General features: G+C 36.8%; 1 protein-coding gene across 2 annotated transcripts; it reads left to right on the top strand.

Moving 5' to 3' along the window:
• The first annotated feature begins 20,979 nt into the window (after window positions 1–20,979).
• Window positions 20,980–51,758, top strand: LOC141599956 (protein ECERIFERUM 26-like). 2 transcript variants are annotated; one of them, XM_074420102.1, is made up of 2 exons: window positions 20,980–21,531; window positions 50,639–51,758. In XM_074420102.1, the coding sequence occupies exons 1-2, from the start codon at window positions 21,070–21,072 to the stop codon at window positions 51,524–51,526; spliced, it is 1,350 nt and encodes a 449-aa protein (XP_074276203.1). In that variant the 5' UTR covers window positions 20,980–21,069; the 3' UTR covers window positions 51,527–51,758. The 2 variants fall into 2 exon arrangements, 1 of the variants encoding a protein (XP_074276203.1); XR_012524053.1 differs by lacking the exon at window positions 50,639–51,758 and adding an exon at window positions 24,632–24,961 and having other exon boundaries at window positions 21,421–21,531.
• Window positions 51,759–72,089: the final 20,331 nt, after the last annotated feature.

Genomic DNA, 72,089 nt, shown 5'->3' with positions numbered 1-72,089 from the left:
CTCCGGCGTTGATGAGACCGAAGGGCATGACCGTGTAGCAATATGTACCCCACTGTGTAGTGAATGCTGTCTTGTGCATGTCTTCCTCAGCCATTTTAATCTGCTTGTATCCGGCATACCCGTCCATGAATGATAGGAGAGCATGTTCGGCAATATTATCCACCAGGATGAGGTGTATCCGGCATACCCGTCAAGTCGGGTGATCCTCTCGGAGAGACTGGCTATGGCTTCCTCAACCTATTGGAACATAGTGATCATAGTGGCAGCACTGAACACAAACATCCCGTCCGAGGGATCTTTCTCTAAGGCATTCACCTCATCATCAACTGGCAGGATGAGGTGTGAACAGTCCAGAGTTGGCTCATCGTCGGAGATGGTGTGGATCCCCAGAGGGTTTTTTTTGTTGTTTGGCTTAGTCGGTGGGGGTAAAGGCAAATCCCCTTTCTCAATCATGTCTTTGATGATGTGTTTGAGTTTGAAGCAGGTTTCAGTATCATGCCCCTTCCCTTGATGGTACTCACAGTAGGCATTGGGTTCCAGAAGCGGGATTTCTTAGCATCGGTCGGATCCGAGGTGGGTCTAATTGGTTGTAACTTTCCCTGTCCATGAGCCTCTTCAGAGCACTTGCGTAAGTTGACCCTATATTAGTGAACACTCTCTGGGGGTGATATGACCATAATTAGAGCATATTTAGTCCCCGAATTAGCCTTGTTCCCATGCTTTTTAGTGCATATTTGAGTCATTTATTGTCTTTAGTTCTTTGTTTTGCATATTCTTTGAGGTTTTGTGTCCTTGGTAGGAAAGCAGTGCAAACCTTGCATTTTCATGGCAAAATGAGGCTAAATTGATTGAATTCAATGACCAAGCATCAAGGAGAGACAAGATTAGAAGGCCTTTGTACATACTATAGTAGATGGCCAATGATGAGAAAAGATCCTTGCATCCCCGAGGAAATCCTCAAGGATTTTATAAAGAAAAAGGAAGAAAAGAAGAAGGAATGAAGCTGTTTCACAATCCGTGCGGATTGCCCTGAAGACGCCCGTCCACCACCCACAATCCGAGCGTCTTCCTCCACAAGACGCCCGGGCAAAACCTCCACAAGACGCCCGTCTTCCCCCTCTGGACGCCCGTCTAGAAGCTCCCAAATCCGCCCGTCCCGTGCAAAAAACGCCCGGATTCCCGGACAGTACTTTCGTCTTCTACAAGCTTCAAGGAAGGATGCACATCTTTTTCTAAGACCGGCGAAAAAGAGACCGGAGTCTCCCTAGAGACCGGCGATTCCTCAAGGACTTAATCGTCCTTTAAGCCCTTAGTAAACCCTAATTTATGTTCCTAATTCCCACTATAAATACCCCATTAGTCTAATTAGAAGAGCATGTTCTTCTTAGCAATCTTTAGTGTAGTTAATATCAATCAAATCTCTCTTTAATCTTGTAATCAACATTTAATCAAGTTTTAATACAAGTTTTATTTCCTTAATCTCTCTCTTGTTCATCCTTTATTTTGGGTAATTGAAGATTATTTGGGTTATTATTGGGAGATTGACAACCTTCCAATCAAGCATCAAGTACATCTTTTATTCTTTGCTTTATTATTGGAATCATTAGTAGGTATAATTCTCTTAATCCTTTTTTAATTATTGTTAATCACTTTCATTTATTCATCATGTTTTACTTTGTTGGTATGATTGACAACCTTCCTAGCATGTTCAACATGATAATGAGTGAGTAGTTTCCTTAGCTAGGGTTAATGGGTAATTAGGGGAAACCAACATGGGGAATGATTCATGCTTAAATTAATATGCTTTCATAGTTTATTTGCTTGCTTGTTGTGATCTCAACTTATGCACATGTTATGTTTGATGAAATGCGAGCCTATGAATCCTTGCATTTTTTACCCATCACTTATCTTTTCAATGAGACTTGTAAGACATAAACCAACTCGAGTCTCATTAGACCATGCATATAGTTGAGTAGGGAAGATTAAGTCGACTTGTAGGTGTTGTACAATCTAATCGATTCGGCTCCGGGACCCAAACTTTCCTAGGATTGTAAGATATAAACCAACTCGATCCATCACAACAATAATTGCTTCCTTATAATTTGAGAATATGTTTGTATGATCAATTCCCATGAATCCCCTATGACCCCATTACACCCTAGTGCTTTTTATCAATTGTTTACATCCCTTTTAATTCATCTTGCTTGTTTACTTTCATTGCTATTTAGTTTAGTGATCTTCTACTTCAAACCCCAATTGTGACACCCTTAGACACCACTAGTTGCAATAGAAATCTCATCTCAATTCCCATCCCTTGGGATCCGACATTTACTTGCCTCTTTACTAATTGTAGAGTTGTTGGTGAAGTTATAAATTGTGTTTTGGTCTAGGTGCTCCTAACGACAAGTACTGAAAACTAAACCCCACGAGGGATCACGACCAAAAATGGCGCCGTTGCCGGGGATGGTGTTAACTTGATTTAGATTTTCTTGTATTGTTATTTGTTGTGTCTTTCTTTGCCTTGGGGAAGTAAAACTCCTCAAGGTTTGTTCTAATTATTTTCAAGTTGTTCGATATTTTGAAAGATGGACCTTATAGATTGTTTTGTAGAGGACCACCTAAGTATACCTTTCTTCAAAGATCCCATGCAAGCATTGGAATCCTTGGAAGCAAATGAGGCTAAAAATATGTACTGGGAATTGGAGGTAGATCTTTTTGAGGCCGCTCTAGCTAACAAAGAACTTACTCATACACAATCCGAATTAGTGCATAACATCCTTGTGGAAGCATGTCAACCGATAGAAGATGAGCGATCCATCCTAGAAGACATCTTACAAGCTCAAGAGCAAGAGGAATTAGTCATGGAATTCGAGTGTGATGATATTGATGAAAATGAAGAACAAGTTGAATATGCCATGAGAATGGAATGTCTAATGGAGATGGAGCAAATTCTCAATGAACCTTTAAAGGAGGAAAGTGAGGTACAAACCCCTACTCTAAAACCCCTTCCCCCAAATTTGAAATATGCTTACCTTGATGAATCAAAGACCAAACCCGTGATTGTTAATGATAAGACTTGATGAGAACCAATTGGGAAAATTGCTTGATGTGTTGAAACAACATGAGAAGGCTATAGGTTATAGTCTAGATGACCTTAAGGGGATAAGTCCTAACTTTTGCATGCATAGAATTCATCTAGAAGAGGACCATAGACCTACCATTCAACCTCAAAGAAGATTTAACCCCCACATGCAAGAAGTTGTCAAAGGAGAGGTTATGAAATTGCTTGATACGGGAATCATATATCCCATATCGGACTCTTTGTGGGTTAGCCCCATTCAAGTGGTACCTAAGAAAGGAGGTACCACGGTGTTGACAAACGAAAAGAATGAGTTAATACCCACAAGGAAGATCACCGGTTGGCGTATGTGTATTGACTATCGAAAATTGAATTCCGCAACAAGAAAGGATCATTTCCTCCTACCATTTATTGACCAAATGCTTGAGAGGTTAGCCTCCAACAAATTCTTTTGTTACCTTGACGGGTATTCGGGATTCTTCCAAATCCCTGTACACCCGGATGACCAACATAAGACCACCTTCACATGCCCTTATGGTACTTTTGCATATAGGAGGATGCCTTTTGGTTTATGTAATGCCCCCGCCACTTTCCAAAGATGCATGATGAGTGTTTTCTCCGACTACCTAGAGGCCATAATGGAAGTTTTTATTGATGATTTTAGCGTTTATGGAAAGGACTTTGACTCATGTTTGCATATCTTTCTCTTGTATTGCAAAAATGTGAAGATGTTAGTCTTGTTTTAAATTAGGAAAAGTGTCACTTCATGGTCAATGAAGGAATTGTTTTGGGTCATTTAATTTCGGAAAAGGGCATCGAGGTCGATAAAGCTAAGGTTGAGGTGATAGAGAAACTCCCACCCCCCGTGAATGTTAGAGGGGTGAGAAGTTTTCTCGGTCACGCGGGTTTCTATCGCCGTTTCATAAAAGATTTTTCAAAAATAGAGAAACCCCTCACTCAACTCTTACTTAAAGATGCCCAATTCCATTTCACTGATGAGTGTGTTGAAGCCTTTAATATAATCAAGGAAGCACTAATCTCGGCACCAATCATTCAACCTCCAAATTGGGAACTACCGTTCGAGATTATGTGTGATGCTAGTAACTACGCCGTTGGAGCGGTTCTTGGCCAACAGGTAGGAAGAGCTCTTCATGCCATCTATTATATAAGCAAGACTCTTGATCCCTCCCAAGTGAATTATGATACCACCGAGAAAGAGCTTCTTGCCATTGTCTATGCTTTGGACAAATTCCGTTCCTACTTATTTGGATCCAAGGTGATTGTCTTTTCGGATCACCGTGCTCTCCGATATCTCTTGATAAAGAAGGAGGCAAAACCAAGGTTGTTGAGATGGATTTTTCTTCTTCAAGAATTTGACTTAGAATTAAGAGACAAGAAAGGAGCCGAAAATGTAGTGGCGGATCACTTGTCAAGGATCCGGTTTCATGATGAACAAGGAGAAACACCGATCAATGACTTATTTCCCGACGATATCTTGATGGCCATTCAAGCACAACTTGAAAGGCACATCACCCCATGGTTTGCCGATTATGCCAACTATATTGTTGGAAGAGTACTCCCTCCAAATTTGAACTACAACCAAAGGAAGAGGTTCTTATTCGAAGTAAAGAGGTACTTTTGGGATGACCCAAACCTTTACAAAGATTGTAGTGATGGGCTCTACCGGAGATGCATCCCTCAATAGGAAGTCCAAGGAATCTTGGAAGGGTGTCACTCATCACCCTATGGTGGGCACCATGGAGCAAGGAGAACCATTGCAAAAATTCTTCAATCGGGTTTCTATTGGCCTACAATGTTTCAAGACACAAGAGAATTCATCATTCATTGTGATGCTTGTCAAAGAACGGGGAATATCTCTTGGAGGAACGAAATGCCACAAAGGGCCATTCTAGAGTTGGAGATCTTCGATGTTTGGGGGATCGACTACCAAGGTCCGTTTGTGACATCTAATGGAAATAAGTATATCCTTGTGGCCGTAGACTACGTCTCAAAGTGGATGGGGGCAATTGCCACTCCAAACGATGATGCAAAAACGGTCACCAAGCTCTTCAAGAAAATAATCTTCCCAAGATTTGGATTTCCTAGAGCAATCATAAGTGATGGAGGAACTCATTTTCATGAAAAGAAGCTCGCATCTCTTTTGAACAAGTATGGTGTCCAACATAGAACCGGCTTGGGATATCATCCCCAAACAAGCGGTCAAGTTGAAGTTTCGAATAGAGAGATCAAGCAAATTCTTGAGAAAGTTGTAAACAAGACCCGAAAAAATTGGAGCACAAAGCTTGATGACGCTCTTTTGGCTTATAGGACGGCCTATAAGACTCCCATAGGAGCCTCCCCTTACAAGCTTGTCTATGGAAAAGCATGCCATTTGCCAATCGAATTGGAGTATAAAGCTTTTTGGGCAATTCGAGCACTTAACCTTGATCTCAAATTAAGTGGTCAAAAGAGGATGATTCAAATTCAAGAGTTGGAGGAATTCCGACTACAATCTTATGAGAATGCCAAAATCTACAAGGAAAGGACAAGATTGCTCCATGACAAGAGGATTAAGCAAAAAGCCTTGCATAAAGGGGATAAAGTCCTTCTATTCAATTCCCGCTATTGACTCTTTCCGGGAAAGTTGAACTCTAGATAGATGGGTCCCTATGTGATAACGGAAGTTGGAAAATATGGGGATTTTGAAATCAAGGCGGAAGATGGAAGCAAGTTCAAGGTCAATGGTCAAAGATTGAAGCTATACTATGAGGGAGCGTTTATTGGAGAGGTCGAGGTCACCTACCTCGGGCCTCCTCATCCTTGAAAGAATTATCAAAAGGGAGAGTTTGGTGGAGTCCTCCCTAAACCACCACTTGTAAATATACTAACCCTCTAACTTGTATTTATAATTTTATTGCATTCCTTTAATTATAAACATAAATTCTTTCCATGAGCGTATGTGAGGGAGGGTCACTAACGAATTTTGAATGAAGGAAGGAACCAATCTTCAAGTGTGGGGAAGAATTTATGAAAGGTAAGGAAATCAAAGGAAAATCCGCAGCAAGGAACCCGAGCGTCTTCCCTAGAATCCGCCCGTCCTACTGGAATCCGGGCGTCTTTGGCAGAATCCGTCCGTCCATTTAGGCTGTGAAATTGAAATTTTGAGACTGTCGAAGAATCTGAGCGTCCTGGCAGAGAAGACGCTCAGCCTGAGGAACCCGCTCGTCTTTGCAGAAAGACGCCCGTCTTTTTGCCAGTGCATTTCAAGAAAGGTTCTTGTCTCAGAATCCGCCCATCTTTGGGAAAAGACGCCCGTCTCCTTACAGAAAATCCGAGCATCTTGGGTTCGAGACGCTCGTCTTGGCTGCGTCAAATTTTTGGAAAATTAACTGTGACAGTATCTGGGCGTCTTCCCTTAAATCCGCTCGTCCCGAAATGCTGGAATCTGAGCGACTTGTGCTCGAATCCGCTCGTCTTCCTGCGGTAAATCAACCCGGATTTTTCCTAATTTTATTACACCCCACCACACAATTTGTGACACATCACCCTTCCTTCCACTTATATTATAAAAACCCACCTCCTTATGACTCCAAAGCATATCCCAATCACCCTTTTACCCCACAAAATCAAAAAGCCCCAATTTTCTAGGGTTCCAAAGGCAACATTCAATCCACAAGGAGCATCTTTATACTTTAACAAATCAAAAATTCCAGCTCAACAATCAAAGAATGCCACCAAAGGGATCTTCCTTTAGGGATAGGAGAAGACCAAGGGTAAGAGGAAGCTCTTCTACCTCCCATATCAACACATTAAGAAGGGAGCATGAAGAAATTATGGATCTTACAAGACTTGATTATTTCTCAAATGTTGAATTCGTCAATGATGTGCAAAGACTCGTTTTCCACCGGCTTCTTCGTAAGAACATTCTCCCTACTAAGTTTTTATGTCATAGTACTTTAAAGAAACTTGGGATTTATCATCAAATAGAAGCTCTTTTTGAAGTGTTTGGTCTCTCTACCCTTTTCCACATGCATGAGCAAACTTACCGATCCCTTGTGCTTGAATTTTTGAGCTTCTTGAAGATTACAACCTTGAATAGAACAATATGCATAGAATTTAGGTTGGAAAGTGTTTCAAGAATGATGACTCTAGTGGAATTTGCTAATGTGCTTGGTCTCGATGTCTCGCCTACCCGGACATCAAAACCGAAGAGATATAGTGTTGCACCCCTATGGAGGGCCATGACCGGCCGAGATTTCATGTACAACAAGGAGTGTCTAGCTTTCCACATCCAAAATCCTATTTTGAGACTTACTTACCGGTTCCTTTCCGGCACTCTACTTGCTCGCCGAGATCCGGCAATAGTGAACGAACTTGACCTTGTGTTCATGGAGTCTTATCTCAATATCCAAGGAAGGGGTGGGTACCGCTTCAATGCGCCTCTTGTGCTACTCGAAAAATGGGCAAAGTTTAGGAACGGTGATGATGATGATGGGATGAAACACATTGTTAATGGAGGGCTCATTACGAAGATTGCAAAGCATTTCAATCCAAAATTCAATGAGAACAATGAGTATGCTCCTCTTTCCGGAAATACAAGGATAAATGAAGACCTTCTTCTTATACATCATCATTGGATAACCCTTGAGGGGGTTGATAAAAGGATCAAGTGGATAACGAAAGCAAGTGATCCAATCTACCTACCAATGACCGACCTACCAAGAATCTCACAAAGAAGAGGACCTTTATCACCAATCCCATCCTACCTCATCCCTCCAAACCCAACCCAAACAAGGCAAGCACCACCACCTCCAAATCCCCAACAACAACAACAACAACAAGAGCAACAACCTCAAGATGAGAAAATCAAAGTGCCTCCCTACCCATTTCCTTATCAACCGTACAACCATCCCAACCCCTTTATCCTTCCCCGTGATGACTTTGTAACGGGAATTCTACAAGATTTGCACTTCCGACAATATGAAGCTACCGTGGACAATTATTATGCACTCTATCCTCAATACGACGATATGATTCAAAGGGGAAAGATTAGTGAGGAGGGAGAATTTCCCTCTTGGCCACAAATGGATTTACTCTTCCCCAATTCAGAGAGGGCAAATGAAGGGGCAAACGGGCGACAAGAGGAAGGGAGCAACAATTCTTGCGGAGGGGACACGGTGGAGCTAGGAAGTGAAGAGGACGAGTTCATGGACCCGAATACAAGTGATGCATCCAAGGAAATATGGGATAGTGATCTAGAGGGAGATGACGGAGATCTCTAGAGGATCGCTTCATTGCTAGATGGAGCGGGTGTGAGGCACCCATCTCAAGCTTAAGTGAAGTTTCCTCATCTCTTCTCTTTATTTTCAATTTTCATGAAAGAAGTTTATGTTTTGTTAACTTGTACATTATTTGACTTTGTCTTTGGTTGGAGAGTCCTAGCAACATAGAGGACTAACACCTCGGCCCCATTGAGGTGTTCTTATTTCATTGTTCCCACTTTTGAAAATCCAAAATGACAATTTAGTTTCATGCATTGCATCTTGTGTGCATGAACTACCCCCAACTTTAGGACATTAAAAATAATGTCTATCTCGGTTTGGGGAAGTACATGCATACGCAACGGGAGGTAATCTAAATTACGCTCTCCGTCATAAACAAAAACCCATGCATCATGTAGTGTAGATTAGTATAGCTTGCATTTAGTGTAGAATTCATGCATCATGTTTGCATAATTTTCCATCATTTTGGCCATTGAGGACAATTCCCATATTAGTGTGGGGATGGGGAATTCTAACTTAAATTTTATTCAAAAATCCAAAAAAATCCAAAAAAAAAAATCGAAAAACCATAAAAATTTGAAAAATTTGAAAATCCAAAAACAAGTTCATTTCCTTTGTAGTGTAGTCATGTATATATTGTTGTATATTTTGTGTTTGTTTTATCCTTGTTCACATTGATTGACTACGCCACATCCGAGACATGAGGATATTGAAGACCGCATGGTATGATCTTTCCAATCTCATTTTTCCTCTTTATGTTAATGACTATGTGGCTTTATTTTGATGCGGTATAACAATGTGAATCTAGGACTTGCATTTAGATTATATGGCATATTAGTTGGTAGAAGCATATGCATTAGGATGTTTATATGCTAGTTGCATCATGGCATGTAGTTGCATGTTAGAAAAATTTTGCGAAACCGTCTACTTGGGAAGCTTGACAAGTGTATATAGGCTCTAGTAGATGCTTTTTCTTCTTAAGACTTTGCTTGTTAGAATACTTGTAAAACACCCTAGGATGTGTCATGCTAGTATCCTTTGACCCATGGATTAAGGCCTAGTCAAGAGTACTTTGTGGTGTGATAACTCCTTGGCTACCGTTTATTCCAAGGTGACCCTTGAAACCATGCATCCATCCATCATCCATGTTCTACCACATTTTTTGTCATCAAAGGGAATGGGCACAAAAAGAAATCAATTTGAGTTCAATGAAATGAAAAGTGAAAGAAAGTTTGCAAAATGCATAAAATGAAAAGAGGAGCAAAAATAGACTCCTAATGCTTCAAATATAAGGCACCCTCACTACATATGGGGTGACTTTGAAAATGTTCAAAAGAGAAATGCAAAAAGTTGAAAGTTGTCAAGTGTTGAATTGCCAAAAATCAAAAGAAATGGCAAGAAAATGTTCTCAAATGTTATATGCCACAAGAAATTGGGGGGAAAACAACAAAAGCAAACTCCCAAAGTGAAACTCAAATATCTATTGATCCCTTTATCCATCGTATCCATTTTTGTGCATGGTAGAGAGGGGACGACCCTTCTTCTTGTCTAGGTAAGAAGGGGAATTCCGCGATCCTCCAGTGTTTCTAACACCATAGGGAGTCTATTCTTGACAAAAGCATTTAACGATTGAGGACAAAGGTCTGAAATGCGTGTAAAATGAGGTGTAAAACATCATATAAATGACACGCATCAAACATCCCCAAACCAAACCCTTGCTTGTCCCCAAGCAAGAACTAGACTTGATCATAAGACCTAATGGAACGAGTTCAATCTCAGAGCGAAATGCAACTATAAAGCCTAAGCCAATTTAATGCAACAACTAACAATAAATTAGCAATATGAATCATGCAAACGAGTTATGAAGTCATTAAAGACTGTTGAACCGTCAACTATAGAGACTTATCAATTCGGACTCTCACGGGTCGCTCATATCACTCAATAAAAACAGGTGAGTATATGTGAAGATAGAAAGAATTCATATTGTAGTGACTCTCACCTAACTACGACCTATAAGAACATGCCTGTAATCTAATATGAAAGTAATCTCTACAACCATACATATGCATTCCAACCAAACAGATGACCATGACACATGCCGAGGTAAAAATGGATATGTGAGGTAATAGGTAAGAAGAGGCAAAACATTTATGGAAATGTGGAGATATAGATGATCAAGCTAGTACCTAAACAAAACCATATAACAATATCCAACTTCTTGCTCAAGATCTTCAATCGACACGGTGCTATTAGCAAGCACAAAACTCACAATCTCCGAAATAATCAACTCCCCATAAGATACAAATATAGCATGGGAGCAAAAATTGCCATTTAATAAAGACTTTGAATTATGCGAATTGATTTTTTTTCTTTTTTGAGCTTCAGTCGATCGACCAAGATGGCCTGTCGATCGACCACATCTACAGTACAACACTCTTTTTTTTTCTCTTTTCTCTTTTTCGAATCATTTTTCCTCTCTTTTTTTTCAATTCTGTTTTTCCTTTCTTTCCTTCCTTTTTCATCTTCCCAACGTCATCTCAAAATGAGCATTAGCTACCAAAAACGAAGTAACAATCCCAAGAACTAAACTACTAGCTTGACTAGGGCAGGCTAAATGTAGGATGTAGTTAACGGGACAAAAAGGCTATTTCTGGCAGTGTGGAGCTTATGGGCAAAATGAATAAAGGAGTGACCTCTTCCACATGTGTTAACAAACCACGAACCGAATACATACAGGTATTAAGCAGATTAAGTTCATATTTATGCATATTAATTCAACATGTCTCATAAGGAGTAACTACTCACAATCCTAGATAAACTGGTCATGAATGCCACCACTTATAAGGCTCTAAATCTCAGAATATATAAGTAGTTTGCCAAAAATCTAAGTCAAGTCTTAAGTTCAGCAAGAAATTTAACGAAAACTCGTATTATTCTACTAATAACATGTCAATTAGCAAGTCTCAGGCAAAAACAGATGCAAATGCAATGTCATCATTGAAATACTACCGTTCCGACTCGACCTATATGCTAAAATAAACGTGAATTTTTTTTGAAATTTTTCAATTTTTTTTTGAAATTTTTGTATATATAAGGGAAAATAAACAACAATGCAAGACAAAAATGTAAACGTGAATGCAAGCAAATGAAATGCAACGTAAAACCCTTCCCCAAACCAAATCGCACAATGTCCCTATTGTGCAAAATCATTTAATGAAATAAAAGGAAAACGGGAATTTGCGAAAATCAACTACATAAGACATGAAGTAAGAACTCGGAAACTCACAAGACTTTAAGCGCAGCAAAAGGAAACCTCCCCAAACCAGCGTGAGCTAGGAGGTTTCAGTAGCCAGCAGTGCTACCAGTAAATACCTGAAAAAAAAAAATACTGCGCATAAAACGAGAAAACAATTTATGAAACGCAACATTATGTGTAAAATAAAGAAATGGAAGAAAACAGAAACGAAACGGAAAATAAAGTGGAGAAAAGACTCCCTCAACTTCCGCAAATCGATCAAACATAGCAGGGGAATGATCGAAAACAGGTACAGCAGCGGACATGGTCGATCGACCACATCACCCAGTCGATCGACCAGGATGAACAGTAAAAGAAGCTCCTGGAAATCGCAGCTCAGTCGATCGACCACGCAGGCTAGTCGATCGACTGAAAAACCTGCTGTAACTTTCTGATTTCTGCGAATTAGCTCAATAAATCGAGCTATCAAGGTCTATAAACCTGCAATTACACAAAATAACGCGCCCAAAATTGCGCAAAGCCCAAAGTAACAGTCTAAAGTGTATAAAATCCTAAGCAAACTAATTAAAAAGCGAAGTCTCGCGAACACGAAAAACGATAGATAGTCTTAAAAAGCAATAAAATGAATGGTTTATAAAGCATTTGATCAACTAGTAAATGATCAAGAACGGCCACGGAATAGCCCACTTGCTCGGCTTCTGGCTACAAGAAGTAGCCTCTACAGTGCCCATCTCTGCAGCTGCACTCTTCTCAACTCCAACATCTGCAGAACTCAACGGATCAACAGCTTCAACAACTCCCCAATCAATGACCTCTTCTCACTCGTCAGAATCCAAATCGGACTCCATCACTTTCACTGGCTCCTCATCAGGCTCCTCATCAGTGCCATAGCTAAGACATCCTAGACCGCCTCTTTGAACGATTGGCTCCTTCACAGCTGGAGCAACATGCGGCTCTTCCTTCCCCAAACCAGCTCCTGCAGTATCCAAAACAAAAAAGTCTTCCTCTAATTTGCTCCCAATCTGGGGCGGAGGTGTCACAACAGGAATAGGAACAGAGATAGGCATATCAGGAAGTATAAAGTAAGATTTCTTTTCAGAAACCGTATTAAAAGTGACTGGCCACATAGGGTCTTTCTTTTTAGCCATCTGGGCAAAGACAATGGAATGCTTTCCTACTTTGAAAGTCAAAGTCCCTGAACCAACATCAATAACTGCACCAGCAGTGTGCAGAAATGGTCTACCCAATATGATGGGAATGTGGGCATCCTCGGGCATATCTAGTACAACGAAGTCAACAGGGAAAAAGAACTTTCCTATTTGCAAAGGAATGTCTTCTAAGACTCCTATAGGCTGGACCGCAGATCGATCAGCCATCTGTACTGTCATGTTTGTGACTGCAAACCTAGTCAATTTTAACTTCCTAGCAAGACTCAAGGGCATGACACTAATACTGGCTCCTACGTCACACAAGACCTTCTCTATAGAAAAGGTGCCAATACTACATGGGACTGAAAAGCTACCTGGGTCTTCTAGCTTATGAGGTGCAGTATGGGTCAAATAAGAGCATGACTCCTCAGTTAGTGCGACAGTGTGCACAGTTTCAAGTGACTTCTTCTTAGACAACAATTGCTTCATAAATTTCATGTAAGCAGGCACTTGATTAACTAATTCAAGAAAAGGAACTTGTACGTTTAAGCTACGAATAACATTTTCAAATTTGTTAAACGATACCTGTTCCTTTGTCGCACCAATCTTTCTGGATAAAATTTGAAAGAAGTAACTTAGTCCTCTCCTCTAGGTCTCTCATGCCGGCATCGGTGGACTTAGGCTGAAAATCCACTACCTTCTCTTTGTTGTAGCTTGACCCCTCTTCAGACCGTCTCAAAAATGATCCATTAATCGTCATCGGGTCATATTTCGAACCGCGATCGACCCATCAAAGATTTGGGTCTTGCCTCAATATTTTCGGAGTCGTCGTACCCCGAAACAAGTGGTCCCTCAAGTTGTCTGGCATTGGAAGACGGAAAGACCCACCAACAGCAGCGTTGTCAGTCGATCGACCATGTAGGTCAGTCGATCGACTGACATCTACAGGACTAGAAGCTACTGTATTTCGTGGACTGGTCGATCGACTGGGTATATCAGTCGATCGACTGATGTACCTTGTAATCGTCTTTTTCTTTCCACTGGTCGTTCCAGCTTTCTTCTGACTCGGTTCCGCCTCATCTTTTTCAGCGACATCCTCAACCATAGCGGGTCCATCAAGGGTAGACCCACTCCTCAAAGTAATGGCATTAAGGGTCTCCTTTTGATCCGTCTGCGTCGGTAAATGTCCCGGAGCTCGAGTTGTATTCTTGCTAGCCAATTGGGCAATTTGGCTCTCCAACATCTTCATCCCGGCCTCTCTAGCTTGAGACTCTTTCAGCAACAAATTTTTCAACTCGGCAAATTCGGAGCCTTGGGACTGTTGCTGCTGCTGAGGAACATACGGAGGCTTTTGGAACTGTTGTTGCTTATGAGGGGGCACATAATTCTGCTGCTGTGGAGGTGGAGTTGGATTCAGGACATTTTGGCTACTCCACCTCAAGTTAGGATGGGTATTCGGCTCAAAATAAGTATTTGTCTGCCTATAATGTTAAAAGGCAGCACAAGACTCGTAGGGATTAGGACAGTTGTCTGAAACATGTCATTCTCCTCCACATCTTTTGCAGACGAGAGGACCGTCTGAAACAGCATTCACATGATAGATCCCTCCTTTTGAAGCTCCTCCCAACTCGTACTTATCAAACCTCGCCGTAAGAGCCTCTAATGCAGCTATAGAAGGGGATTCAGCACTTCTCCTTTGATTTCCCCTGGAATTCCCATACTCAGCTTTATAGGTGGCCAAATCATCAATAATTTTCCACCCCTTAGTCTCTCCAACATTCTCCTGGAATCTGCCACTAGCTGTCGCATCCAGGATAGCTCTCTGATCGTCATAGAGCCCATTATAAAATTGATTGCATAGACTCCATTTTTCGAACCCATGGTGCGGAATGGTTCGCACCAGCTTCTTGAAACGGACCCACGCCTCATGAAAGTTCTCATCAGGACCCTGTTTAAAGCTCGTGATCTGAGCTCTAATGGCATTAGTCTTCGAGGCAGAGAAATACTTCTTGTAGAATGCTAGGGCCAAAGAATTCCGATCGGTGATCCCATTAGCGGCTCGATCCAGGTCTCTGTACCACTCCCTTGCAGCATCACGAAGAGAGAATATAAACATAGTTTCCTTCACTTGGTCCTGGGTCACACCGGTTGGTGGGGGTATAGAACAGCAATAATCTATGAATGTCTCCATGTGCTTAGCTGAATCTTCATTTGCAGCTCCTCCGAATTGGTTCCTCTCAACAAAGTTAATATAAGAAGGCTTCGGCTCGAATTTTCTGTCCTCCCCTGGTAATGCGAATCCTTTATAAAGATTCGCAGCTGTCGGCTCCGGGTGACTGGCTATACTTGCTTCTTCAGCCATGACTGGAAAATCTGGAGATGTGACGGTCTCAGCTGAAGAAGTGGAAACAGGAGATGAATGTGGATCCTCCTCAAATAGCTCGTTCTCGTAGTAACTAGACAGAGTACTCAGCTCTTCCTCTGTTGGCAATACTCTAGATGATCGTCTCAACTCACGCAAAGTCTTCACAATCTCGGGATTGAACGGTAGTAATTCACCACCCTGTGACCTGCGCATAAGAAGAAAGTACAAATAGAATATGAGAATAGTTTAAGGAACAGATGTCCCTTAAACTAAGAAAAAGACTAAAAATAAAACAACTAAAAATTTTAAACAATTGCCTCCCCGGCAACGGCGCTAAAATTTGATGCCCGCCGTTGTGTGCACCAAAGATTAAATTTATAATACCTATTAAAACTAACAGAAGCTAGTGGTAACAGGGTCGAACCACAGGGAGGTGATGCAATTATTAGTTGTCTAATTTTAGTCTTTAAAGTAACAAATGTGGGGGTTTGATTTGATTTGGTCTATAGGTAAAGGCAATAAAAGACAATAAACTAAATAAACGGATGAAAATAAATATTAAAAGGGTGCTAAGATGGTCGGTTTACTATAGTTTCGGCGGCAGTATGCTAGGTAGGTCTAAAACAAACACGTGAGACGGGAAAATAAGAAGTCCTCTCGGTCCATTCTTAACAGGTAGCATCTTTTGATCTCGCTACAGGTCCCTAATATCACTTATACTGACTTTCGTCCTGAAAAGTGACTAAAAAGGCTAAATTAACTCATCTCTCGATCTTATTAATTTAGTCGCCTTAATTAGGTAGGCTATCTCCCTTCCCTATCTTTCGATCTTTATTGGGTCGGTCAATTCCTAAACATTCAACTAGTCGCGTGCACTCGATTCGTCAAACATAGCAATTAAATTAATAAAACGAAGTAAAGCTCCCGTGGCCAGTCGATCGACCAGGGAACCCAGTCGATCGACCATGGCGCGATTTAGGTCGTGCTATTCTAATGTCGCCTACACTACAGATTCCCTACATCCTAGCACAAGGTATTTAGCTACTCATGACTACGACGAAAACAACAATGAGATCAAGGAATAAAACTACTGAATTCATGATTGAAATAATTAAACAAACAAATAACATAAAACGATAATATCGGCTTCGGGAAACTAATCTAGCAATTTCTAATCTATGAACAAATAGAGTGATAAAACTGAATTAAGAGCAGAAGAATACCGTAAAAGCAGGGAGGAAGATCAAAAACCGAATGCAAAAGTAAATTGTATTGAAAGGAATTATTCTAAACTAATGAACCCTAAAATTTTATGATAAACTAATTATTACTTGATAAAAACTAGATGATCGTATATGCATGAGCAGGTTACGTTATATAGAAATATCACGTAACTTTATTCTCAAAACCTAAAACACAATGGGCTTCCTATTCCTCGTTCTATTAATTCACGCAGATTTAGCGGCTTGGTCGATCGACCACTGTGACCGGTCGATCGACGGATCAGAATAAAAACAGGAGCTACTGAACTCGTGATCCGGTCGATCGACTAAGGGCGTGATCGATCGATCAAGTAGCGATACTTGACTTCTAAATTCTCGTGGATTTGTCTTTCGGGTCTCGAAATGCGCACCAAGCTCGTTCCTTGAGTAAATACTTCATGACAAATGCAATGCATTGTACTCGGGGACGGATTTAGCTTGATTTCCGCCGGATTCTTCACATTTCTGCATTAATGTACAAAAACACGAAAGTAGACGGAAATAGGGAGAATAGTAGCATAAACTACATAAATAAGCTCTGAAATGCGTGTAAAATGAGGTGTAAAACATCATATAAATGACACGCATCAGTATGCTTGACTCAATCGGGATTCGAAACGCGGGGATGAGAAAACTCACGCCGACGAGACAAGACAATTGGTCGAAAAGGGTTAGGTTGTGGGCCCGGACAAGGAACCCGACCGTGACCGTAATATCAATTAATGCATTCCAACCAAGACCTCGTTCGAGTCTCACCATCTAGGGATCACAAAGACGTAAGTGTCCTAGTTTTCCCCAGCGGAGTCGCCAATCTGTGGACATGGGCCACGTCTCGGTCTGTGGATTTGGGCCACCTACCGGTCCGTAGTCACGGGCCACCTGCACGCCAGGCCAATCTGTGGACATGCGGCGGTCTATTGAAAGCCACGCTCGGCGGCGTAAAAATGCTTTCGACCGGATCGTTTTAGATCGGTCGGTTTCGTCTCGGTAAGGGTCTCGAAACGATTAGAGATGTTCGGAGTCGCCACCAAGAATTTGTGGGATGCTTAGAACCCGTTCGAATTTCACTTTATACCTTGGTCAAATCGAAGCACAAAGCAGTGTTTGACATAGGTACTAAAGATAAGGAAAGCGTCTCTCTTTAGCATCCTATCTCTAGAATGACTCTCGTACTCCCTCAATAAGGTCGTACACTATCCAAAGTTTCTGAGTAAGAGGTGAAGGTACGTATTGGGAAGCCCTTTAATCAGACACCCAATCCCGCCATGAGCGCCTCTCTCGATCGATCTTGGTTGGTTGAATGCAAAAGTTGATAAAACGGTTTAAATGCATGAATGTGCATCCAATAATTTAACCTAACATGTGAGAGCTTTCTAAGTCGGTTGATTTAATCCAAGTATAAGATGTCGAGCTGGATTAATGATTGATTTGCATGCAAGACGGAAATTAAACATCCATTTACCGTATTAGGTTTAGGGTGCATAACGTGATCCATTTGTCTTAGTAAGGCGTTTTTCAAGTGTGATTTTGAATAAACAAATAGTCATCTGATCCGTCTTATATCCGGGCTAACCGGAGTCGGGATCGTCCTAGACTAATGTTGGAAAGGGAACGGGTCCTGTACCAGACGGCTACATGAGGCGCGAGCAGCCTGGCGATGCAAGGGGCCTCCCCCTGGTTTTGAAAATGAGAAAGAAAAGGCCTGCTTGAGGCGCGGGTCAGCCTACGGTTATATGCCGTATTCTGACCATTTAGAAAAACGTTATAAAACGTGTTGAGAAAGGGGTATTTGAACCCGATTTGGTTTGAAGGGGTCGTTTAGATCGCATTTGTTGATTTGAAGAACTAGACTCGAATAATCATCATTATTTTGATAATATTCGGTGTCGGGTTCGACTTGGCAAGCTTGACGTGAATAGTTTTGAAAATAATTATGAACTAATTGTTTTAAGTTCATTTGAATATAATTAGTCGATACTCATCATCGTACCCGGGTTAAAATCCGGCATGGTATGTAGAACCAAGGATGACTTTGTGTTGGGGACTAATATGTTTGTTTTGAAAATGTAAAGAAATGATGAAAGGCTTTAAAATACCTCCCAAAAATAAACTAAAAGGCTTTAAAATACCTTTTAAATGTTATTAACCAAATATTATCACCGAAACACGAATTTAACCGTCATGGTATGAGGAACCAAGGGTGAAAAATGTTTTATGGTTAAAACAAATATAATGAAATAAAAAGGGTTTGAAAGTATTTGAAATGGTAAAAACCGATTACAAATATAGAAATTAATTAAAGGGGAAAGACGAGAACAAACACGGTTGATCTCTGACATGGACACCCCATTTAGGCGCGGGCAAGCCGGCGAACCAAGGGGCTTCTGTCTCAGGCCAAAAATCAATTTTGGCTCGTTTATCCCATGTTTTGGTTCATGTTATGCACGTTTTAGCATGTTATAGTCATGAAGCAAATGAAAACATGATAAAAAGAGGATTTTTACACCCTCATACTTACATGTTTGGTTATGGCGAGTGACCGACGTAAGTGTAACAACTTGTTTGGTCGGAAAAAACTCGGTTTAAAACCGTTTTGGTAAGTAAAAGAGTGTTTTAAGATTAGTACACGGTGTAGTGGTCGAAGTGGTCGGTCAAGTGATTTAATGCACGATGACGTTACCAAACAATGTGTAAGGCTTGTATTTACGATCGGTAGGTCGTAAATACGCGTCGGATTATGACTTAAGAAGTCGAGTTAAGAATTTTAAGGGAGAAAAGAGGGGGTGGACACTCGCGTAAGTCTCAAATGGGGGGCATTTGAGGGGTATTTATAGGGAAATGAGTGGTTGTGTGAGTGTTGAGCGACGTGGCCACTTGGGCAGCTCAAAGAGGCGCGAGCCACGTCGCGGGTCTTCGAGGTGTGTTGTGTCTTTCACACAAATGCAATCATGATTTGTCATATCCTAGGTTTTGTAGTCATATGTTTGGTACTTGACCAAACATAAATCCGGGAAAACTTAAGCTAGAAGGTTTTAAATGTTTTGTTTTTGGTGGTTGACTCGGTTTGACTCGTTGTTGGAGTCGGGATTTGAATTTTTGAGTCGGTTTTTGGTCCGGTGTCGGTTTTGACTCTAGTTAGTGTCATTGCGACCCCGTCGTCGTGCATTAAACACTCCAGGTATTTTTGAAATGTTTTATTTTCAAAATCGTTTTAAGTTTTTCGACGTAAAGTTGTACACAAACCGTCGATCAAACGCCGCGATTCCAAAACATGTTATAGTCCGAGAATCATCGGGTGTGTGTTGGAGTCTCAGCAGATACTGGGTATCTACAACAATGCGACGAAAATAACTTATGTAACTCCTCTTCTTCTCAAATAGATTTTTAGAATGTTAAAAAAAGATTAAAAAAAGTGACGGTCATCATTTTATATTAATCTCGCATCATTAACAAAACCCGTAAAACTCACTTACTCGATCGAGTAAGTGACTTACTCGATCGAGTCCCCAACTTACTCGAACGAGTACCCTACAGGCAGTCTACTGTTTTGCGTCAAAAACTACTTACTCGACAGAGTAAGCCCCACTCGATAGAGTACCCAAAGACACATAAACCGTAGTATTACATGGATGCGCATGAGTGGGGACAAAATGTGCTATAAAGGACCCGTGTTGATCTGTGGGCCATGTACACAGCCTGATGAGCTATCATAAGTAACCGCTCCCGACCCGGTTTGGGCCGGGGTGTTACAAGAAGGAGTATAGATCGACTTACAATAAAGTGGAAGAACAAAAGAGGCAAGAATCTTCTCTAGAGAATTAGGGTTTTGAGAGGATATGAAGATGGGGGTTTTTAGAGAGATATTTAGGATTGTAGAGAGTGGTGAATAGTAGTTAGGAATGGATTTTGGGTGGGGAAATCTGAAGGGATAAGGCATGAAAGTGACATGCCACCAACTCAACTTCCCGTATAAGCTATACTCGACCGGCACTCGGTCAAGTGGGGCTCCACTCGATCGAGTGGACGGTCACTCGGTCGAGTGAATTGTCTACACGGTCTCTACTCGGTCTTTATAAATACGAGGTATTACAGGATCAGCCCATGCTGATGGCCAGCTCAAGTTATAGTTAGGTAATTTATGTAAATTGCAAGCAGGTTCAAAAATTGTACAACAACTGAAGTTGCTTAAAAAGAAATTTCCTAATAACTGAAAATGGCAAATATGACCATTATATCTTGATACAAAGCGTCTCATTATAGACGGGGGATATCCGTCTATAGCTATAGACGGGCCAAATATCCACCCACTTTAAGCAAAACGGGCCAAATATCACCACCTTAACGCCAAATGTCACCAGTACCATTTCCATGTGATAAACTACCTGTTGTAGCTTAGGATATGGCACTGGTGACATTTGGCGTGGTGGTGACATTTGGCCCGTTTTACTTAAAAGTGGGTGGATATTTGGTCCGTTTATAACTATAGACGGATATGCGCCGTCTATAATGAGAATTTGTGATCTTGATAATAAGGTACAGTGTAGGCAACAGAAGATATGCGTGGTCCGTATTTATCTATCTATTCATGCATCTTAGCATAAATAATTGAACCCTCTCCAGAAAACTAAGGGTAGTAATCAAAGCAATATCTTGCAAAAATAATAACCCAAAAAAACAATGGTTTCAGTTTCAGGCACTAAAAATGAAAAAGATGGAAATGAAACCTTAGTATTTGGTCACAAATTATCATCCGTAGGTCCGGGAAATGTATCAGGAAATAATATGGTTTATGAGCCTAACAACATAGACTTAGCCATGAAAGTTCATTACCTTAAGTTAATCTATTTCATTGATAATGAAGCTACTCAAGGAATAACCCTAAGAAAAATCAAAGAGTGTGTGTTTTCATTGTTTAATTACTACTATGAATCTTGCGGACGGTTTCGCAGATCCGAAAATGGGAGGCCTTACATAAAATGTAATGACTGTGGAGCTAGGTTTTTGGAGGCCAAAACTGAGAAAACCATACAAGAATGGCTACAAATGGCCGAGAAGGATGTTTCGGTTCAAAGGCTCCTTTTTCCTGACCACCATGTTCTTGGCCCCGAACTCACTTACTCTCCCCCTGTTTTCCTCCAGGTATGTAACTCATCTTCTTCGATTACTGTTTAATTATTACGTTGTGATTTGTGAGGGATGGAATTCAGTGACGAAGCCAAGATATATTATTACGACTTACGAGGAGAGTTAGTATGAACTGTTACTGCAATGAGGTCGAGTGGAAAAATAATACTCCCTCCGTTTCAACAAATCATTTATATTTGATTAAAATACTTTTCACGACTTTTATAAATGATTGGTGGAGTACATTATTTTTAGGGTTTTTTTATCAAAAACTATCTTATATTTAGGGTATTTGTAAAAAAACTACCTTATATTATTTTTCTTGTTTTAGACTACCTTTGTTTTCTCATTTTTTGGTCAAAAACTACCTACGCTAAAAATATGGCGAGATTTGGTCGATTTAGTGACATTAACATATCTCACATGACTTTCTTAACATCAAACAACAATGAGCAACTGCGTCCAAACCAAAATTTAACTTCAGATAAGCAAAATTAATAAATTTCACATTTCAATAATAACTACAAACATCTACTAAAGTTTAGCGTAAGTACTTTATGACTTCCCAAAATCGGGCCTTAGTAAGATTAAAACATAAAAGAGTCATGTGAGATATGTTAAAGCTGGAAAATAGACCAAATATGTCTAGATTCTTAGCGTAGGTAGTTATTGACCAAAAATAAAGAAAACAAAGTTAGTTGAAAGCAAAAAAAAATAATATAAGGTAGTCTTTTTACAAATACACCTAAATATAAGGTAGTTTTTGACAAAAAAAACCCTTATTTTTAATATTTAGTTATGTCTTAAATTGTACAATTTGTTTTTAGAAGGTATTATTTTTGAGACGGATCGATATATAACTAAATTTAAGAAAAAAAAAAGTTTCCTTAATCAGATGAATGTTTTTCTTTTGGGACAGAAATAAACGAATGAATATTGGGTATATTAGTTGAAACTCGAAATTCAAAAGCCATTGTGGATCTTAAATAAGAAAGTTATATAGATAATCTCATTTAATTTACCACTGGTTTAACATAACATGTTAACAACAATATACTCCTAGACAACTAAGTTAACGGCATGTGGAAACTCCAATTAAATACGCAATAATTAGGTAGAGTACTAGCACGACTGAGCGTTGCGACGACATATTCTGTTTTGGTTTGCGATAACATTGGCGAGCACCCGCTTCCCCGACACACCCCTTGATGTAACCGAATTATTACCTTTAAGTTTTTAATTTACGATTTTCTGGACAAAAAACAAAAAAACTATCAGAGAACAGTACTAATACCGAGTAAGTCATTGAATTTTGCTCAAATTTAGAACTGCAAATTTTTGTAGATTGTATTTTATTGTTACATTGTTTCGACTGTTTATGAACTTTCCGATTTAATAAAATGAAATACAATAGAATTACTATCACACCACATACAAGTCAACCATGCCCAATTCAACTAATTACTAATATAATGAGGACTGATATTGTTAGAAATGTATAAGATTAAAGAGAATATAATTGCTAGTATTATTTCCGAAATGAACGATGTACAAAAGCTATAAATCTAAAGCTATTTATAATGTACAGGAAGCAAAGAATAAGGCAAATAATATCTTCCTAACAGCTCTATTTCTAAACTAGGCAAATAGAGAAATTTGCCATAGTTGGTGAGATACACTAGCCGTTGGCTAGCATAGAGAGGAAGCTGCGTATTACCCCCCCTCAAGTGGGAGCGTGGATACTGGAGACGCCCAACTTGGACAAGAGATCAGTAAACGGTATTCGCCCAAGTGCCTTAGTAAAGATGTCTGCTAGCTGAGTTTTAGTGTGGACGTAGCTTGGTTTGATTGTACCCTTTAGAATTTCATCACGAATGAAATGGCAATCAACCTCGATGTGTTTCGTGCGTTCATGGAAGACCGGATTGCGGGCTATGTGAAGAGCGGATTGGCTATCACATAAGAGGTTGATTGGTTGGTCGTGTTTAATCGTGAGAAAGGAAAGGAGCCCTTTGAGCCATTTAAGTTCAGCCACAGAGTAAGCAATGGCACGATATTCGGCTTCTGCGGAGGACTTTGAAACGGTCGTTTGCTTCTTAGTTTTCCATGATATAGGGGCCTGACCGAGGAAAATAATGTATGCGGAGAGAGACCGGCGGCTTAGTGGACAGCTGGCGTAATCGGCATCATAATAGGCATGGAGTGTCAAATCATTACCAGTTTTAAAGAGAAGACCTTGTCCGGGCTGGTTTTTCAAATATTTGACGACTTGAAGGGCGGCATTCCAATGATCAAGGCGCGGACTTTGCATGAATTGTGCCAAAATATGAACCGAGTATATGAGTTCGGGACGGGTTATGGTGAGGTAAACCAAGCGGCCGACTAATCTTCGGTATGGTTGGGGGTCGGTGATGAGTTCGGAGGTGGAGAGGCTTAATTGGTGGTTTGGTTCCATGGGAATAGATGCTGGTTTGGATCCAAGTAATCCGGATTCATCAAGGATGTCCAAGGCATACTTTCGTTGAGACACAAAAAGACCAGTTTTACTTCGTGCAATCTCTAATCCCAGAAAATATTTTAGTGGCCCAAGATGTAATACTCCGTATTTATGAGTCTTGGGGTACTCTATCGAGTAGGCCTTACTCTGTCGAGTAAGGGAGTTTTGCGAAATAAAATAGTTTCTGACCTGTTGGGTACTCGATCGAGTAACTAGGGTACTCGATCGAGTAAGGGGGCACTCGATCGAGTACCTTAGCTACTCGATCGAGTAGCCGGTTTTCGGGGGCTGTTTTGTCGGGTTTTGTTAATAATGCGATTAAAGTATAAAACACTTCCGTCATTGTTTCCAAATCACTTTTCCAAAACCTAAATTTCTGTTTAAGAGAGAAAGCAAACAAGTTCATCTTCTTAATCGCATTCTTAGCAATTCCCGGAGTTCAGACGGTCAGTTCTTGTCGTTGGTGATACCATTGAGTTCCTTGCGTCGAGGGTAAGATCTATGTACCCTTTTTATTGTCTTTCCTTTGATTTGGTTAAACCCTAATTTTGGGATTGGGGGTTTTTATGATTTGTTAAGGTTAGATTGTGATTATGTGATTATGTGATTATGTGATAGGAGAAGGATTTGTAAAGGAGAGGTTTTGAGACAGCTGCTAGATCGTCTGATGATTGTGTTGCTTTCCAGGTAGGATTTCCTACTCAGTATTAGTCCCATAATGGGATATTGGTGATGTGCTGTATTTGGTTGTTTGATATAATGATTGTACTGTGTTTGTGGTTGTGAGTGCTGTTGATGGTTCTCGAGATGCGTTCTCGGCTGAGTGGGGTCACTTGCGGGAGTGACTTCACGCCCTAGTTTCGCCCTTCGTTGAACCCGCCACGGAAGGGGATGTGCACATTAATGGACAGGGTTATCGCTCGGTATGATGAGCGGGGCTTAGGTGGGAACGGCCGGTCCCCCATCGGGCGGGCTGGTCCAAAGTGGACGGTCGATATTGAGATGATGGGAATTGGTTGGTGGTGTGTGTGTGTGTGACAAATTGTCTCTTTATCTTATTGTTGATGTATATTGAGTTGTGTGATTAGTACTTGACCCGTTTAAATGTTTTAAAAACTGTTGTGATCCATTCGGGGTGGTGAGCGATTGCTTAGCGGTATTTCTTGGATACGCGTGGGATCTAGTCAGGGATGGAGTCATCACATATCAGAGTCTTTAGTCTTCCGCTGTGTTTGTTAGGACAGTTCCTTTCAGTTGGTTTATAGTTTGAGAACAGTTGTATTTTGCTTACAGTTGGTTTTGTAATGTAATCACTTAAACTTATTTAATTAAGTATGTTTCTTCATTGTCTTATGATTATCATGCCTCGGGTAACCGAGATGGTGGCATCCTTATACCTGAGTGGTCCTGGTAAGGCACTTGGAGTATGGAGGTGTTACACAAGATCTTTCATATGAAAACATGTACGTAGGTAATCTTTGACCTTGGTGATATCGTTGGAGTTGTTGCCACAAATAACTAAGTCATCGACATATACGAGCACATGAATTTCAGAATCGGGTGTGGTGATGGAGAAGAGGGAATGGTCATATGGGCAATGTGTGAATCCATAAACACTGAGAGCGGAAGCAAGTTTAGCGTACCAGCATCGAGGAGCCTGTCGAAGACCATATAATGATTTGTGGAGACGACAGACTTTACCATTGGTGTTGCCTATAAAACCGGGAGGTGGTTTCATGTAAACCTCCTCATCGATATCACCATGCAGGAAGGCGTTGTGAACATCCATTTGGTGAAGTTCCCATCCTTTGGCTGTAGCAATAGCTAAAAGAGTTCGGACCGTGACCATTTTTACCGTGGGAGCAAATGTCTCATTGAAATCGACACCCTCGACTTGGCGATCACCCATTACGACGAGGCGAGCTTTATATCGTTCAATTGAGCCATCGGCATTGTACTTGATTTTATAGACCCATTTTGAGCCAATAGCTTTCTTGTCGGGGGGAAGACCCTCGAGAGTCCATGTATGGTTGCGCTCGAGTGCTTCGACTTCGAGTTTCATAGCGTCCCGCCATTGTTGTACCTGCATTGCTTCACGAAAGGTTATAGGCTCGTGGTTGCTAGTCACGGCCGCTAAAAAACATTTATGTTTAACGGAAAATTTATCATAAGAAATAAAATGAGAAAGAGGATACCGCGTTCCTTGGGATGACGAATCGGTGACGAGTAGGTGAGTGGACGGACGGCGAGGGGGTTGGACGTAACCTTTGAGTCGGGAGTTAGGGAACTTCTCACGGTGACCTTTCCCCATGTCACCGGAAGGAGTAGTTGCGGTATGGGTGGTGGGGTCGATGGTGTCACTGGTACCCGTGAGTTCGGTTGTGGGTATGGGGTCAGTTTCGGTGCTGGGCTCGGTGGTGGATGTGTGATCGATGGTCTCGCTAGTGTTGTTGGTCGAGGGAGTGTTGATGGGAGTGGGGTCGGGTGCTTCGGTAGTTGAAGTTGGGGTTGGTGTAGTTGTAGGTGTCATTATAGGAATAATGTCGATAAGTGGGGTATCGGGAATAGAATCGGAAGAGGGGTCGATGTGTCGTATGTTTTGGTAAGGAAAAGAGGTTTCGATAAAGACAACGTCACGAGATGAAAAAATTGTGTTGTTGTCAAGGTCATAAACTCGCCATCCCTTTTTTCCAAAAGGGTACCCTAAGAAGACACACTTGGTGCTACGAGGGGCAAACTTATCTTTGGTTCGGTTGATATTTCGTGCATAACAAAGACACCTAAAGACGCGTAAATGGTTCATTGGTGGTGGTTTATTATATAGGACTTCATAAGGGCTTTTACCTTTAAGTTTGGCGCTTGGGGTTCTATTAATAAGATAGACAGCGGTAAGGATGCATTCGCCCCAAAAAGAAATAGGCAAAGAAGCTTGAAATAAAAGAGCACACGCCACATTAAGAATGTGACGGTGTTTTCATTCAACCCTCCCATTTTGTTGAGGAGTATCAACTTGAGAGGTTTGGAATTGAATACCATTTTCAAAGAAAAAATCGTTTAAGTTTGTAAATTCGGTTCCGTTGTCACTTCTTAAAATTTTTATTTTTATATTAAATTGGCGTTCCACCATGGAGAAAAAATGTAAAAGAGTTTGTCGGGTATCACTTTTGCGTTTCAATAAATAGACCCAAGTGGATCGTGAAAAATCGTCTACGATGGTTAAAAAATAATTAGAACCACAAGATGCATCAATAGAATATGGTCCCCACAAATCACAGTGGATTAAATCAAAAATATTGTCCGCAGTGTTCGTTCTTAAAGAAAAAACTAATCGAGTTTGTTTGGCCCTTAAACAAATGTCACAAGAGGTGCTATTAAAATGAGTTTTAGCACAATTATTGAAAAAAGGAAGAAAACTTAAAACGGAAGAAGAGGGATGCCTCAACCTCCTATGCCATATCTCATGAGAAATCGGTGTCCCTACGGTATTAAGAAGCACGGTGTCTTGTCGTATGCCAGTCAAGTAGTATAGTCCGTCCACTTGTTCACCCGCTCCAATCGTCATCTTCGAGGAACGGTCCTGAATAAGACACATATTATGCGAAAATTGGATTGTAAGATTGTGATCAAGTAAAAGCTTAGAGACTGAAATTAAATTACAATTCAATTTATCGGCAAAATATACATCACGTAAAACAAGTTTAGAAGAAAAGACAACATCACCTATGTGTGAGGCTACTGTCAAGTCTCCATTTGGGAGACCCACGGACAGCGGCGGCATGGTTCGTAAGTTCGTAAAAAAATCACGGCATCCCGACATGTGATGGGATGCCCCGGTGTCGATAATCCAAGTAAAATGAGAAGAGGAATTACCGTTTAAATGCTCAATCGACGGACCGTGTTTGCGGGCTTGCAATAACTGGTGAATTTCATTGAGTTCGGTCGGAGTCAGGTTATTGAAATCAATCTTGTCAAGTTGTCCCGACGAACACGAGGCAGTGTCACGAAAATGGCCAGCTACCATATGAGCTCGAGGACCCCCCTGGTTGCCGGTTGACCCATGAGAACCCGAGAAACCAGAATTACCTGAGTTTTTCTTGATTTGTTCCCATCGAGCACGGCCTTCAACATCAGGAATGACCGTTCGACTCATATCGGTTTCATTGATCAGAATGCAGTCCCTAGGTCTATCTCCCCACCAGTCGGGAAACTTCCCCGTATACCGATAACACACTTTGTAAAGATGACCATGTCTCAAGCAAGCAATACAATAACGTCTGGGGTGTTCATCCGTACTGTTCGGGTTTGGGGTACTGCTATGGCGGCTGTTATTCTGTCGATGGTTACTGTTGAGGTGAGTAGCAAAGGCCATAGTGTCAGGTCGGTCGATGGGTTTCGGGGCATTAAACACACGCATACTCTCCTCTTGTAATAGCCTATTATATATGAAATTAAGATTGGGCAAGAGAGATATAGCAAGTAATTGAGACCTAGCACTGTCAAACTTTTCATCAAGCCCCATCAGTAATTCCCGTACCCGTTGACGTTCCCTACGCTCATCAAGAATGGAAAGCCAAGTACAGGAGCATGGATTACATGGGCAAGGGGGTAAAGGGTCGGCATCAATAAGATCATCCCAAAGTTTAATTAATCTACCATAATATGTCATGAGTGATTCGTTTGGAGCTTGACGACAAGCCATTAAATCGGCTTGAAGACGATAAATTCGAGCATCATTATTTTGAAAAAAATGAGATCGAATATCAAGCCATACCTGTTTGGCCTCGGGACGGTATGAAATCGACTTACGTAAAGAGGGTTCGATGGAGTTAAACAACCACGCTGTGACCAATGCATTAACCGACTTCCATGATTCCAGAGCATCGCCGACTGCGGTTGGTTTAGAAACAGTACCATCCACATATCCGACTTTGCCTTTCGCCAATAACGCAAGATGAAAATTCCGAGACCATTCATCATAGTTATTCCCATTAAATTGGGTTTGGGTTGTTGGAATATGTGTCCTCCGACAATAATGTGATCACGACTGTTGATCATAATGATCACATGTTTAAGTCTCGTTTTAAAGAATACAATTGGGAAGTAATTTTTACTGTCAACTGGTCAACATATATCGGTAATGATTGGCTGACTAGAGTTTGACATTACTGTCGTGCGACGGTGGTGACCAGTTGATCCCCTAGGTCATACCTATAGGGCAACACTCTTAATTGATCATTTAGTTAATCGTATAATGTTACGAGTTAATTAAATTACTTGAAAATTGACGGACGATTTTGGAAGTAGTATTTACGTATTTCATTAAAATGTGATTAAATGAGATACGGTCTGAGTAATTGAATCGTTTCATTACTCGGATGAAATAATTGTTTAAGGTAACAATTGAAATTGAATGAATTATTATAAATACAATCTGTTGTGATTTATAAATGGTAAAATATTTTGGTACAAGTAATTATGAAATTACTAAGTCAATTTTTGTATGTGACGTATTTTTAATAATACGTTGATTTTTAATATGTTAAAACTACACAACAAATTTATGCTACATATGACATGTGACATTTTGACAATTGACAAAAATAATATGGATTTCATATTATCCATTTGGACCGAAAATAAGAGGAGGTTTAAGCTAATTGTGTTTGTTTAAATTAGTGGTAAACATAATGATTGTTTGCTTTAGTAGCCATGCAACCCTATTTTGCATTGTGAAGACAAATGAGTGCATGCATTGGCTCCCCTCCCACTCCCCTTGTCCGGTTTTTTAGAGAAGGAAAAACCACTTGGTTTTTCCTCTCCTTTTACCATATACTTAATATTATTATTGATAATTCATTCATACTTTCACTCATCCAAAAATTAGAATTCTAGAGAGACAAAAGCTCTCTTCTTCTTCTCTCCCAAAACCGAAATATTTAAGTGTTACATAATATTTTGGGTCAATTTTCTATAAGATTAATATTGTACTAGTTCTTATAATATTAATTTTTATTTAAGAGTAAGCCTTGGGTATAAAGCTTAAGGAGAGATCCTACACTTGGATCTTAGTTCTTCCATTAAAGGATATCACAAGAACAAGAGAGAAAGGTGATCTCTCTTGTGCCCTTAAAACCGAAATCACAATGTAAGAACATGATTTCTTCTTTATTTTGCTCATTTGTTTGCATGCATAAAATCCATCTTTAATTTTATGACAAATTAAATTAAAACATATATGAGTATGTAAGTATATAGATCTACTTTTCCTATCAATCGGTATCATGAGCCATGGTTGTTTGCATGCAAATCGGTTAAAAGTTTTTCCGAGTTATAAAGATTAATATATAAAACTTGTAAAATTTGTGTTATTATGATATATCACGAAATTAATTCATGCATGTTAAAATTTCTGGTCCTAAAATGTTTTAGGATATTTTGGTTATATTTACGGATTTTTATTGTTCATATTATACAATAATGACATTTAAATATGATTTTATGAGTAAAAATGTCATTTTCGGTCTAAAATTAGCTATACTTCGAATTTTCCAGTGATTTTAGATATGTTGTCACATATATTATTTTGAGATAACCTGTAAATTTTCATAATTTTTGGAATTGTTATGCTCGAAAAATGGATTTTTCATTATTAAATTCGGATTAAGGTGAAAAATAGGTTAATATGAGATAAATTTCGAATCTGGTCATATAAATTTAGTATGTTGTCACATGAAATTTTACAAGATGTGTGTAAAATAATGGGCTATAATGAAGTCTTTTTGCATGATTTATGGATTTTTGAAGAAAAATAGCATAAATAGTGACATTATTAGTGAAAAATTAATAAAACATAATCTATGACTAAGGAAAAACGTCCAATGTTGCTTTTTATTATCTTTGTCAGATCTAAAATTGAAAAGTTATTGAATATAATTTTTCCATGTTTTTATGATTATTTTATTAAAAACAGATAAACCGCAACAATGTTTTTCCGGAAAATTTTCGAAATTTTTGACCTAAGGTTTTGAATATTATGAGTGTCATGGTATTTTTCCAGAATGTTCATGAGTTTAAATTTCAAATTTTGAATTTATTTGAAATTTTGTGATTTATTTGAAGTTTATAGCTTATTTTTGTAATTTTTAGTCCATTAATGAACAATTTTATAAATATGAGTTAATTATGGTCAAATAATTAGTGAAGACTACATTTTGAGTCCTAAAAGGTTAGGATAATTAATTTATGCATAAATATGAATTTATGTAATTTTTGTGATTGTAAAATGTTGAAATCACGCAAATCCGTAAAAACCGAGTAATAAACGATATTGGCTAATTAAAGGCGATTTAGCATAACATTGAGCATGTTCATACATATTATAATGCTGCATTTTCCTTATGATTGTCATAATTTTAATTTATGTAATTTTGAATTATGTAATTTTACTTAGTATGGCCTTAGATTTTAATTGGTATTTCCCGAAATGTATGGGAATATCGATTCGGTTGTAATTTTATTGTGATCTCGTATCACCGTTTTGTAATTTAATAGATTTATTTTATTTTAGTTACAAATGTATAATAGGAAATTATGTAATTTATTATGTAATTTTATTCATTCCGGAGTTCCCAAAGACGGATTTCTTCAAGAATGGCGATACATATAGACGGTGTTACCTCGAGATGCGTGCCACAACCGAAGTTAAAGGGACCAATGGAGTTGGTTTCCGAATATGTAATAGTTAAATAGTTTTTCTATTTTAGGAAAGGCCATACTAGGATTTATTTATTTTTATGCTTGCATTTTATTTTATGTCGCATGCATCGCTAAATCGCCATAACTAAAACATGCATCTTCTTTCATCGAGTTTATCGACCGTGTCAATTAAAATTATCGTAGTTCGCCACTTTAGTTCACTTAAAACGTGATAGATAATAAATTGACATGACCTCTCGCTAAAACAATCAATTGAGACATAGCCTTACCAAATAGTAGAAACCATGAAAACCTATTTCGCGAGGGAGTGCACTCGGCTACCCCGGGGTACAACCCTTGTTACGTAGGGGAAGTGGGTGATGAATGTTAATCCACCGAGTTCATGTTAATGAGGGGTATTTCGGCACACCGTGCCCTAAGTTGATATGGATTTGGATAATGGACACATTTATTCGAAATTTGGGTTGTACTCAACGAACGTATTCACGACGATTTCCGGATGTGTTTCGGGCTAGAGATGAATATTAATGTAAATATCATCGACCAAGAGTTCTAAGAGTAGAATCGATTAAAAGGTTAATCCACCGAGTTATGTTAATAAAGGGTATTTCGGCACACCGTGCCCTAAGTTGATATGAATTTGGGTCTTGGAATCATTTATCTAGTTGGGTAGAGGTCACTAGAAAAATGCATAAAACTTGTTTAAATCATACATTTTTACGAGTATTATTATTAAAACGACATTTGTTTTACTCCTTATATTTTCTTTTGTAGACCACTTCTTTTTCCTCATAACAAATGGCAACACCAACTCCAAACGCCACACCTCTCGCTAGTTCATCATGGCTCCGATCCTTTATGGATCGATGTATACTTGAAAAGAATGGGTCAAATTTCTCCGATTGGGATGCCCAACTCAAATTGGCCGCCCAAGGTGACGACAAGCTTCGTTACCTTACCGAGGCCTCTCCACCCGAACCTACTACTAGGTCGACCGCCGCCACTAGGGAAGCATATGAGGCTTACCAAAAGGAGTCCGCCGCAATGAAAAATGTCTTGATATTTGCGATGGAGGCGGACCTCCAAAGGAGAGCCTTAAAATGGGCAATGCTAAGGAGATTTACTCCAAGCTTGTGACAATGTTTTCACAAACTCCGCGGATCGTCCAATATGAGGCGGCCGCGGCATTCTTTGATCTCGACTTCAAAGAGGGCCAAAAGGTTAGCCCTCATGTGCTCAAACTTATGGAGCTTGTCGAGACCTTGAAGATTCAAAAAGTTGAAATCCCCAAAGAACTCATTGTAGATAGGATTCTACACTCCTTGTCTAAAGTGAAAGCATATGTTCAATTCCGGGTGAATTTTAACATACAAGACAAGGATGTGTCTCTTGAAGAATTGCACAAGTTACTTGTGCAAGCCGAGAGGGACATGGGGTTAAATGTGAACCCACCGAAGGATGTGCTTAACATAAGCACTAAGAGTAAGGGGAAATTCAAGAAGAATGGGAGGAAGGGCAAGAAGCAAGCTCCCACATTCACCAAAGCTAAGACTTGTGAAGCTAGCACTTCAAAATTCAAGAAGGGTCCTCTTGATAAATGCCATTATTGTAATGGTATGGGACATTGGAAAAGAAATTGTTCCAAATACCTTGGTGATATTAAGGCTGGAAAGATTACTCCAGTAGGTAAATGACTATCCTTCTTTTATGTTTCTAATTCAACTACGGTATTAGGATGCAAAGTTGTGATAATGTATCTCCCTTTTTATTGTAAATAGGGCCTCCACCAAGCAAAGACAAGGGAAAGGAAAAGCAAGCATGAGAAACCATCGAGAAGCTAGGGATAGCTTTTATGGAGCTTTGCTTTTCATTGTCTTATTTTAAATTATGTTTTGGATTTTAGAACCTTAAGTTTCCGTGTTCGACATGGAAAGGTATTTTGGATAATGGGTTGTATTTTGGATAATGGTGACTTGGTTTGCAACCCAAGTCACCCGTTTTATCATTTTATCCTTTTGTTCTAAAATTCATCTTTAAATGCTTGCTCTTAGAAACATAAGATTATTCGCTTAAAGTGATCTAATAGACAACTATAATGACGAGTTTCATTATATGTCCACATGCTTAAGGCTTGTGTATGATCATTTATAAAGTGGTGTTGAGTCTATGAACTCTCTTAAAGGAATGTCAATCACCAAGTACACATATGATATCTATAACTATTAGTCAATCTATGAGAAAGTTCTCCTTATAACTTTAACATCATTATTTGTGTCTCATATGCTATCTTTGAATCTATAGTGTATTTATTCTAATGATAGAGTGGGAGAAAAATGAGGACACAATAACACACAAGGCAAGATAAAATTGTGTACTTGTGTAAATGAAGATCTACGCAAGAGAGAATGATTTGAATGAAGGTATATCTATTTACATAGTATACCGAATAGATGAGATCTATGGTCTCAAGTTAGTTCTATATGACTAAAGAGACCAAGTGAAGTAATCATAAGAGTATATTCTCAAGATAACTACACGAGGAGACCAAAAGAAAGTTTTGGAAGAAAAATGACTAATGTAAAGTCTTAACAAGTTTTTGACTAAGTTTATGAAAATTTTGACCAATAGTTTAAACCTTGATATTTACTTAAGAGCCAAAATGAATCAAAGTTACATACTAGTTATGATCGAGTTGCAAAGATTGATATACCGATATCTTCAATGGCCAAGTTTTAACCACGCCAATGTCATTGCTTAATCTCATTATGAAATGGTTAAACCTCCTTCCAAAAGGGATATTTCGAAGGACGTGTTCTAGATATTATTTATATTTAAATAATGACATCGCTACACATTATTATGATATGTGAGAGTTAGAGATTAAAATCTTTTTCATAAGGTTAAGATAAGACCACTTCAAAATAGGTATTTTGAAAGGATACGATAGGAACATATATGGTTTTATCTTAATAACTTGGCAATGCAATTTATATTTCAATTCTTGAAAAGTTTCGATTGAGAAGTCAATTTCGAAATGTGTGGAATTGAGTGGGAGTTAGGAAATTATCATGTGAAGACATGGAATTTAGTGGGAGCTATCATCCTTTGAATGTTTACAACTCATCACTCATTGAAGAATGACGAGCTAATACCTTCTTTCATAAAGAAGCATTTGAGTTTTCAATTCTGAATGAAAATGGACTATGATGAATCCAATTACATCAAGGGATGTTGGATAAGTATTGAGAGATACACATCGTATCAACATACACATATGTTATTTATATAGATGAAAATGGAATTGCCATTAGCAGTCATGGTCGTTGATTGAACCTATGAATGGTTGATCTCATGATTATTAGTAACTAATGTTTCCGCCATTAGAATAATCATTCACATGTCCAATGATGAATCATATGCATAAGAGCATGATGATTCATTGGTAAGCCACAATAGAAACGTCATGAATTCTCAAGTAGAATCCGATGAAAGATTTCGGTGTTTGTCAGAATGCTTTTATATGTGTCAAGAAGTTGCGCATATTAATGAAAATCCGAGCACATGTAAGGATTTATGAGAATCCTAAATCTTTCAAGCCTAGAAAGAGAAATAAGAAGTTTTGGAAAGATATTTAGTTGAATAAGAAGTTGCTCAAAACTAATCTTTCCTAACTATGCTAGGACTTGTGAGAAGTGCTAGGCTAATCATCTTGTCAAATTGTTGCAAGACCCTACAAAACGTATACCTAGTACATTGTGTGTGGATGGAGTGCTTGATCAGTACAAGTTATATCATTCACCACAAATTCGTTCGTTATGTGATAATCGATAAGAAAGTTCTTTCAAGATAAAGAACCAAAACCGAGGTCGGGAACCTTGATGTGTACTTGGTAAGGTTCATGCTATGAGAGAGAACATGAATGTAAAGGAAAATGCAAGTGTAAGAGGTTTGAACACATGGACACATGGCATGTTAAACTTCTATTGCAATCAATAAGTGTTTACACTTATGATATACATCACAAGGTTGTAATATGATATTGACTACCCGAGTGTGATGTCGACATTTGTCGTTTGAGTTATTATTAACTCACCTTGTACATTGTTATATCCAAACGGGTTGTGGAGACAATTGAACCCCGTTAAAGTGAACACGGATTAACATTGTACTAGTATTGGTGCCCGGCTTCGCCCGGGCTACCTCTACTTACCATTAAATTTGTTTTCATTAAATAAAATTACTTAAAGTTGTATAACCGATAAATTTATCATTAATATATTTTTCTATGACATATCCTAAAATTACGATGAAATAAATTTTGAGACAAATTCATTACTCCCGCTATTAATATTTTACTCTTATTAATGAAACAATAGTAATAATATTTCACGTAACACTACAAAAAAAGTCAATAGCGACGGACGGATCCGTCGCAAAATGGCCATATCCGTCGCTAAAAGGGATTTGCGACGGATTTTCCGTCCCAAATGCTCCGTCGTAAATTTTCGTCGCAAAATGCGATCTTGCGACGGAAAATGCGTCGCAAAAAACTTGCTACGGAATTTGCAACAGAATTTCCGTCGCAAAAAAATTTTGACGATTTTTTTTTTGCATCCGTCGCTTTTGATTGTTTTTCTTGTAGTGTACTTGTCCGCAATCATTCTTACTTTCACTACTCCCGCCGTAATTATTGTTACTGTCACTACTGCCGCATTAATATTGATAATTTCACTACTCCTGCCGTAATTATTGTTACTTCCACTATTGTCGCATTAATATTGATTATTTCACTACTCTCGTTGTTGTTTCTACCACTTTCACTAATCTCGCTGATAATATTGTTACTTTTACTATTCAAATGAATGATTACTATCATATAATTAACTATATCCGATGTTACTACAATTCTTTTGTTTACTGATTTTTTTCGAAATTACTTTTACTACTTATACTTAAGCATGCAATTTAAGAGGATTATATATTTTATATACATATATTACATATATGCATTAAATCAAATCGAAAAAATTATACAATATTATATATTATAGAATCTAACTTGAATTATTTATAACGTACTTATATTATATTTTTGTATGTTAAATAATACTATCTCTATACATCTAATAAACTATAAAGTTTAATAAAACTGCATAGATTTTAAATTTAATATATAATTTTATGAAGATAATAATTAATATCATAAGTGTACATTTTGTATCAATTAATTATTTTATTTTAAGGAAATTGACCATCTTCTAGTCTTCTATAAATATTTAGGAAAATTACCAAACATCTTTTTTTTAGTCTTCTTAAAATTAACCATCTTAATCAATTATTTTATTTTAAGGAAATTGACCATGTTTTAGTCTCTTACAAATGTTTAGGAAAATTACCAAGCTTCTATATAATTTAATTTTAACCCAAACTATATAATATTTGCATTGAGATCCCTTAATCAGGTCCATCACACGGTGCTAGTAATTTAAAACTATATAGTATAATTAATTTATATAACTTTCTTTAATTACATTGAAGTCCTTTGGTTTCTGGAATTAATATATAGTATTGATTTGCCCATAGTTACTTACATGAGGTGACGTCTCGAAGTGACTAGAGTGTGATGCGATTGATGGCAAGTTCAAGTGCCATAGAGTCATGTGAGATGACTAGTCGATCACATAGGCAGACTGTTAGGAATTTTTTGTCGGGCCTAATGACCGCTTATAGAGTTCTGGCAAATTTATATAGCCTGGTCGTGGCGAGAGCTACTATAGTATTCAAATGAGTCGATTCTTTTGACTAAAGACTATTCGCCTAAGATGGCACGATTTGATTAACTTTGATTTGTGTTACTACGACCTTCGTAAATGGGGTCAAATGGGCATATTTTGGGTTATGATGGCTGTGGCTAGTCGAAGGGAATGAGTGCGATAGAAATTGTCCACCCCTAGTCAGGGTTATAACAATATCTCAGGGCCACTCGAGGAGTAATGAACTGGAAATGCGTGGCCACGCTCGGAAAGTATCTATGATAGATAAGTCCGGTCAATCAGTTATTCTCCAGATCGAGGAAACCATTCTCGATATGATCACTTGTAAGTACGATCTGAAAGACACCTTGCATTGAGTGGGAGATAGTAATAGGACAAGAGAATTGGTGACGCACACTTGTCGAGGACAAGTGGGAGATTGTTGGAATATGTGTTTTCCGACAATAATGCGATCACGACTGTTGATCATAATGATCACATGTTTAAGTCTCGTTTTAAAGAATACAATTGGGAAGTAATTTTTACTGTCAACTGGTCAACATATATCGGTAATGATTGGCTGACTAGAGTTTGACATTACTGTCGTGCGACGGTGGTGACCAGTTGATCCCCTAGGTCATATCTATAGGGCAACACTCTTAATTGATCATTTAATTAATCGTATAATGTTACGAGTTAATTAAATTACTTGAAAATTGACGGACGATTTTGGAAGTAGTATTTACGTATTTCATTAAAATGTGATTAAATGAGATACGTCTGAGTAATTGAATCGTTTCATTACTTGGATGAAATAATTGTTTAAGGTAACAATTGAAATTGAATGAATTATTATAAATACAATCTGTTGTGATTTATAAATGGTAAAATATTTTGGTACAAGTAATTATGAAATTACTAAGTCAATTTTTGTATGTGACGTATTTTTAATAATACGTTGATTTTTAATATGTTAAAAATACACAACAAATTTATGCTACATATGACATGTGACATTTTGACAATTGACAAAAATAATATGGATTCCATATTATCCATTTGGACCGAAAATAAGAGGAGGTTTAAGCTAATTGTGTTTGTTTAAATTAGTGGTAAACATAATGATTGTTTGCTTTAGTAGCCATGCAACCCTATTGTGCATTGTGAAGACAAATGAGTGCATGCATTCGCTCCCCTCCCACTCCCCTTGTCCGGTTTTTTAGAGAAGGAAAAACCACTTGGTTTTTCCTCTCCTTTTACCATATACTTAATATTATTATTGATAATTCATTCATACTTTCACTCATCCAAAAATTAGAATTCTAGAGAGACAAAAGCTCTCTTCTTCTTCTCTCCATAAACCGAAATATTTAAGTGTTACATAATATTTTGGGTCAATTTTCTATAAGATTAATATTGTACTAGTTCTCATAATATTAATTTTTATTTAAGAGTAAGCCTTGGGTATAAAGCTTAGGGAGAGATCCTACACTTGGATCTTAGTTCTTCCATTAAAGGATAGCACAAGAACAAGAGAGAAAGGTGATCTCTCTTGTGCCCTTAAAACCGAAATCACAATGTAAGAACATGATTTCTTCTTTATTTTGCTCATTTGTTTGCATGCATAAAATCCATCTTTAATTTTATGACAAATTAAATTAAAACATATATGAGTATGTAAGTATATAGATCTACTTTTTCTATCATGGGTGATGTTGGCTCCCGGATTTTCAACAGGAACATATTGAATGGTTGATGTTTTCGTAGGATCGATGATCGTTTGATTGTTATTAGTCATTGTGATAATTCGAAAAGAAACGGCTGAGAGGAATTAGGGTTCGAAAAAAAACAAACTAGTCTGATACCATGTTAGAAATGTATAAGATTAGAGAGAATATAATTGCTAGTATTACTTCCGAAATGAACGATGTACAAAAGCTATAAATCTAAAGCTATTTATAATGTACAGGAAGCAAAGAATAAGGCAAATAATATCTTCCTAACAGCTCTATTTCTAAACTAGGCAAATAGAGAAATTTGCCATAGTTGGTGTAACACCCCGTATTTTATAATAAAATTTTATTATAAAAGTATTTTATTAAATTGATTATTTCGGAATTTAATAATGTATTTTGAGAAATATTATATTTATCGTCTTCGTTCTATATTTTATTATTTCTCGTTTTAATAAACTTTTGATTGAGTTAAAATGTCCGTGCACGATTTTACTATTTTAATATAATAATTAATTTTCTTATATAAGCTCTCCTTACGTTTTAATATGCTTCAATCCGATTTGTAATCAGATAATCCATTGTATAAGCTAATGGACCCAAAGCCCATTAGTTAATCCCTTATAAATAGAATTAACCTAGCAAGCAACTAGGTCAATCCTTTTTCTTTCTCGCGTCAAACCCTAACCAAGAAGATAAGCTGCTCTCTTTGTTCTTGCGTGAAATATGCCGCACGGCCTTTCCTCCTTTTCCCTCTTTTGTTCTTCTTTTCTCCCTTTGACTCCATTGTTGAATATCTTTCCTTCTTCCAAACTCATACACAAATTATATTTTCACAATCCTTGCTCTTACCTCTACTTCATATTCATCTCCAAATATTTTATTGGGAATTATTTATATGGACCTTTTGACCTACCTTTAAGGTCTCTTATTTTTAATGGGTAAAGAATAAGAAAGGTCTTTTATGGTGCTTTTATGGATTTGGATTCGGGTATTCTATAATGTCGGTTTTTGGGGATGTTTGCACGTGTTGGAGACAAGGATTTGATGGTCGTGTCTTTCTTGGAGGTTTTCATTAATTTGCATCATTAATTGCTAAAAAGGTAACTAGGTGTTTTCTTTTAATTGTGTTTATGCCAATTGATGTAATTAATATGATTTAATGAATGTTTTGTATGATTAGTACATGTTTGATTGTTTATTATCATGTTAATTATGTTTTCACATGTTTGTATATGTTTTAATGTATTAATTATAAATCGTATGTTGTTTATGTGTTTATTATGGGTGTCATGAGCGTAATTAGGGTTTCCGAATCAAACCCTAATGGCGGCATGATAGGCGGCCAAGAGTGCTCTCCAAAGTTATAGCTAAAGCTAGTATAACCTTGATGATGATTCAGGGGTTATAGCTAAAGTTAATACAACTTTGGATGGTTACTCTAGTTATGGCTGGAGCTACTATAACATTGAAGTACGAGTTAAGGTTATAATTGGAACTAACGTATCCTGAGATTTATGGCTCAAGGTTATGGTTGGAACTAGTATAACTTGAGTTTCGTGTCAAAGTTATAGTTGAGGTAAGTATAACTTCAAGTCGTATATGTTGAAGTTATAGTTGAGGTTACTATAACCTCGCATCCAGAGTTTATGTTATGGTTAGGGTTACTATAACATTGAATGGTTATTGTTAAAGTTATAGCTGAAGTTACTATAACATTGGTTGCTTATACTTGTTTCATATGTTGTATTGTGTTCAACAAGTTATGTCCTTGTGTTTGCATATATCTTTGGTTACTCTTATTCATATGATAAATAGGATGGTCAGTTATACTATCCTATGGGTTGAGTCGTGATGTTGTTCACGCATGTTAGTACAGTCAGTTATACTGTGCATTGGTTTGTTTGCTAGTTTGAATAGATGACGGTAGTATCAGTTATATACTATCGGAATGAACCAACGCTACCCGTCGATGCAGGATTTATTTTGGTTTGTGTTCGGGGTGGCCGAGAGCGCGGGTTATACGCTCCGGGTCCCGAGTGTCGTTCGGTTTACCGAGAGTCCGCCAGTCTTAGACATATAGGCGGTGGTTATACTCTATACATAGTACCGTGGAGGCGGTGGTTATACGCTCCACACCGAGGAGAGCGGTGGTTATACGCTCCGTCGATTAGAGGCGATGGTTATACGCTCTAACGGGCGTTAGCTCTATTCGCTATGCTTTGTTGCTAGCTTTGTGCCTTCTGTTGCTGTGGATTGTGTGTCACCATGTTTGTTATGCTTTAACGCTAGCTTTGTGCCTTAGGTTGTTGTGGGTCGTTTGTCGCTACTAGTCTTGTAAGTTTTCATGGTCTAGTGGTTGCATATGGTCTAGGTTTGCATGATTGCGTCCGTTAAGATCGACTAAGTCATGGTAAGCTTTGATGGGTCTTTCATGAGTATAGATGATCTCGCATGTTTACTGGTTTTACATTTCATTTGTTAATGATTGTTGATTATATTCAATTGTTGTAAACATGACTGGGAGAGCATCTAGTTACTCCCGATCGATTGTCGACCCCCTTTCGGAGTTGTTCGATTCGTTCTTTGTTTGGTTGATGCTTGCTTGGGGAATGTGCGAAGCGAGCTTAATAATAAATTAGGACTTTACTTTATGTTTTAAGAACCTTTCGAATAATGTATTAGTTTGTTTTGGAGTTAGTAGCGAACCGGATTGGTCAGGTGTTTCCGCCACCTTGACCCTTTTATCAGTATCGTACTCTGATATTTATTTTATATAAGTTTTCGCTTTGTTTTATAATCCGGGTTGTTACAGTTGGTATCAGAGCGAACACGCTCCCAACTCTCACTTAGTTGATGACTAAAATAAATTGACTTAGTAAATGAGTGAGAGTAAATGGGGTGGAAACAATTAAGGACTTGTTTGTTTATGTATTAATGTTTCATATAATTATTAATTGTGTTACGTGTATTGTTCATGTACTTAATTTTGTTGCCTTAATGTTTTGCATCGTTATTAATTGTATTACATTTATTGTTCATGCACTTGTTTGTTTATGCCGTAATGTCTCGCATCGTTATTAATTGTATTACATGTGTTATTCACGTACTTGCTTGTTTGTGTCTTAATGCTTCATATCGTCATTAGTGTTATTACATGTTTTGTTCATTTATTTGTTTGGTTATGTTTTAATGTTTATCATTATTAATTATATTGAATGTATAGTTTATGTATTATGCTGTTTGTGACTTGATGTTTTGTTTCGTCATTAATTGTATAGAATGTGTTGTTCATGTATGACCTTTTCAAGCATGTTTTGCTGATTTGAAAGATGGTTGATTTTGAAAATGTTTCTTACATGTTACTTATCGTGCATGTGGGTACATGTTTGTCAAAACTTTTAATCCTTGGTAACCCGAGCTTTACTCTTATCGTACTATCATCCTTTTGGATTATTTGGTAGTGTTGTCCTTGTTTGAGGTGATTTCAAGGTTGATCTTCTTGTGGTTTCTTGAGGCTTCAAGTTATGATTGATTGGCAGGTTGGGATGTTTAAGTATGAAAGAAAAGAGTGTTTATTATTATGGGTTTGGTAAGGAAGGAGTTTACTTTGGGATTAGAGGTTGTTGTGAAGAAGGTTACTTTGGGAATAGAAGTTGTTATGATGATGTTTCCTTTGGGATTATAGGCATTATGTTATTTTATGTATTTGAGGAATTCTTATTGATGACAGAAAGTGATGATATATGGCGTCAGATAAATGATTGTGGTTTCATGGTTTCACAAGAAGTGAGAAACATAATGGGTATATTTATCTTCTGATTTTATTTGGGAATATCGTGGCTTATGCTCTTAATGGTTATAAACATTGGATTTTTGTCTTGTGTTAAGGGGAAACTTGTGTGATTTATTTATGGATCGAGAGTATAATGTTGAAAATGAATTTATTGTTATCGTGGAGTTTAGATTGAGCACGTTGGGAATTTAGGAGACTTTGCTCGTCTTTAATTGGAATATCATATTTGAGGAGTAAGAATCATTAATGGTGGTTAGAGAGAAATGAAAGATTTATGATTTATCTATTGAAGAGTTAGTTACTTATCGTACCTTTTAAAGGATTGATTGAAAGAGACGAATTATAATTTATGGACCTGTGAGATGTTACTGTTAAGGTGTTCAAGCGTCGACTTAGTGAGCGACCATATTGACGATGGTTATAATGGTTCGTGGTGTTCATCATTGAAGGGTATAGAGATTGCTATGGATGGATTCTTTAACTGTGATTAGATGGAGTTGTTGAGAGTTTGTGATCTTGAGAGTTGATAATCTGAGGAATGTAGTTATTGTAAAAGGGCAATTGTATGGAGATTTGTTCGTTCTGAGGTATTATGGAGATATGATGAAAGGATGTTACGAGACGTTGTTACCTTGGGTGATTGTTGTACGATATTTGCAAGACCTTGGTTATCGTGTTTTATTTATCTTGTTTTAAGGTGTCGTGTCTTTGAGAAAATAAAACTGTTTTCGAGTCGTCTATTCTTGTCATCCTTGCCCGTGTTAACCATACCTCTTCAATTTGAGTCTTCAGACCATCAGCTTCTTTTATCTTTGTTCTTTGTCTGTTTATCGATCGTTACTCTCTATTTGTTCTTTATTTCAACTCCAGTTCCTTCTTCTTTGAACTTTTGTAATTACCCTTTTTCATTGAGTTCTCATTGAGCTTTTACTTCCCAAAACAATGTGATGTTTTGTCTCGTTTCATTGCACGGAAATATTTTGTTTTGGTTTGCAAGTTATTTATTCTTTTACAGTAACTTGAAAATTTTTGAAATCTCTTTAGAGCTACTTGTGATCATCTCCTAGTGGAAGCTTTGATGCTTTGGCGAGCGATGTTAGATACTTTGAGTTTGATGTTTGGTTATTTGAGGTTGAGATCATAGAGACATAGTTGTATGTGAGTATGCTTTGGGATAACATTTAAAGTTTTGGAAAAGGAGCATTAAAGGTCTTATACCGAGCTTTGAAATTTTGAGGATGTTTTGCTTTGAGGGTATATAGATGTTTGTTTGTTGTATGTGGGGTTAAAGATGCTTCATTAAGAGTATGAGGGTTTTAATTAAAGGACATATATTTATACAACCTTTTGTGGGCTGGTAGTGTTAAGCTAATGTTCATGGATAGTAGATTGTGACACAAATTGAGGTTATAAGCGTTGTTGTTACATGGACACAGATGATAAGATTTGTATGGTGATATCATTTTAAGAGCGATGATGGAATTACGTTATCGGTGGATACGTGTGTTGTGGTACAATAGGTACTAGCTTAACCTATGGTGTATGATTGTTGGGTGCGTAGTAATGTCGTGATCATGAGTGTTCAAAGGAAATGATTGGGTCTTGCGAGTGTGACTAAAGATTTTGTCATGAGATTGAGGTTGGATAGGATTTTGACAGTTTAGTCGGAGTTTGAGGTTTGAGATTGATGAGTTTGGATACAAATGTATAACGAGAATTGTCGAGGTTTTATAATAAAGGCTTTTTGAGCTTATGAGTTTTGGATGATAGTAAGTACTACTCGCTTTGAGGATAATAGTGTAGGTTGGAGTAATTTTAATGGCTCGTGAGTGAAAGGGTTTTTCCGTTCTAGAGATACTTTTTGTTTGGAGATTATCTGTTGGAGGTTTTGCTCAATGTCAGATCTTGTGGTGAATGGTAAACTAGAATTGAAGTAATTGTTAACGGTTATGTGGATTGTAGTAATAGTAAGGAGTTTACAATTTTGAGAGGTCATATATGTTTTGAATGATGGTTAATGCTAGTTGGATGACTGTTTGAAATATGAGGATTAGAAGTTGGCTTAATGATCTTTATGGACTTTGATGGCATGAGTTTGATGTGACTTTTGAGGTTGTAGAGTGTGTGAAGTTGATAACGACATTGATGATCTAGGATCTTTTCTTTGGTAGGAGTTTGGATATGGATCAGAGTGCGCAGCGGTTAGGTTTCCGAGATGACTTTTGTTGATGATCACTTGTAATTCTTACCTTCTTTTGATCTTATCTTTAAATTTCAAATTTCGAGGACGAAACTTCTTTTTAGGGGGTTGGATTGTAACACCCCGTATTTTATAATAAAATTTTATTATAAAAGTATTTTATTAAATTGATTATTTCGGAATTTAATAATGTATTTTGAGAAATATTATATTTATCGTCTTCGTTCTATATTTTATTATTTCTCGTTTTCATCTACTTTTGATTGAGTTAAAATGTCCGTGCACGATTTTACTATTTTAATATAATAATTAATTTTCTTATATAAGCTCTCCTTACGTTTTAATATGCTTCAATCCGATTTGTAATCAGATAATCCATTGTATAAGCTAATGGACCCAAAGCCCATTAGTTAATCCCTTATAAATAGAATTAACCTAGCAAGCAACTAGGTCAATTCTTTTTCTTTCTCGCGTCAAACCCTAACCAAGCAGACAAGCTGCTCTCTTTGTTCTTGCGTGAAATATGCCGCACGGCCTTTCCTCCTTTTCTCTCTTTTGTTCTTCTTTTCTCACTTTGACTCCATTGTTGAATATCTTTCCTTCTTCCAAACTCATACACAAATTATATTTTCACAATCCTTGGTCTTACCTCTACTTCATATTCATCTCCAAATATTTTATTGGGAATTATTTGTATGGACCTTTTGACCTACCTTTAAGGTCTCTTATTTTTAATGGGTAAAGAATAAGAAAGGTCTTTTATGGTGCTTTTATGGATTTGGATTCGGGTATTCTATAATGTCGGTTTTTGGGGATGTTTGCACGTGTTGGAGACAAGGATTTGATGGTCGTGTCTTTCTTGGAGGTTTTCATTAATTTGCATCATTAATTGCTAAAAAGGTAACTAGGTGTTTTCTTTTAATTGTGTTTATGCCAATTGATGTAATTAATATGATTTAATGAATGTTTTGTATGATTAGTACATGTTTGATTGTTTATTATCATGTTAATTATGTTTTCACATGTTTGTATATGTTTTAATGTATTAATTATAAATCGTATGTTGTTTATGTGTTTATTATGGGTGTCATGAGCGTAATTAGGGTTTCCGAATCAAACCCTAATGGCGGCATGATAGGCGGCCAAGAGTGCTCTCCAAAGTTATAGCTAAAGCTAGTATAACCTTGATGATGATTCAGGGGTTATAGCTAAAGTTAATACAACTTTGGGTGGTTACTCTAGTTATGGCTGGAGCTACTATAACATTGAAGTACGAGTTAAGGTTATAATTGGAACTAACGTATCCTGAGATTTATGGCTCAAGGTTATGGTTGGAACTAGTATAACTTGAGTTTCGTGTCAAAGTTATAGTTGAGGTAAGTATAACTTCAAGTCGTATATGTTGAAGTTATAGTTGAGGTTACTATAACCTCGCATCCAGAGTTTATGTTATGGTTAGGGTTACTATAACATTGTATGGTTATTGTTAAAGTTATAGCTGAAGTTACTATAACATTGGTTGCTTATACTTGTTTCATATGTTGTATTGTGTTCAACAAGTTATGTCCTTGTGTTTGCATATATCTTTGGTTACTCTTATTCATATGATAAATAGGATGGTCAGTTATATTATCCTATGGGTTGAGTCGTGATGTTGTTCACGCATGTTAGTACAGTCAGTTATACTGTGCATTGGTTTGTTTGCTAGTTTGAATAGATGACGGTAGTATCAGTTATATACTATCGGAATGAACCAACGCTACCCGTCGATGCGGGATTTATTTTGGTTTGTGTTCGGGGGTGGCCAGAGGCAGTGGTTATACGCTCTGGGTCCCGAGTGTCGTTCGGTTTACCGAGAGTCTGGCCAGGTCTTAGACATATAGGCAGTGGTTATACGCTATACATAGTACCGTGGAGGCAGTGGTTATACGCTCCACACCGATGGAGGCAGTGGTTATACGCTCCGTCAGTTAAAGGCAGTGGTTATACGCTCTAACGGGCGTTCGCTCTATTCGCTATGCTTTGTTGCTAGCTTTGTGCCTTCTGTTGCTGTGGATTGTGTGTCACCATGTTTGCTATGCTTTAACGCTAGCTTTGTGCCTTAGGTTGTTGTGGGTCGTTTGTCGCTACTAGTCTTGTAAGTGTTCATGGTCTAGTGGTTGCATATGGTCTAGGTTTGCATGATTGCGTCCGTTAAGATCGACTAAGTCATGGTAAGCTTTGATGGGTCTTTCATGAGTATAGATGATCTCGCATGTTTACTGGTTTTACATTTCATTTGTTAATGATTGTTGATTATATTCAATTTTTGTAAACATGACTGGGAGAGCATCTAGTTACTCCCGACTGATTGTCGACCCCCCTTTCAGGTTGTTCAGTTCGTTGTTGTTTGGTTGATGCTTGCTTGGGGAATGTGCGAAGAGAGCTTAATAATAAATTAGGACTTTACTTTATGTTTTAAGAACCTTTCGAATAATGTATTAGTTTGTTTTGGAGTTAGTAGCGAACCGGATTGGTCAGGTGTTTCCGCCACTTTGTCCCTTTTATCAGTATCGTACTCTGATATTTATTTTATATAAGTTTTCGCTTTGTTTTATAATCCGGGTTGTTACAGTTGGTGAGATACACTAGCCGTTGGCTAGCATAGAGAGGAAGCTGCGTATTAGATATTAGTAGTGTTGTTGGTTGTTTGGAAAGTGCCGCAGTTAGGTTGGTCAGTGGTGGATTGGGGTTGAGGTGGTCGCTAAGATATCTAGGTTGAATTATTTGGTCGAGGCGTCAGGGTGAAAGTTGATCAATTAAAATGATACTTATTTCGTGTTGATTATTTCTTTAAAATATTCTTGAGTAACTGTCACTTTTTATAATTCTATTTTTTCTATTATTATTATTATATTTTTTTAAAGCCGCAATTTTTATTGAGAAATTAAGAATAATTTTTATAAGAAATTGGTGGATATTCGAGATAAAATCTTATTATTATTATTACTAGTTTTCAACCCGTGCAAAATTGCACGGGTATATTTTTAATAACATTGTCGTAAAGATTTAACATTTAAACAATATTAACCAAAATACATGAATATTTTATACTCTATTTCTCTTATAATGATAATAGATTAAAACACTACAAAAATGCAGTGTTAAAACATGGTATAAAGTATATTAAATGCAATGTATATAAACAATATGCATATCATATAGAATAAGTATATCTGACTGAATATATTTATGAGATAATAGCTTCTTTTTTTTATTTTTTAAAAAGAAATTTCTAGTATGTTGTTTCTTTATTTTCTTACTCCATTTACGGTTAATTTAAATTTAAATTTAGTATTTAGTATTTTTGTAACAATATTAATTGTTATAAGTTGATGTATTTTTTCTTACTTTATTTTAATTGTTATTGTAATTTATCATCGTAGTAACTTATTAGTAAAACTTTAGGCCGAATTATTTATGTTTTAAATTATTTATTTTACGTTATTATTGACTAATATTTACGTGTAGAAAATATAAAAGTAAACATTTACGTCTAAAACTTAAATATAGTAGTTTTTCAGCAATTAATTCCAGATATTTTTCTGTGGGTTCCATATTTACTTAAAAAAAATATGTATGATATGATGTGGCTTAAGGAGAATGCTTGAAATGTTTTTGGTTTTATATAGATAAGATTGTTCAAAAAAAAAAAACACAAGGAATTGGTTTAATGAGGTGTGATAGTGTGATGTAAAAAGTGTATGACTTTGTGTAGAGTTGCGATAATGGACCTAAAAAGGAAAAGAGCATACGTGGTTGTCTTTGGTATAAGTAGGACTAGGGATTAAATGAGCAACATTTAAACTCCCACAACAGCGGACCCCTTTACTAAAGCTTATTTGCCATATTTTCCTTGTTTCAGCATTTACCCTACTTCATTTCATCTTTCAAATACCGTTGCTCTATTAACGCTTTGAATTCAATTTAAGACAATGGACCTGTGAGAAATTTAATGAAATCAGAGAGGTTGTGGCACTTTCGGATTCGATACAAGGAACTATTGTTGCAGCTAAATTATTTCCGATTTTTTTCCGAATTGAACAGTTAGAATGATCAACTCTACAAAAAAAAAAATAGTTTAATAGAAAAAACAGGGCGCATAAATAAAGTAAATTTGTTTAATCTAATGTTTTACAATATGTTGTATGTCATCCGACTTTATTGAAGTAGTAAATATTGAAATTTACTCTCTTTGTCCCGGTCATTTGTTGTCATTTTTCATTTTTGGGTGTCTCAGTCATTTGTTGTCCTTTTTATTTTAAGAATGAATTTGATGAGTAATTTGATCATTCTCATTCACTTGGTTCCACTTGTCATTTGGTTATTGGTCCTCTCCTCTTTTCTTGATCTTTGTGCCAAAATCAAAGGACAACAATTGACCGGAACGGAGGGAGTACATTTTACCATTTCAGCCATTATACAAAGGAAGAACCTTACTTTCTACAATTTGTTAATGTCTATTTTGTCATTTCACAAAGAAACAAAACATTCATTAACCGAACCTTCGGTTCATTATGGATAAAAGAAGTTATAAAATATACTCAGTCTTGATCATTTATTTACTTATTCTATATTAAGGGCGTCTTAATTATTTGTTTATCTTTCTATATTAAGTAGATTTTTTATAGATAATTTGATCATACACAAGCATTATGCTCCACTCTAACCACCACCACAAATGGTCCCCTTTTCTTTCCTTGATTTTCATGTCAAATGTTAAGATTATAGGGGAGAGAGAATCGCATAAGAAAATATTATTATTGATGTAGTTGCCTTACAAATAGATATGAAAAGTATGTAAAAGACTTCCCATCTTAGTGAAACCCTAACCCTAGTTTAGGCAACCGTAGTTCAATTAATATAGGCCCAATCTCCTAATACCCTCTCGGAATCGTAAAGGCAATACTACGAACTTTACGATTGTAGTTTACAAGAAAATCATAATCAATAAAAAAAACGTCTTCATCACTTCAAATTACCATGGAAATTTAGACAAATCATCAACGGTTTGAGGGGGATGATAGAAGATATTACCGTAATCGGAATAATATTAGTATTATAGAATAAGATTTATTATGTTACTACAATTAGAAGATATGATTATTATCTTCAGATCTTTGTAGTAGTATAAATGTGATATCATTGTAATTGTTTCAAACATGAACGAATATCAATAATACGACAATTACCCCTATGCAAATCTCCCTCTCCGTTTCTAATATCAAATCAAAGGGAAACAAATGACGAAACCGAGGAAATAAGTCAGTTTTGGCTGTTTTTCATACACTATCTCCATAGTGTTTAGTATGCTTTACAAATATCTGTCTTAATAATTGGCTTAAAGTAACCTATGCTTTGATTGTCATCTAACTTGGATTGAGACAGATTACTTTCTTCAATTGCGGAGGAATATCGCTGGGAATAAGCTGGGCTCATGTATTAGGAGATGCTTTTTCGGTATCGAACTTCATGAACTCATTGGCCCAATTCATGAATGGAGAACAACCCAGTCATCCACCATGTCCCAAAACATCCCCAACTCCTTTTCACAAACCAGTCAAAGCAGTGAGCTCAAGCCCACTCTCCATAAAGGATGTAGGCCCAATTGGAGATTTATGGACCGCACCCACCCGTTGTGAAATGGATACCTGTTCGTTTCATGTGACTCAAACCCGACTAACCCAACTACAAGCGAAACTATCCGCCCTAATTCAGCCGTTTGAGGCACTGTGTGCCATCATTTGGCAGGCCATTGCAAAAGTTACAACTGGGCCAAAGCCCGATGTGGTGACCGTTGTGAAGAAAGATCATTCCTGTCCAATTGAGGATGAAATGGCTTTAAGAAATAACCAAGTTGTGAGTTCTATAAAGGCTGATTTTCCTGTGGAAGAGGCCCATCCCAAAGATCTCGCCACGTTGATCCGGGATTGGGCCCAAGATGAGAGGGCCCAAATTGGAGAGATGGTGGACCGTGATCCAGCAGGATCCGATTTCACTGTCTACGGCTCCAAATTGACTTTTGTGGACTTGGAAGAGGCTTGTTTCTATGGATTTAAGATTAAGGGAATTAGTCCTAGACTTGTGAATTGCTTTGTGGATGGTGTCGGGGAAGACGGGGTTGTTTTGGTGCTTCCGGGCCCACAGAATGGATATGGCGAGGTCCACAACCCGAGATGCGGGGATGAAGGTAGAATTGTGACACTAACTCTGTCAAAGAGTTATATGGCCGAGCTCAAGGAGGAACTGAACAAGGAATGGGATCTCATTGCTTAAGTCAAGTTTTAAGAAAAAAGTTGGATTTCTACTCAAACTGCTTTTGTGTGATGGCCATTATTTGGCATCTAATTAAATTATTATAAATTACCCTTGGTTATATATATTTATCAATATCAAAAGTTTAATGTTCAACTTTAAGGTTAATCAACAAAATGTAATAAGTGTACAATGTACGTAACTGTTATGGGCTGCTACTGGCCTGCTGTTAAGGGCTTAAGGCCTAGAATGATGTACTTCTTTGTAATTTAGTCTTCTACTAGTGTAACACCCGTGAAAAATCACGGGGTTGTGTACGATATTTTTTTCTAAAGATGACTATAAATTTTAGTAATTATATAACCAATTATATTTATTGAACATTTGTACTTTTTAAAAATAAAAAAGAAATGACATAATATCATTATAAATATTAAAATATAAAAATGGAAATAATATCATTATAAATATTAAAATATAAAAATGGAAATTATAACATTCAAAAATCAAAACTTTAAAATATGTAAATTAATTAATAAGATAACATATGATAATGTTAATAGGAGTAACCAATAATTCGCTTTGAAATTGATCGATATTGAGCTTAATAATAATCGGGTTATAAATTTAATCGAGTCCATAATTTCACGGGTTGGGGATCGGTTTCGAGTTTGATAAAATTAAATAGACAATGAATTTAATCTTTAATAAAAAAGGAGAAGTAAAATCCAATATTAACCGAAGGCGAATTGAAAATAATTATATAACCAATTTTAATTACTGAGCATGTGTACTATTTAAAAATATATATATATAGAAATTATAACATTCAAATTTGAGAAATTTGAGATAAGTAAATTAATAAAATAACACACGATAATGTTAATAGGAGTAAAAATTGTAAGACGGGATTAAAATGAAATAATTAAGACATAGTTGAAAAAGAAAATTATAACTTACAAATTTAAGTACTTTAAGTAAAAAATCTTTTCATAATGAATTTTTAATTGAAAGAACAAAAAAAAAATAACAGTTTCTGTGTCGTGTTTAGAGGTCGGAAATACGTATGCAACATTTTCATTTGAAATTGGGTCGTGGTTAGAGCCCAATTTAAACGACCCAAACAAATACTTCTTTATTTTGATATATGTTGACTGTGTGAGTTAGCCCATTTAGTTTATCGTTAATCGTAGCCCATTTAGTTTATCGTTCTGGAGAGTTCATTCTCCATTCATTATCACAATCTCAAATATGAAAATAAGAAAATAAATATCATCTTCTTCATCGTCCTCAACCTTGCTTTAATCATCATCAAAATCAACACATCCATCTTTCAAACTTCTTCTATCCTTCGTTCTCAAACTCGATCCATCTCAGTCACCACTTTGCGATTGAAGATTATTCAACCAGATTTGACATTTCTTCATTAATTTACAAAATCATCGAAAATTGAGAATAAAAATAGTGCAAAATGGTTGATTCATTAGCTTATTATTGGAGATCAAGGTTCGTTTTTTCTGATCTACAATTTTGTCTAATTTTTTTTAATTCCGGTAAAGTAGTAATTGTTTTTTTTTTGTACTGTAATTGTTTTTTTATTATTGCATGTTGTTGGATGTTGTTGCAAAGGAATGCCGGATCTTATAAAAAGGTGGATCTGTTGATATTAAGGTCAATATTTAGATCAAGGTTCGTTTTTTATGATCTACAATTTTTGTCTTAATTTTTTTTTAAAATTCCCGTAAAGTAGTACTCGATGTTTTTGAATTTTTACTGTAATTGGTTTTTTTTATTGCATGTTGTTGGAAGGAAAAAAAGGAACATACATCGGATGTACTACCTCCAATTTTTTTTGGTTTTTGAGCATATATGTATTTTTTTTGAGCTTATTACCTCAAACTTTATTTGTTTCTGAGCATATGTATATTTTTTTGAGCATATTAAAGTCTATAAGTTAGATTTTAATATTTTTTCCGTCAAAACTCAAATTTAACTAAACTTATAGTAATGTTTTTGAGTTTTATTGTAATTTTTTAGAGCTTAATGTTTAAGTGAATAAACTCAGAAACTTCATAGTAAAACTCAGAAACTTTAAAATAAAACTCAAATACCTTATTAGAATGCTCATAAACTATAGAATTGGAGGTATTACATCAGATGTATAATCCTCTTACTGTTGTTGGAAGTTGTTGAAAAGGAACTCCACATCTTCTAAAATGATGGATTTGTTGATATTAAGGTTATTATTGTAGATCAAGGTTAGTTTTTACTGATTAACAATTTTGCCTTTATTTTTTATTTTTTATTTTTATTTCCGGTAAAGCAGTAGTATTTGATTTATAATTTGAACTATATTGTTTTTTTTATTGCATGTTGTTGGGAGTTGTTGAAAAGGAACTCCAGATCTTCTAAAATGATGGATTTGTTGATAAACCGTTTATTATTGTAGATCAAGGTTAGTTAAATGGACGATTCTTGAGTTAGATTCTCTAGAAATAATCACTATGTTAAATTTCAGAAAATTCCCAAGTAATTATGTTGGTAAATGGTAATGTAGGACGTTTTGGAGCTGCCCAGATGTTTAGCTTCAGTCAATTTTAGCTATAAACGTCTGTGCGTTTTTGTTTTCAATAAATGCGATTTCCATGAGCCTGATTCGACTGTGTGTCTCTGTGAAAATATTAAATAATCCAGGTACCTTGTACCAGCTGAATTGATAGTAGGACAATTTGTCTATGTGGTGAGAAAGCGAGTGAATATTAATCCAGATAAGGCGATCTTTGTGTTCGTAAAAAAACATTTTACCTCCAACTGGTAATTCGAAATCTCCTTGTACAACCATCATTGATTTATATGCTCTAATTGCAGTAAATTTTAATATCTTGTTGAAGTTTGTGTTGACCCCATTGTTGATATTGCCAACAGCTGCCTTAGGAATAAGATAGTGTGTACTTGAAATTCTTCGAATTAATTTTTGATGGGATTCTGGCTGTTCAATCAGGGTTTCAATAGAGTTAGCCTTAGATTGTGAACATATCGATCATTTGATCATAAGGGTAAAATTTTTAGATTATAACCTGCGAACTTTGACCATCAGTCAAAGGTGTAGGCCTCGATTTAAAAGAATTCATCTCCGCCTATTAATACGTCAAAGGTAAAACGGTTAATATAATATCTTATTTTTGAAGGAAATAAGAATTCGGTTTAAAAAAATTGTAGCATACTTTGAAAATTTCAGTATATCTTTGATGCCATTTATGCGCAATGTCAGGGTTGGCAGTCATACTGGCAACGGTATAGCTAGTACTAGCTTGAGCCACATTGTACTTAGGATGTATATAAATCTTGAAACAAATGACTTGTCAAGGAACACTTCTAGGTCGCGAGGTATGTCTAGTGGATCACCACCACTCTATGAAAAACATAGAATATAAATTAGAAATAGAAACATTTTTTTTATTTAATAACTGGGTTATTGAAATTTGAGGGAAAAGAGAAAACGATGAAGTATAAAAGGTTAACCTTTTCAATTTTTGATAGCATCTCAGTGGCTGATTGAGTGACGAATTGATGAACTTGACTATCAAATACAACAAAATATACCAAATCATCAGAAGGGTCCGAAACCTGAAATTTAATCTGGAATCTTTAGTTAATAAAATTAAAATTAGTCTCAGATTTGAAGTTTTGAAACAATACAAACAAATATAAAGAGGAGTCTACAAATTATGGAAGTTGAACCTGGGCACTCTAGATGTAAAACCATTACTAAAACTGTCACAACTCTGTCTGGAACAAACCCACCTTCCTTTGTTATTTTTCGTAGCCTTAGTCCAACAGAGTTTGCAGCTGTCGTAGTACCAACCAGCTGTGCAGTCAAGGTCGATTATTTTTGCGTACGTGTAGTAATAACCCTCCTGAGAAAAATACGTTATTTAAATATAGGATTCGGTAGACATGAAATAACAAAAAAAACATTCTAGTTCACGACACAATTTTTATTAAATAAAGACATGGGCAATAAACTACCTTCTCATTCTCTTTTATGTGACTGATTGACTTTATACTATCTAATGTCATGTCATCATTTTCGTCGTCGTCGGTCACGCCAATAATTTGCAAAGAGTTGCTTGCGGCCGGAGTGGAAAGAATGAACAAAATAAGTTAGCGTAAAGTAACCATATAATTAAGGTAACTGTATAAACGAGTGTGGTAGTTAAAGTTGTGAAAAAAAAATATAAAAGAGTGATACCTTTGCTCAAAATTTTTGACTTCCGGTATGTCGGGATTGACTTGAAAAACAGTAGCATTGAAAGTTGTTTGGATGCGCCAATTACCTAAAAAATTATGTATAAGAGGTTTAATATTAGAAACTTATATGAACATTAAAATTATTTTGATGATATAATGAATGAGTTATAGTACCTTCATATTTTTTTGTTTGAACACATTGGATGACAATGACCTTTGACTGTTCTGGATTGGGAAGTTTGGAAATGATATCAGGTATTTGAACCGTGAAAGGATCCCATAATGTGCATGAAAGCTTTGTTCCCCTAAAATTTTAAAGAAAAAAATTTTAGTTTAAGATATATAAAATTTATGAAGGTGAAATATTTTCGAATTCAATCCAAAATAGAGATGTGGTTACTGAAAATCTTCAAGCTTAATTGTACGGCATGCAAATTTGTTTGGAGTTTCTGTGATCGGACCAATTTCATATAGCTTTCCTATAACATCTGCAAAGGTCAAAAATTAAATATTTTTTTTTTAAAAAAAAAAGTAGCTCGAAAATAAAAAAATAACAAAGATAAATATTAAATTTGCACAGTCATACCTATATAATGTGTGTGGAGTCTATTGATCGAATACGAAAGAGGGGGGGTGAATTGAGTATTAAAAACGATGACCGCTTTTTCGAAATATATGATATAAATTAATTACTTGATTTTATTGATTAAAATCAACTAATTAAATTATTAACAATCAATGCAAAATTGAAATAACAATAATAAAGAGAGAGAGAAAGAGAGACACACAGGATTTTGAAGTGGTTCAGTTTCACAAGTCGAAACCTACGTCCACTATTCTCGATTAATAATTTTTAGTACCTTTCTCCGGATTACAAAAATTACCAATCCACTCGTATAATCAACTATATGATTATAACTCAGATTGAGTATCGCTAAATACTCTAGGTTGCTCTTACGTTAATAAGAAAAATACAACGATAAATACTAATCTCACGTTATGCGAGTGAGTATACTATCCTTGTGTATTTAATATCCTATAACGATTTTCCTTCGAGTGATTGACAAATTTGATGCGTGATTTTTGTATAAGCAAATATGAAAATAAGAATTAAAGCTCAAATGATTTTTGCTTAAAATATTTTTTCTCTCTTTGAAATTTGTAGATGTGTGTGTCAACAATTAATGTTGAATGAATGAGAGTATTTATAGTAGAGAGGATTAGGGTTTGGAATGTTCTGGAATTAGGGCATAGGAATGTTCTGGAAACAAATGACTTGATGAACAAGTAAGAAGCAAAGGAAGGAGTTTGGCCTCCCTAGGGATTCGGCCACCTAGGGTTTCGGCCTCCCTAGGGTTCGGCCGGCCCAAGGCCTCCTTCGGTCCTTTCTTGCTTCTAAAGCCCGCAACAAATCGAGATAGAATTTAGTTAAAGCCCTAGGTTGCATGACGATATAAATATCGTATTACAAACCGATAGTTTATTTAACTTAAATTCCAATTAATTAATTCCAACCAAAATAAATACTCTCTTATTTTTATAAACCATTAAAAATATATTTTCCAAAAATTAACGCATCATTTTTGTCTAGTAATGAAGTTATGTCTATTAGGTCATAACTTCACTAACCTTTAAATCAAACAAAGTAAAACCATTACCGGATGACGACCTATACTAACTAATCTTCAGTAGATCTTCAGTACACAAATCGTCTCTTCACAAGTCTCTCATCTTGAGTCTCGTGGTTGATTTCCAATCTTGATCTCGCTTGAAAACATCGATCAAGTATATTTGAAGTTGTACCTCCTTGGTCCAAACTTCAAGCTTGCGTCTTGTAATTGTTCCTTTCTAAAATAAAACTTAAGCACACAATTACACGCATATGTTTATATATTAAGTCCACATACAAATCATTACTGTCATTATCAAAACAATTAATTAGGACTAAAGATCCAACAAATTCCCCCTTTTTGATGATGACAAGTATCCTATGATTTGTGTCTAAGTCTAGTTCCCCCTCAACATAATACTTCCCAAATTATAGAACAGTTGAGCGCAGAAACTAATGATCTCTTCAAAGTTATAACTATAGAACGCCATGAGAGAATTAACCTTGAGACGATCGCAAATCATAAAAACAATTCCCCCTCTTGGCATCATTGAAAAGATAAGAACAAACATAAAACGACCAGAATAATATATTATGAAACAAGAAATAATCATGAAAATCATATTATATTAAACGTAATCTAGTTCTTAATTAGCATAATAATAATATAAACTGAAATCACACAAGGAATAATGCGGAATTGAAAAAGCTAATATCCATAAGAATGGATTTTTATTGTGAGCAAAGGAATTAAAAAGATAAGGGTAGGTTGAATGGATTAGGGCAAATCGGTCAAGGGTATCGTGGGCTTGGCGGGTTGGACCGTGGTCGGGTGCGGTATTCCAAGTCCTCGAGTCGCGCATGACAAAGGGTCGAGAAGTGCGGCTGAGCGGTTAATCGAGTATCAAAGTTACCAATCCTCAAAGTCATTGCTTTAATCGCTTCATATATAGTTTGCATCTCGGACCTCATCTCCTTCCCCGGATTGCAAAAGATCATCACCAAACTTAACCAAACTAGCCATACCTTCCTTCATTTGAACAGGACTCGAGTGAGTTCGTGCGGCGGCCTTAAAGACACTTTCGAGCCGAGTATCAAACCGTGACAACACGGTTTTGATGTGAGCGTGGCTAACTTCACTTGGTCCACTAGTATCAATTCTCCTTTGCTTTGTAATTAGGTCAAACAATTCTTCCAATTTCTTGTCTTGTTCATTAATCCGTCCAAGAATAGAAGTAAAGTTTGAATCCATCTTTGAATCCAACATTTCAAAACTCACATTGCTTTTTCCTTCTTTTTCTCCTTTTTCTCCTTTTGTCTCAAAACCTAATTCGTTGCCATTAATAACGAGTTTCATATAAGATAAATAGAGATCGCTCATCTCGTCATTAGTGATAACTCCATAACTCTGCTTCCCAATTACTCCTTTCTTCTCCAAAATTCGAGATATCCAATTCCCATAAGGCAAACTTAAAGTAGAAGCAAAATCATCCATCTTAGCCGTTACACTAGCTTGTATAATTTTATGAAACACAAGCAAGGGTAGACTAACCTTTTCTCCTTCAAGCCAAGCCTTCATAATAATCATCTCATGTGCCCCGAATTTATCTCTACCTTCTTTTCGAGGAACAATGGTATTCCAAAGAAAGTTCAAAAAGAACCTTAATTTTGGCGACAACTTTGCAATCAAGATAGTCTCAGACGAAGTTGCATCTTGTTTGTAATATCGTTTCACTATCAACCTTTTTTCAGGTAAAAGACCTCCCCATTCTACGCTTGGATTGACCTCAGTTCCTCCTTCAGGGACTCGAGCCAAGTCGCAGAAATCACCAGGTGAGACTTTTATTGAAGTCTCATTGACCACAAAGAAACAAATTTCCTTCCTTAAGATGAACATAAGCATAAAATTGATATACCTCAATAGGAAAGACAGGACCACTTACAAAGAACAATGTTTTCCCATCCTTGATCCTTGAAAAATTTTCAAAAAAACCCAAGTGCTTTGTATTTCTTTAACCAATCAATCGAATATACTCGTCCTGCGTGAATGCGATATTGAGCAACTTGATTGACATCTCTTCTTTCTCCTTGAGTTAGTCTAAGATTATTTAGTCCATTGTTGGTGTAATCATCCATATGCTGTGCGTAAAGAATACGTGAAGAACCATCTTGAAGTTTATAGTTCTCAGTCTTAGAACTTACCTCAATTTCCGAAACCGTCTTTCCCTTACCCTTAAACAATTTTCGTCGCTTGATGAGGTTGGAGGGTTGGTCGACGTTGGACCGTGGGGAACGGAGTGGTTCGGCCGGTGAGGTGGAGCGGGTGCGAGGTGGTGATTGGCTTACCTTCTTTCGAATAACAACATGTTTCTTTGATTGAAAACGGGTTGTAGGTTGATTAGTCATTATGAGAATTAAAGAAAGTAGTAAAAGGTAATTAGGGTTTAGAGAATTATAGTTGATGAGAATTATGGTGAGATTAAAGGGGTATATATAGCATAAGGAATTTGAGTTTAGGTAAGAATAGGATTCCTAAAAGATAGAGAATAATACCAATTTCCTTATTTCTTTAATGGCCTTTTTTTTTTTTTTTTTCCGGCATCTTTCCTTTTTTTTTTTTTTTTGTTTCGTGCCCTTTTTTTTTTTTTTATTTTTTTTTTCGTGCGTTTCCTTTTTTTTTTTTTTCGCACTTCCTTTTTTTTTTTTTGTTTTTTTTTTTTTTTTTTTGGCATTATCTCCTATTTGATATAAGATTAGGAAAGAAAATCTTTGATGGAGTTTAGGCAGGATTTGTGGAGGAATATAATAAGATAGAATTATCTTTATTATATTAAGGCAATTTATTGTAGATTTTGTCGATTTTTGTAAGGAAATGTGATTATGCAGAATATAAAATATTACCATACACATAAGCAAGATATAACACGTAAAATAAATATAATTTAACATAATTAAACTTGCAACAAAAATATACGGACACAATCGTACAATCTTATCTTCCTAGCCAGTCATTCAGGTTCCCAGACATAATTATGACGGATTAATTATCACTAATTAAACTAATCTCAAGTCTCAATAACTCAAAGCGTTTTCTAGCTAATGCCTTAGTCAAGATATCAGCCCATTGCCTTTCAGTACTACAAAATTCAAGTGAAATGTTGCCTTTCTCTACATGATCCCGTAGAAAATGGTGTCGAATATCTATATGTTTGGTCCTCGAGTGTTGGGCAGGGTTTCAAGAGATTACTATAGCACTCGTATTGTCACACATAATAGGCATACGACCTACATTTATACCATAATCACATAGTTGTTGCTTTAACCAAAGTAATTGAGAACATACCAGTCCTGCAGACACATACTACTGGCTTCAAAGAGAGACATTGCAAACCGAATTTTGCTTCTTTGATCCCCATGTGATAGTACAAGGTCCAACAAACGTTGCATACCCGTAAGTGCTTTTCCTATCTAAAGAACATCCAAAGATAATCTGCATCCGAATATCCTACTAGATCGAAATTACACTCAAGTGGATACCATAAATATAAATTAGATGTACCAATTAAATATCTCAAAATACGTTTAACTGCAATCATATGTGATTCTTTAGGGCATGATTGAAATCGTGCACGACACATACACTAAACATTATATCGGACGACTTGCGCTTAAATATAAAAGTGAACCAATCATACCTCGATATGTAGTCTCATCGACACACTTACCATGTTCATCTATAGTCATCTTCTTTTCAGGTACCATAGGTGTATCGTATGATTTTGCATTTTCCATACCGAACTTTCGGATTAGTTCCTTGATATATTTTTGTTGGTGTATCTTTATACCATCCTTTGTTTGTTGAATTTGTAAGCCTAAAAAGTACTTCAGTTCTCCCATCATGCTCATTTCAAACTCAGAAGTCATTAGATCAGAAAAATACTTGCACAATTTTTCATTAGTAGAACCGAATATAATATCGTCTACATAAATTTGTACAACAAGTAAATTAGAACCCTCGGATTTTAGGAACAAGGTTTTATCAACAGATCCTCTTGTAAAATTATTTTGTAACAAAAACTTGGATAATCTGTCATACCATGCCCTTGGAGCCTGTTTCAAACCATATAAAGCTTTGTCTAATTTATAGACATGGTTTTGAAACTTGCTATCTAAAAATCCGGGAGGTTGTTCTACATATACTTCTTCCTCCAAATAACCATTAAGAAAAGCTGTCTTAACGTCCATTTGGAACAGTTTCATTCCTTTATGAGCAGCAAAGGCAATAATGAGACGTATAGCCTCAAGTCTCGCTACAAGTGAAAAGGTCTCGTCATAATCGATCCCTTCCTGTTGATTGTAGCCTTGGACAACTAGTCGTGCCTTGTTTCTTGTAATAAGTCCTGTATCGTCCAATTTGTTTCTAAACACCCATCTAGTACCAATAACAGTTCGATCACTAGGTCGTGGCACTAAGTGCCATACCTTATTGCGTTCGAATTGTTGAAGCTCTTTGCATAGCGGTTATCCAATCGGGTTCAAGAGCTTCTTTAATATTGGTAGGTTCAATGGTTGATAGAAACGAAAAGAACGAGCAGAAATTATTCAAGGACCTTCTAGTTTTAATGCCTTGCTCTAGATCCCCTAGGATTTTGTCCAAAGGGTGGGAGCTTTGATGTTTCCACTTTTTGAGAACTCTAGGCTCATTATCATTTGATGGACTAGCATCATCTGCAGACGAAGAATCATGATTTGTTCCCCCTGAGTTGGACTCGGGATTTTCTTCAGAAGCATCACTAACTTCATTAGAAATATCATGATTTGGATCGGAAGTTACAACATCATTAGGTATAACTTCAAGATCTCTTTCTTTATCCAAGGAAGGGTCGATAGTATCATGAACTATGGACTCATCACTTCTCTTAGGATTGTTTGCAGAATTTTCTAGTTCATCATTGATACCTTGAATATCTTCCTCTTCATTTAAAGGCTCATTTCTTGCTAGAAAGAAATCGGGCTCATCTGGATCCTCTTCTTCCTGTTCAGCTTTATCAAGCACATTATCTTCGTCAAAACGAACATGAACACTTTCTTCTATGCGCAAGGTTCTTTTATTGAACACTTTGTAAGCTTTACTATGATCCGAATATCCCAGAAAAACAGCTTCATCACTTCGGGGGTCAAATTTTCCTAAATTTTCTTTTCCATTATTATGAACAAAACATTTGCTCCCGAAGCAACGGAGATGTGATATATTGGGTTTTCTCCCTCTTAAAAGTTCATAGGGAGTCTTTTTCAAAACAGTCGGATCATAGCTCTATTATGCACATAGCATGCGGTACTAACAAACTTTCGCCCAAAAGCTTCTGGGAAGGCCACTACACAAGAGCATAGTACGAGCCATATCCTCTAGGGTTCGATTCATACGTTCCACGACACCATTTTGTTGTGGGGTACGTGGTGCGGAGAAGTTATGCCCCACACCATTTTCCCTACAATATTCTATAAATAATTGATTATCAAATTCCGTGCCGTGATCCGTCCGAATCGAAATAAGCTTATTATCATATCTATTTTGGGCAAGCTTCATTAATACCACAAATTCATTGAAAGTTTCATCTTTAGAAGAAAGAAAGATTGGCCAGACGTACCTTGAGTAATCATCGACTAGAACAAATACATACTTTGATCCACCACGGCTTCTAACTCTCATAGGTCCACATAAATCCATGTGTACCATCTCAAGTGGTCGTTTAGTGCTAACTATTCTCTTAGGTTTAAAAGAGGATTTAACATGTTTGCAGCGGGCACATGAGTCACACATTGTCTCTTGCTCGAAATTAATTGAGGGCAAGCCTTCAACTAAATCCATGGACTTAAGTTTCTTTAAAATAGTTGGACTAACGTGTGCAAACCTCTTGTGCCACAAGCAAGACTCATCGGAAGTTACTTTCATACACGCAAAGGAATTTGTATTGACGACATTTAAGTCAATCATATACACATTCCTCATACGGTGACCCTCAAGTAAAACATTACTAGTACCTTCAATTATGATACGACAAACATCGGCATGAAAAACAACTCTATTTCCTTTGTCACATAATTGAGAAATGCTAAGTAAATTGTGTTTAAGACCACTTACCAGATATACTTTATCGATTGAGTGAGAGGTTGAAATTCCAATTTTTCCTACTCCAATAATCATACCCTTCTTGTTATCTCCAAAGGTAACCTTGCCACCAAAGAAGGGCTCTAGTGAAAGAAAAAGACTTCTCTCTGTCATGTGTCTCGAGCATCCACTGTCGAGATACCATAAATTATTTTCTTTCACTTCTTCCTGCAAATGAATCAAATACAACTTTTAGGTACCCAAGCTAAGTTGGGTCCTTTATGGTTAGTAATTCTACATATTTGATCCTTTCTAACCCATACTTGTCTTATTATTCTTTTGGCTTTGACATTGGGTTGTCTTGGTTGTTGTCTAACAATCGGAACATAAGGTACTTTAGGTTTTGCTCTAACAAAAGTAGCTCTAGGTCTAGTACCTTCATGAGACGCTCTAGGTTTAGAGTTTTGAACTTTGGGCTTGAATGTATGCTTTCGATTCTCATTTATTTTGTTTGATTTTGAAGGAACAGATGAGTAATCAAAAGCCATATCATAAGTCCATCTAAACTCATTATTGCGCTCTTCGTTGTCGTTAGGTTCATCTATAGTAGAGACATCATCTTCTACTATGAAATCACAAGTCTTAGCAGTTTCGACATTCTTTTTCTTATCCCAAGCAAGTTTGACACAATTAACTTGAATATGTCCAAGAGAGCCACGGTAATTGCAAATCAAGTATTCTCGGGAGATTAACGTATTTTCTTTTTCTCAAATCATTTTCGAAGGATTAGATTTGCATTTATCATGGTCTCTACGATCGTAGCATTCATGACCAAGTCCCATCTTCATGTTGTTATCGGATTGTTCAAGGAAGTTTTAAAACCTTTGTGCTTCCTTCCCATTTATCATGAACCTTTCGAGCATGTAAAAGTAATTCTTTCAAGGACTCAATTTCTTTTTCGCATTTTGAATGATCTTCATTTGAATCCTTGGAAGAGCTACCTTTCTCAAAGTTATCACGAAATTTATCAAACCGTTCATTTAAGACACGTTTCTCAATTTCATGTTGTTCCTTAAGTTTGGACATGCTATTACTAGCTTCTTCTAATTGCTTAGAGAGAAATACAATTTCTCTCTTGTGTTCGGAAACCACACTATCTTTGCCATTAAGCTCATCTTTTAAGATCTCATTGACTTTCTTCAACTCGGTTATAGCATCACTAGTCGTAACTTTAGCTTGAAGATGCTTAATGTTGAGTTTAAGCTCTGAAGTCATGGCATCACTAGCCGTAACTTTAGCTTGAAGATTCTTAATGTTAAGTTTGAGCTCTGAAGTTATGGCTTCACTAGCCTTAACTTTTGATTCAAGAGCGTTCTTCTCAAAGATTTGTCATGTCTCGAAGTTATAGCCGGAGCCCATAACTTTAGATTTGAGCTTTTTGGCGTTGGCTTTGGAAGTTGGTTTTCCTCAAAGAATATCTAAAATCTGTTCCTTAAGGTCTTTTAACTCTAGACTTTGTTCATGACAATGATCAAGGGAATGTTCACAACACTTAAGTAAATTATCCTTAGAAAGTTTCCTAACACGCTTTTTAAGGTCAAGATAATTTACCTCTTCATCCTCCTCGAATCAATCAATTTCCAACAAGACATCTCTCAAAGATTTGAAGCATTGCTTTCATCGTCGCTTTCGGAGAATAGGTCAAGATTGACGTTACTTAGACAAACGTTGGCAGTTTCTTCTTCATCTTCGGATTCGCCATCTTCAAAGTCCAAGTCTCCCCAACAATATGCCATCATAACTTGCCTGAATTCTTTCTTTGTTTTGTCACGTAGATTTTTGTCTTTAATTTTCTTCCATGTAGGGCAATCTTTGATCATGTGATCATTTTCACCACATTTGAAGCATCCACGATTAGAGAAGGACCCATTTGACTCAAAATTTTTCTTGGGAGTTTGTTTTGATTTGTTATTTGTTTTATTTTGATTTTGAAAGAAAGCCTTTTTCTTAAAACGTTTAACAAACAAAACGGTTTCATCTTCAATATCCGAAGAATCATTAATCTTGATAGACTCAGCTTGTAAGGCCATCTTTTTGCTTGTGCCAACTTCCTCCTCATCCTGATTAAGAGTAATCTCGTGAGCCATTAAGGTTCCGAGTAGCTCCTGATAGGATAATGAAGTTAGGTCCTTACATTCTTCTATGACAGATACTTTATGTCTCCATCTGCGAGACATACTTCTGAGTATTTTTCTAGCAATTTCCTCGGAGTCAAAAGTTTTTCCTAAATTTTTTAGCTCATTGATGATGCTAGAAAAGCGAGAGGACATGCTATCAACTGACTCGTTTTGCTCCATGGCAAACAACTCGTATTTTCGCATTAGCAATGCCATACGTTGCTTTTTGACAACAGTGGTTCCCTCATAGGCTAATTCTAGACCATCCCATATTTCCTTGGCAGATGAACTGGTTGAGAAACGATCGAATTCAGTGGCAATCATACCGTTTTGCAATAAGCTTATTGCTTTTGAATTCTTCTCAGCCTTTTTATAATCCGCCTCAATATAGTCTTCTTCTTTCTTTTTTTAACGGTAGTGCCATTCTTTTGGTTGCAAGTAAGATCTTATTCGGACCATTCTTGATGATCAACCAACACTCTCAGTCGTTTCCCTTAATGAAGTGGGTCATCATATTTTTCATAAACCATAGTTCTTCCCATTGAATATAGGACACTTTAGGTGTTTGGAATCCATTTGATAAAAAATAAATGCAGCGGAAAAGACGATAAATAGACTACAAAAAAAACGATCAACTCTAGTTGTTAGGCTATCAAGAGCACGAGGCTCTGATACCAATTGTGGAGTCTATTGATCGAATACGAAAGAGGGGGGAAGGGGTGAATTGAGTATTAAAAACGATGACCGCTTTTTCGAAATATATGATATAAATTAATTACTTGATTTTATTGATTAAAATCAACTAATTAAATTATTAACAATCAATGCAAAATCGAAATAACAATAATAAAGAGAGAGAGAAAGAGAGACACACAGGATTTTGAAGTGGTTCAGTTTCACAAGTCGAAACCTACGTCCACTATTCTCGATTAATAATTTTTAGTACCTTTCTCCGGATTACAAAAATTACCAATCCACTCGTATAATCAACTATATGATTATAACTCAGATTGAGTATCGCTAAATACTCTAGGTTGCTCTTACGTTAATAAGAAAAATACAACGATAAATACTAATCTCACGTTATGCGAGTGAGTATACTATCCTTGTGTATTTAATATCCTATAACGATTTTCCTTCGAGTGATTGACAAATTTGATGCGTGATTTTTGTATAAGCAAATATGAAAATAAGAATTAAAGCTCAAATGATTTTTGCTTAAAATATTTTTTCTCTCTTTAAAATTTGTAGATGTGTGTGTCAACAATTAATGTTGAATGAATGAGAGTATTTATAGTAGAGAGGATTAGGGTTTGGAATGTTCTGGAATTAGGGCATAGGAATGTTCTAGAAACAAATGACTTGATGAACAAGTAAGAAGCAAAGGAAGGAGTTTGGCCTCCCTAGGGATTCGGCCACCTAGGGTTTCGGCCTCCCTAGGGTTCGGCCGGCCCAAGGCCTCCTTCGGTCCTTTCTTGCTTCTAAAGCCCGCAACAAATCGAGATAGAATTTAGTTAAAACCCTAGGTTGCATGACGATATAAATATCGTATTACAAACCAATAGTTTATTTAACTTAAATTCCAATTAATTAATTCCAACCAAAATAAATACTCTCTTATTTTTATAAACCATTAAAAATATATTTTCCAAAAATTAACGCATCATTTTTGTCTAGTAATGAAGTTATGTCTATTAGGTCATAACTTCACTAACCTTTAAATCAAACAAAGTAAAACCATTACCGGATGACGACCTATACTAACTAATCTTGATAGATCTTCAAGATACACGAATCGTCTCTTCACAAGTCTCTCATCTTGAGTCTCGTGGTTGATTTCCAATCTTGATCTCGCTTGAAAACATCGATCAAGTATATTTGAAGTTGTACCTCCTTGGTCCAAACTTCAAGCTTGCGTCTTGTAATTGTTCCTTTCTAAAATAAAACTTAAGCACACAATTACACGCATATGTTTATATATTAAGTCCACATACAAATCATTACTGTCATTATCAAAACAATTAATTAGGACTAAAGGTCCAACAATGTGTATTGGGAATTTTACCCTCCAAGATGTCGTTGAAACTCGCAAATCGATATAGACTTATTGGAATTGCTGGATCATTTGTGGAATGAACTTTTGTTGAATACTCAAACTTTAAACGGTATGGATGAGGGGTTGCCTTGTCTAGGCCGGTGTTGTTATCTACTGTTAAGTTGAGAATGGTGTACACCCCACCAACAGACAATTGTGATCCGAAATGGGAAATTAATTGTTTCCGAATGGTAGCTTGGATAACATCATTCTTTAAAAAAAATAAAAATTGCCAAAAAAAAGTTGTTAACAAAAAGAAAAAATTGTTTATCGTTGTATCCGAGAAGGTCATGTATTATTGTAATTTCTCATAGAAACCACGGGGTAGCTCAATCATTTTTGTCTTCTCAGGGCAACAGTTTATTTTGTTGTATTTGATAGTCAAGTTCATCAATTATATTTATTTCATGGTTTCTAAATAAGTTGTTGTGTGTCCATCTTTATCTGATTCCTTCGTTTTCGTGTCTTGGTTAAGTATTTCTGAAAAGCAAAAATGAAGGATGGTTTTGTCACCCTTATCACTAATTTCTTGTTAACCTTGTTTTTTTTTTCTAAATGTTTGATCCCTCTCCCACCCTGCAAAACCCACACCCACTTCAGTGCTTGCAACCAAATTAGGTTAGCGTGGTCTTAAGAACTTCCATAAAAAAGTTGTCTTATGGTATTGCGACCTCGTTTTAATGCTATCCTTCCACAGCGTGATTCTTGATCATCTATTTTATATTTCCTAGCTCTGGTTCTTACTGATGAATATTTCATCCACAATAGAGTGTACAACAAATGCACCATAAGACCAACTATAACTCTTCGAATACATTAGAAAGTTATGCAAGGGAAGGCTAATCCAACTTTTTAGGTATCAAAACTATAAAGGCACAAATGACAGAAAGTAGAATAACAGGAGATTTTTCATAAGAATAAGAAATAAAAAAGGTTGTCCATTTTCCACTTTTTTAGGTATAAGTTCTATATTGTTGGGAAATTCTAAAATTGTCCAATCATTAAGGTAGGAATTTGGTTATATACATAATCCTCTATATTATGAAAAGAAAAAAGACATACCTCTGAATCAACAAATAATAGTTCAATAGCATCGAGTTTCTTCTTATCATCTTTGTTGTTCCTGTTGCTAAATTCTGGCCTGGACCATTTGTGAACAACCCTAACATTCATTTGAGTAAGTCTAACTGTAATACTATGGATTTTATTAAGCTAAGTACTCGACCGAGTAGAGCCTACTCGGCCGAGTAGTGCTAAGTGTATGTTCTGTTTAGCTTCTACCGAGGAATACTCGACCGAGTAGAGGATAGTCGGCCGAGTATACTCTATACTCGACTGAGTATCTGGTCTGGCGAGTAATATTTCAGCGGTTTGATTCGGAAGTAATTAGAACGATATATATTTCGTTAAGCAGTTTCCTAAACATAATTTATAAAACCTAATCATCGTACGACGCTCTAATCACTCCGAATCTCTCCTCTGTGTGTGTGTGGATAATCGTAGCAATCACATTCGATCCAATATTCCTCCGTCGGTAAGTCTTTATCCCCATGTTTGTTGATGATTATTCTAGGGTTTGTCTTTGATTATGAATTTGGGGGAAATGGGGTTTTGCATGTAGTGTTTGCGTTATGTGATTGTTGATTATCATTGTTGTAGGTGACGATGTGGTATTTGTTATGCATATTGTATGATTGATTGCAGCATAGCGGATTGCAAAAAAGCAGGGTTTCCCTACTCAGTTACTGTTAATTGATTTAAGACTGTGCTTGTGTTGTAATTGTTGTTATCTGCTGATCATCGGAGTATGGGTGTTGTGATGACGGTGGTGATGTGGTTGTGTTGTGACGGTTGTGGTGTTATGAAAGTTGTGATACTGTGGTGTTGTGTGATTATGGTGGAGTCACTTGCGGGAGTTGCTTCACACCCTAGTTCGCCCTCCGTAGAACCCGTCATGGGAGGGGATGTGCACATTAAGGGACAGGGATTATTAGTCGCTCGTTGATGAGCTGGACTTGGTGGGGATGGGTTGCGGTCACCCACTGGCTGAGTGGATTACCTGTTGCGATGGGTAATGTAATACCCCGTATCTTATATAACGGATTAAACGGATATTATTATATATTAGTTATTATACATTTCATATTGGTTGCATCGTAATATCGTGAATGTTATTAAGTCGGGTTTATATCGTATATGTTGAGTCGGGCTACATCACAATTTGTCTTTTGGGTCAAGAATCGTGTCACCCATCTACCCATCTACATTTACCCGATTACCATACCCGTTTAAACCATTTGCCGTACCCGGAACAAGTAACCATCATTTACCCTAAACCTAATCTAAGAGCCGCTCTCCCTCTCCCCTCTTTTAACAGTTGAGTCATTTCTAATTTCATTTTATCATTCATAAAACCATTTCTAAACCTAGAGAGAGGGAGAGGAAGAAGAATTGTCGAGCCTTTCATTTGATTGAAGATTTCTCATCGATTCCAACCTAATTCGATCTCCCTGTTTGTAAGTCGATTTCATTCCATTGTTTATACTGTTTTAAAGTGTTCGTCTTCAAAGAGTTTGAAAAGAGAGTCCTGTTTATTTGATATCTAGTTTATGCATATAAAATCTCATAGTCAAATTCTTTATGGTTTGTCCTAGGTGATTTATTTATGAACCTGTCGCTGAAACGTCCGCGAATCTGATTTGGTTGTGGAAAATGAATTGAAACCCTAGTTTTTATGTCGATTCAGTTATGAGGCTTCTTCATACATCATATTTGTATAGTCTAGATGATAATAGGATTTGGAATTTCTGAAAAATAATGTTTTAAACTCGTTTTATGAATCAATACTTTTTATGCGACGGTTTCTGTCAGTTTTTGGAAATCAGTTTGAAAACCCGTGATAAGTTTGGAATTGGAGAAAAACACGTTAGATATAATTTGTAGCTAAGACTCATGGGGTTCCAATCCAATTGTCCTTGTATCAATTTGATTTTTCTGGAATTAGTTATGTATTTTATTCCGAGTCTATCATGTGCTGGAAAATCAGGAAAAATCGTGTTTGTCCTTTAAGTTGATATTCCTATTAAGTTATGATGAGTCTAGGTTATGTGCATGATTATTTGATTGAGTAGGTGGTAATTATACATAATTATGTTATGTAGGTGATGGATATGTAAAGGATCATAATTGATTGCTTGTGTGCTTGGATTGCGAAAAGGTAGGGAAATACACTTTGACTTATTATCGTTGTTGTTGAATTGTGTTGACTTGTTTGTGTTTCATATGACCAAACTGTGAACGTTGACTTGATTCGTGGTTGTTGATTCATGTTATGATTCATATCCTGGAATGTGCTTGACTGAATTAATCGTATTGAGTATATTATCACAACATTCGGTAACCGGCATGATTCTATGATTTACCAGTCCAATGATATACATATTGTGTTGCATTAATTTCTTGAGCATTCATATGCATTGGAGATGGAGGAGGTTGTGGTGACGTGGTGTGGTGATGATGATGTTGTGATAAGGCCCAGGCGGGTTCTGCAGGACTTGCCCTGGTGTCCTCATTGCGAGTGGCGGATCGGCTACGGTCGATATATAGTCTACCGGGGATCGTTATGGTTTGGGTTGTACGGGTTATGAGATATGAGTTGAGATGGAGGTGGAGGTGACCGAGGAGCATGCATATCATATTTTGTTGTTTCATTGTATTCCCTACTCAACCTCGTGGTTGACCACTGTGTATTCGTGAACACCGTGACGATCCAAATATTGGGAGCGGACTTGACGGTTTATGAGACAGATGGGAGCTTGATGGGCGTGAGACACTGGATCAGAAGACTTAGTAGCTAGACCATTATTTAGAAGACTTTCACTTTTATTTATATTAGTTCCTTGTAATTTGATGTAAAAGAGGTTTTGTAATAATTAAGTTAAAGTAATTATATAATTTGCCTTGGAGTTTAATTTGTTATTCACTACCTCGGGAAACCGAGATGGTAACAGTCCGGTTTATTAGGGAATGTCTTGCTAAAGGCTCCTTCATAAATCGGGGTGTTACAAAGTGGTATCAGAGCGAACGACCCTCAGGCCTAAACCAATGAACCCAATGAACATAGGATGTGCCGAAATAAAATGAACCCCTGGGTAGGAACTGTTAGGAGCTCATGGTGCGGTTAAGAAGGCGCCCTTAATACGTGCTCTTTTGCCCTCTCAGTTTTGAACCAGGTAACCCGAGAGAATTGAGTGAATGGGGTAGATAGAAGGAAAACCTAGGATATAATCGAGTGGATATACACCTTGAGACCCATATATTCTAACCATGCTGCAGGACAACAT

The sequence above is a fragment of the Silene latifolia genome, chromosome 9 (genome assembly GCF_048544455.1).
Source record: "Silene latifolia isolate original U9 population chromosome 9, ASM4854445v1, whole genome shotgun sequence".
Taxonomy (NCBI): domain Eukaryota; kingdom Viridiplantae; phylum Streptophyta; class Magnoliopsida; order Caryophyllales; family Caryophyllaceae; genus Silene; species Silene latifolia.
This window is presented reverse-complemented; position numbering and strand designations above follow the sequence as displayed.

Excerpts from the sequence above, each read along its gene's own strand:
- LOC141599956 (XM_074420102.1), top strand. The coding sequence starts at position 21,070 with ATGGTTTCAGTTTCAGGCACTAAAAATGAAAAAGATGGAAATGAAACC. Across the intron at positions 21,532-50,638 it reads CTCCCCCTGTTTTCCTCCAG|ATTACTTTCTTCAATTGCGG; the intron begins GTATGTAACTCA and ends GGATTGAGACAG.